This window comes from Lygodium microphyllum, chromosome 5 (assembly GCF_053477565.2).
Source record: "Lygodium microphyllum isolate KBCC chromosome 5, Lygodium_microphyllum_v1.1.10, whole genome shotgun sequence".
In the NCBI taxonomy this organism is placed as follows: domain Eukaryota; kingdom Viridiplantae; phylum Streptophyta; class Polypodiopsida; order Schizaeales; family Lygodiaceae; genus Lygodium; species Lygodium microphyllum.
The window spans coordinates 8,680,417-8,752,505 of record NC_141139.1 but is presented as its reverse complement, the minus strand read 5'-3'; the positions used below and the strand labels follow the sequence as shown (position 1 = coordinate 8,752,505).

The 72,089-nt window shown below is 41.1% G+C and overlaps 1 protein-coding gene across 1 annotated transcript; it reads left to right on the top strand.

Moving 5' to 3' along the window:
- The first annotated feature begins 32,898 nt into the window (after positions 1-32,898).
- On the top strand, positions 32,899-61,506 carry OS9 (ER lectin-like protein). The gene is made up of 9 exons (XM_087677455.1): positions 32,899-33,180; positions 33,995-34,074; positions 36,331-36,534; positions 36,629-36,700; positions 38,079-38,194; positions 38,493-38,559; positions 38,668-38,777; positions 60,220-60,374; positions 60,972-61,506. Exons 1-8 carry the CDS (start codon positions 33,069-33,071, stop codon positions 60,365-60,367), a joined length of 909 nt encoding a protein of 302 aa, XP_087533581.1. The 5' UTR covers positions 32,899-33,068; the 3' UTR covers positions 60,368-60,374; positions 60,972-61,506.
- The last annotated feature ends 10,583 nt before the right edge of the window (positions 61,507-72,089 follow it).

Below are 72,089 nucleotides of genomic sequence, written 5' to 3'. Positions count from 1 at the left end.
CGTAGGCAAGGAAACCAAATCCCAAGTGTCATTCTTATGCAAGGAGTCTATCTCAAACTGCATAGCCCTCTCGTAGGAGTGACTATCACCCCTACGCATAGCCTCATCATAAGTGAAAGGCTCTCCTACATTTGTAACCAAGACATAATAGGTGGACGTCTGTCTCTAGTAGACTATCTCACGGCAAGCTCTGCTGCCTACTTAGCTGCCTATCCAACACCCTAACCATGAGCATTTGCTGCAACTGTAGGCTGTCCAACTGGCTATGCGGAAGCTCTCGGCTCCTCCTAAAATATGACCCTGCGGATCTCAACAACTCTCTCAGGTTGCCTATGCATCTTGTCTTCATGGAAGACTACATCATGACTACAGATGACTTTCCACGCCTGCGGATCCCAGAGACGGTAATCCATCTCGCATGCATCCCCATAACCAAGGAAAATGCATCTGACACTCTTAGGATCTAGCTTACTTCTCTTGTCCTTGGGCACATGGCAAAATGCCTCACATCCAAAGACACGGAGATGCCTATAAGAGGGAGGTTTTCCAGTCCATACCTCCTTGGCAACCTGGAAATCTAAACCACTAGAAGGTGATCTATTTATGATATGCACAGCTGTACTAATAACTGCCTCAGTCCAAAAGCTGTGTGGTAGGCCTGCGTGGCTAAGCATACTACGTACACGCTCCTGGATAGTTCTATTCATCCGCTCAGCCAAACCATTCTAGGGGGTATAGGGGGCGGTCAACTGACACTTAATACCCCTCTCATCACATAACTACTCAAAAGCACATGAGACCTACTCACCCCCATTATCTATGCTTAGGCATTTTAGCCTATACCCAGACTGCAATGCAAGCTATCACTGAAACACAGCCAAGACATCGGATTTCAACTTAATGGGATAAGCCCAAACTTTCCATGAAAAATCATCTATGAAAGTAACAAAATACTTGGCACCACCCATAGACTGACAAGGCATAGGCCCACAGACATTGGAATGTACCAATGCCAAGGGCTCACTCATGCGTGGCCTATCAAACTTCTTATGCATAGACCTAGTCTGCCTGCCATAAAGACAATGCTCACATGAATCAAAACATACATAATCAAGGGGTGGTAAGTACTGCAAACCAGAAAGCATTTTCATTCCCTTCAAATACATATGGCCCAAACGGGAATGCCAAAGAGATACATGTGGGATAGAACCCACAGACAAAACATGATCAAGGGAAGAAGTGGATACAATCAAGGGATAGAGGCTGCCAGCCTTGGCACCTCTCGCAATCACAAGTTAGCCACGAGTGATCTTCCATGCAAAGTCACCAAAAGATACATGATAACCTGCATCATCAAGCTGTCCAGTTGACATAAGACTGCATGTCAAAGCAGGTACATGATGTACGTCCTACATAACAAAACTGCTGCCAAAAGGAAACTACATCCTAACATCACTAATGCCCACAATATCAAGAAAGCTGTCATCACCCAAGTGCACAAAACCTGAAACAGTACGGTATGAATGAAACCACTCTCGGCAAGGTGTCACATGAAAGCCTAAGTCCAAGAGCCAACATTGTGCATACATAGAGTGTATCTTGGCAAGGTGTCACATGAAAGGACACACCTGAGTCCAAGAGCCAACATTGTGCATACATAGAGTGTATCTCTATCATCTGCGAAGCACTAGAAGAAGCTACAAGGATATAATCATCATCAACATCCTTAGGCTGCATAACATTGATCTCTTCAATTTTAACACCGGACTTTGCAAGCACTATGCTGCGATCAGAAGACTTATCCTACACTTTGTCTTTCCCCTTATCTTTGCACCTTTCATTGCGCAATTCATGGCATTGTGGCCTAATATGGCCCTTTTTCCCACAATGGTGACAAGTAACATCTGCATTCCTGCCACGGGATTTGCTACGTGACTTCCCACGAGACTTGGACCAAGATTTATGAGAATCCCGTCCACGACCACTACCACTGCAATGCTTTCCATATCCATCATTCCTGCCTCTAACTGTCATAGCATGAGACACATGAGAGGCATCCAAATTCTTACGGTTAACCTCTTCCTACAGAAGAGCACTCTCAACATCAGATAATTTCAAGGTAGCAGTAGAGGCACATAATGTCGTGCGGAATACATCCCATGACTCATTAAGAGTACCAAGCAAGAAAAGAGGAGTGACATCCTCTGCAAAAGTGATGTCATGTGAAGTCAAGTTCTTGAGTATAGCATGGAACTGGCTCAAGTGAGCAGACATAGTCACATTCTCCTTCATGCGCAGATCCATAAGCTGCTTCAGCCAATACATGTGACTCATTGGACTTTTCTTGTCATAGAGATTTTTGATATTTTCCCACAACTGCCATGCACTCTGTTCTTCCTCAAAGACATTATAGTGAACCTGTTCTGTGAGAGACAATACAATAGCGGACTTGCATAACTCATCAATCTTAAGCCATTCCTCATCTGGCATAGATGCATATGGATGTCCGCTCAACCTCAAAGGTTTGATCTGCGATTTCTACACCAACACCTGCCAAATCTAGCTCTTCCAATAAGAGTAATTTGTACCATCAAGCTTAGTGATGTTAAAAATAGCATGTTCAGTGGACAAACTCGCCATAATGCAGGCTGGAAGACTGTAGACAGTTCAAAATTGCTTGCTATTTACTGCAAAAAATGACCAAAAAATCACCAAAATCGAGAGAAAATGGCAAGAAAAGTGTAACCAAAGCTGTCGCCCACCAAGTACTAGTGAAAGTATATCATTTCAGAATATTTCAGCATGAAAAATCCATATCAGTCCATACATATATGCTTGTTGTAATAAATTACAGATTTCAATAAATGAGAGCTAACAATACCAAAATCGAATCCTAGGTCAATCAGATACTGCCAAGACCAATGCCGTCATCATGCGGGCATAACATAGGCATATGACAGTCGGTAAGCATGAATCCAACACCCAAACATGTCATACAAACATCTGCCAGTAGACACACCCCCTAGTCAACGGGGCAAAGTGTTCTTGCCACTACCAAGACTTGACACAAGTAGGTGTCAGCTCACAAAGAGAGGGACCCAAAGCAAAGAGTCAGCTCATAAGCATTAGAGGAACCAAGACATATAAACCATGCATCATCTTGAAGGGTAAAAGATCCCAAATAGTCTCAAAAGCTCAAAGAGTATAGATCGCCTGCTCAATGGCTGTCAAGCATCCAAAGACGCTCCCATTGGCACAAAAGCCGTAAATATCAAGCAACAAAGCTCGAACAAAGCATGTACAAGCACGAGTGACAAGCTTCCAAGATCAAGCATCAATGGTACATCCCGGACATGTAGGCGATAGAGCATCTGTATGTAGCATCCATAAGCATGTTAGACATCAAGTACATCCCAAGATACAACTCTGGCAAGCCAATAAATAGCTCAAGTAAGCTCCGGGAATCCAAGGTCAAGCCAAGACTGAGCTCCAGTAGCAATAGGCTCCAAACAATGTAACTAGCATGTAGTAATGGCATAGGCTAAGTATGTCAAGACTTGTCAGACATAAGCAAGATACATGTCAAGACCGGTCAGACATAAGCAACATAAATGCCATAAGTATATCCAAGACAGAGCATCCAAATGCTTTGCAAAGCGAGCTCAAGCTCAATCAACGATCCCGAATCAAAACCAAGCTCTATATCGAGCCCCAAGTGTCAATATATCACCATATATGCCCAAAACATAGCCCGAAAAGCATAGGCATAAGCATACATGAGTAAAATGGCTTCAGCCCAACTGTGTATAGCAGTGATTTACTGTTCAAAACTAAGAATCTCAACACCAAAATTAGCTCCAAATGGTTGCCAAACAATAGGCATACATTCCCCTAACATACGGGCATCAAATGGGACCAACCAGGCATCAAATGACAATGCCAAACAAGCTATAGCATCAAATGTTAGTGTAACATTGTCATAAACTACCTGTGGACTGTTATGACAGTCCCAAAATAGTGTTAAATCAGTCCAAATGCTATGTCAACACATCAATCATCAAAACCAAGCATCAAAGCATGTTCATATGCTCGAAATGGAGCCTTTTCAAGTGCCATTGGCTGCCCAAGAAGTGGTAGATTGTTGGAGAGTGTGTGTAGTCCAAAATAGGCCAAAAATGGCGCAAATTTGTTGATTGTAAAAGGGCTTCATGTTGATCAACGTTTTGTAGATTGAGGCCAAAGGAAGCTCAAGGAGGGCCTCTGGAAGGCACACAAGAAGCCTCAAGTAGCCATAAGAGGTCTATGCCAAGATATGAAGCAAAGAAGCTTCAAGGGTTTTGGGCTATGACTACCCCTGTTTCAAGAGACCTAAAAACTGATGTAAACCCTATAAAGAGTGAAGCAATACCTCTGTGTGAATGCCTTGAGGATGCCCAAAGGGGCCGAGAAGGTGCTCGAGAAGCTGGGAGCTCGAAGGAGTCAGATATGGCTACCGGGAAGGAGACCCAATGTGAGTGGGGAGTTGATGGGAAGCTGAGAATGCCACTGGGAAGTTGAGCTCTGATACCAGTTGAAAGGTGAGAAGGATCGAAGCTTGCACTCGAGAGCTATGGCGGGAGAGCAAGAGCAAGAAAGAGAGAGACAAGAAATGGGAACTCCGATAGTCACAATGTGTGATCGGGCCTTCCTTTATTCAAACTATCACTAAAAGAATAAAGAATAAAGTAACGATGACGGGCGTCCGCCACCTGCAATGTGCAGTGGCGGTGACTGTCAGTGTAGTAATACACAGGAGGCTAGACGAAGGCACCTTTACCCCCAACACCAGCAGATTGAGAAGCCACGCCCTCTAAGATACCTATACTACTGGAGAATGAGATCCACATCACCGCGCACATCAAGATGCATAATTACATCACGTATGCCACTTCCTACAGAGGAGAAGCAAGAAAATGAATAATTGAAGAAGCAGACAACACTCAGTCTCTTGCACAAAGAGAGAGAGAGAGAGAGAGAGAGAGAGAGAGAGAGAGAGAGAGAGAGAGAGAGAGAGAGAGAGAAAGAGAGAGAGCATAGTCTACTTGTCATCATCCCCTTCAACAACAACAGTCGATGCTTTTCCATCATGTTCTGATTTTTATTGATTTTCCATCATTCTTTCTCTCCACACAATCGCTTTACATAGAGAAGAAAGATAAAAGTAGAAGAAAAAAAAAAGTGATCAGGTCGCCCTCTTCTCCACTAGCCACCTTGCATTCTATCAAAGAGGGAAAGCAATAATAACAAGAACAAAGAGCTTATCACATCTGACAGAGAAGCAACAGAAGATTCATTGAGAAAAGCATCATCAACTCTCAGAAGAAGTAGAAGATGAATAAAAGGCCAAACGCCAAAGATGTCTATGCATATATCACATTTCTAGTTTTTGCAAAGGAAATAATATTTGCATTGTTGCAAAATCACTAAAATACACCCTAGAGGGGGGGCACATCTACATCCATTAATAAATGGTATACACAAAAGTGTACATGCATGCATTTGAAAAAGGTTAGAATGAATTGAAATGAGAAGGCTAAAGCCTTATGAATAAAAATGTATCAAAAAAATCAAAGAAATACTAAAAATGTGAAGGGTTGTGTATCTTTTGGGGAAAAGGTGAGTGGAGTGCATGACTGATTATGTGCCTCTTTGTCTCCTTTCTTCCAAGACACACACATTGTCTATGCATATATCATATTTCTAGTTTTTGCACTGGAAATAATATTTGCATTGTTGCAAAATCACTAAAATACACCCTAGAGGGGGAGCCACATCCACATCCATTGATAAACGATATACACAAAAGTGTATGTGCATGCATTTGAAAAAGGTTAGAAAGAATTGAAATGAGAAGGCTAAATCCTTACGAATACAAATGTATCAAAAAAATCAAAGAAATAATAAAAGTATGAAGGGTTGTGTGTCTTTTGGGGAAAAGGTGGGTGGAGTGCATGACTGATTATGTGCCTCTTTGTCTCCTTTCTTCCAACACACATGTTCTCCTTTTGGATGGTGCCAATATTTCTCTCTCCTCTCTCCTTTGTCTTTTGTGCAGAAATTCCTCTTTTTCCTTTTCCCCTTCTCTTGTAGAATTGAAGTTATGGAAGATGAAGATGATGATTATGTTTATTGTGAAGTGCGAGATTTGTGATTCTTTCTTGTTTTGAGATTAATGGCTCAGCCATGTGCATAGATTTTGCATGCTTCTACCTTGGTTTTGCGGTTGTTTGTGTTCGTAGGAGGGTTGCTATCACTTAGGAATTGATGCATGCTTCATGGATTGGTCAATAGGGTGTTTAGTGTCCACTTGTGTGATGGGTTGGTCTTGTGGCTTAGGTGATGCACTGCTTTCTGCTAGTGGAGCAGTTGGGACACTGGGAGTGTCAGGTTGAATTGGTCTAGGGGCAGCTAATTGTGGTTTTAGTCTATATAAACTCGTTGAGATTCTATGGGTTCGGTGCTTTTTTAGTCGATTGGTTTCTCATTCCTGACTGATTTACCGTTCTGTGGAGATGAGTTGAAGGGACGGGATTGAGGGACACACGTGCTACTTGTAGTCTTGGGCAACCAAATATAGTTGTTACCTTCATAGTAGCCTTGAGCACACAATAGGTCTTTGGGCACCCATCATGACTTGACCGTTTGTTTACTTTTATAGTGCTAGCTTGATCTCCTAGGCCTTGGGCGTAAGGTTCAATGGTTATGAGTTCATGCAATCTGGCTTTTAGGTAGCTGCGATTGTCATTTGGATACCCATTTGAGCTACTGCTCAATGGTCTTGGGTGTGTCTCCTTTGGGTTGTAGCCAATTTGTCTTAGTAGGGTGGGACAAGTCATGACTCCCCTCCTTAGACCTTGCACTAGTTTCCTCTACTAGAGGCACTGCAAGCTTCAATGCAGCCATGTTTCCCTTGTTGAAAGCCATCAAAGGCCATAGCTCTTTCTAAGATTCTAGAGGTAATGTTGTCTCGATTCATGGGTCTTGAGCTTTTCCCATTGAGCAAGACATCCACTTGTATGGCTTCTTCAAAGATCCTAGCTAGCATGTCCCTTTGCAAGTTTGAGTTGCTCACGAAGGCCTTGTAAAGCTCCTTGCTTTGGATTCCACTTATGAACATGGTGGAGACCGCTCATTCGCTAGGTCGCTCTGCAGAGCTAAGATTCTCTTAAACAAACTCTGCACATGGGTGACATAGTCTCGAATATCCTCCTTGTCCTTTTGATTGACATCCATCAACTTGACAATGAGGTTGTCAGAGCATCCTGCCTTAGAGAATCTCTTAATGAAGAGACTCTTGAGGTTCTTGAAGTTATTGCATTCGACATTGTCTAAACTAGTGTACCACATCCATCCTTTGCCTCCTAGGCAAAGCCTGAAAGCTTGTGCATGTTGAGCAAGGTTTGTGAGGTTGTTCGCCTTACATACTTGCTCAAACTATCCACAAAGCTGCATAGTCATTGTTGGGCTGATACTTGTCGAGTTGCTTAGCAACCACATGTATCTTGATCTGGCTCTTAGAATTCGGGGTGATTCCTAGTCCTACTAACAACAAAGTTTCCAAGGTTACTTCACTCTACTATGTAGCTATGTTGTCTAAGAGTCACTTCGTGAGAAGCTCCCTCAGTGTAAGATCATCCTCTAAGGCTCTCTCCCTCTCAGCATTTGGTCATGTCCTATTTTGGTTAGTGAGCACTAAGATGTGTTAGACTTTGCATATTTCTATGTCTTACCTCAGCTTTTGAGCTCGCTACTCTTAGTTGTAGGTAGGTATGCCCTGCAACTCTTCCCTTGCCAACTTCCACTCTTCCTTAAGATCGGCTATGATGTCCTCGGCTAGTCTACCATGATGCTCCATTTTGGTTTGCAAGTCATACATGGTCATCATTTGTTAGATGTCGATTGGGAATTCTCCCAAGTCAAGCTCATCATTTTTTGGGTTGGTGCTAGCACCTGACATGTTGCCAATTTCTTGAGCAACTAGGGTGTCTCAAATTGATTAAGTTGGGTAAAACTACATCCCTAACTGTGCATGTCATTGTTGCTCCCTGAGTGGCTTAACGATTCAAGCCTCTCAGTATTCATTGATTGGTACCCTTTTCCACTATTCAATGCCTAGGGGTCTCCTCCTACTAGTGGGTTTGTTCAGCTTATCTTATTTTGTGTGAATTTCTTGTTATTTAAAACAATTCTCAATGCTACATACACTCAAATGCTAGTGGAGTGCTCCTCAATGTGTGCTATGCAAAATCAAGTTTTCAACTTTTTTGGTGCACGTCAAATGTTTAATTGATGTAGTGTGTGAATTCAATGAAAATAATATGGTGCAGCAGCACACACTTTCCTAATTCTTTTGTGCAGGTGTGACGACCACTCTAGCTAGTTTATTATGGTCTCTACGACATTCTAGACATGTGATTTGAGGGGTGGCAAGTTCAATTAGTTAGTCTGGGTCTCTATTGGGACACCTAGCTCAGGATCAGTGACTACAGTCATTTTCTAGACCATTAGGTTGTGATTCATGAGTCTGGTGGCCCTATGAGCTATTCTATATCTGGGAGCCTATAACGATGGTCTAGCTTGGGCTTAGGCTTTGCCTGTCCTGGGGTGGTTTGAATTTGCCAAAACTCGGATTCTGCATAGTTTGTTGGAGTGACAGTATTTGAGTGTTTGACTCATAACATCTAAGTAAGAGTATGCTTCTCCGAGTGGACTGTTTTCAAAGTCTGAATTTGATCGTCTGAGGGGCTGAGGTTAGCCATCCAAGCCCAAGTGTCATTGTCCAAGTCTGAGTCTAGGACTTGAACTGGTATGGTTCATCCAAGCAGAAAAAAGGCCTCGAATGTTTGAGCTATAGCGGGAATCGGACGACAATGAATCCATCCAAACACAGTGTCGAAAGTTCCAAAACAACAAAAATCGCAATGAATCTCACACATGCCTTGATCAATCTCTCAACTATGATCCTAGAAGTAATTATCCAACACAAAAGCACACTCAAAGCTTAGCTACAGGGATTAAAGGTGCAATGGTGAAGATTTCCAAGCATGAAATGGTTTCTAGCCCCATCTCTCTCTCTCTCTCTCTCTCTCTCTCTCTCTCTCTCTCTCTCTCTCTCTCTCTCTCTCTCTCTCTCTCTCTCTCTCTCTCTCTCTCTCTCTCTCTCTCTCTCTCTCTCTCTCTCTCTCTCTCTCTCAACTCAGAAATGACAAATGAGCTCTCCCCCTACCCTCTTGGCTTCTTAAACCCCTCTTTGCTTAGTCTTTTATCTCCCCCTTCTCTCTCTTTGCTATCTCAATGCCTTGAAGCTCTCTTTTTCCTCTTTTTTCCCTATTTTGGGCCTACTATTACAACAAAAACCCTACTTTGTATTTCTCTTTTTTCCTTATTTTTTCCTTACCTAAATGCATCCAAATCATAAGCAACCACTTATAATCCAACCTACTTACCTAAATCTAGAAAACTTACTTGCAAACGAGATCGAATACCTCTTCAACTCCCTCACTTCCTACCTAAATCTAGAAAACTTACTTGCAAAGGAGATCGAATACCTCTTCAACTCCCTCACTTCCTACCTATCTCAAGCACTAGTTTGGGGCAAAACCTACTTCAATGCTTGATTCAGAGTACGCAAGCACTCAAAGCTTGAATCCGTTTGTCCTGAAAATGGAATTAAAATGTGGGAGCTCATGCTTGATCGCCAATACCCATGGATCTATTGTTTCAAGCGTTTCAAGCCACGTGCCATGGCTACCTCTCACATAACCGTGCACACTCTAACACCTACAAGTGTAGTGAGCTTACCTTCATGCTCAATCGAGTTGCCTCCTCCCTCAAGCACTCTAGTAGCTCCACAACCCAAGGTGTAAGCTCAAGCAAGCTTGATCCTCAAGCTCCAAGCTCCGTGCTCCATTGCCGCAAAGTGAGACAAGAGAAGAGAATAGAAGAAGAAGAGAGGAGAAGATGGAGAGCCTCACCCTCACACACTCACTCCCTCACACTTCCTCTCTCATGCACAAGCACAAGCAAGCAAGAGCAAGAAGAAGAAGAAGAGAAGAGCTAGTTTTGGCCGCACACAAGAATGAGCTTCTTCATTCACTTTTTACATTTTATACAATTAGTAATCCCCTTTGGGCACCCATCCCTCTTTTACGTGACTCGCCATTCTAGCCTAGGTCCTCTTTTCCTGTTCCCTTCTTATTTACATTGTGTCTTCACCCATTGCCCATCTACATTTACAAATTGCATAGGAGGGAACCTGGCACTCTCTTACAAAAATTTAGGGTGTGCCTTTGCATTTAAAATGTGCCTTTCCTTTTTTGCACTTGCCCTAAGCTTTTAAGGTTGCCCTTGCAGTTTTGGCCTTTTTTCATCCTATTACTTCAATCGACCATATTTTTTCACTTTGCCCTACATCTTTTTAATTTTATTTTTGCTTCTTTGCATTGGGGTTAACAATCCCCAAGTAAACCATGGAAGAATTTAACATATGACTTCTTAGATGCTTTCATGGTATAGACAAAAAATCATTTGATAACATGTGCGGAGTTGATTCATGGCATATACAATAGACAGTCATAGTAGATAACAAAAGGCATCAATGAGCTAGATTAGTAACTTGATATCTAGTTAGCAAACATAGTACAGTTGAAAACTATGAGTAATGAAGGAGCCATGAGAATGTTAACAACATCCAAAAGAGCTCTTTGATCTTGGGCATCTTCCTCAAAATCAACTAGAACTACTTAGCTAACATTTTTGGAAACATAAGATTTCTCACCCTAAGACATCTATATACACTACAAAATTTATGATCCCAATCTCTCCCCCAACCAAAAAAATAAAGTCAACTAGCACTAAGAGCTTAATGAGGTTCACACTCTTTTGCAAGTGCTCTAGTAGTTCAAGTTACCCATTGGCACATCTCTAGTAGTTCAAGTCTCCTATGCATATAGCATGGGTGACACAAGATAAACATTCTAAAACACTAATTCTTGAAATAAACAATTTTGAGCAAAGAATTGACATGCCAAAGATGAGAGATGGAATACATGAATGATTTATGCAGTCATTGCATCCCAAAGTTACAGCATGCTCCTACAAATTTCCCACTCGAGGCCTTGCATAAACTTTGTGTTATTAAGACTTCTCTTTCTTGTAATCAATGCTAATGAACCTTGACCAAAAAACACTGGCTTGATAAATTATGCTAATGGAAATCATCCTGATTCCATGCTGAAATTGCATATTGGTGTGCCTTATACATTGTAGCCACTTGCACTTGCCAACCTCTCAAAAGTGTGTAGGCATGCTGGTATACAACTTCATCCTCTCAACATCAATGCACTTGCAATCCAAGGTCAAAGTAGATGTGTAAGACAAGATAGTAACCATGAATTGAAATGGATTCAGAATCTTGAACCATGATTCACTTTTGATCTTGTGGCATGCAAATTCATTGCATATTGATGAGTATTTAGAGGACATCACTATGCTATAACCTGCAACCAACAATATGACTTGGTTCTCCTAGTAGCAATAAACTTGGAACCCACAATCTAAAGTGGATATGTAAGATGTAGTATTAAGATGATGTCTTTGTGCTACAAGTAGTTTATGTTTTAAAGGATTGAGCCATAGTTTTACATGTCCTGGACATGGGCAGTCCTAGGCGTTTGAATTTACAAGATCACAAGATGATCCACAACCTTACCTATTGTTGGGGGTAAAGGCACCTCTGCCTAGCCGCCCGTGTATTACTACACTGACAATCACCGCCACCAGTGCACACTGCAGGTGGCAGGTGCCCGTCACCGTCACTTTGTTCTTTATTCTTTTAATGACAATTTGAATAAATGAAGGCCCGATCACACATTGTGACTATTGGAGTTCCCATTTCTAGTCTCTCTGTTTCTTGCTCTTGTTCTCCCACCATAGCTCTTAAGTCCAACCTTCAATTCGTCGCTCCCTTTTAACTAGTATTAGAGCTTTGCTTTCCGACTCTTGAGCTCGTGGCATTCTCAGCATCCCATCAACTCCCTACTTGCATTGGGTCTCCTTCTCGGCAGCCATATCCAACTCCTTCGAGCTCCCGTCACTCCCCAGCTTCCCGAGCACCTTCCCGGCATTGTTGGACACCTTTAGGGCATTACATCAGAGGTATCTGATCATTTTCTTCAGGGTTTACTTCAGTTCTCAGGTCTCACATGTTGTAAACAAGATTGGAGCAGCCACCATTGAAGCTCCCTTACTTCATATCTCACTTGCCTTTGAACAAGACTTGTTGAAGCTTGTTCAACGCCTTTCTTGTCTTTAACCGAACCCCTCCGAAGCTTGGCCACCATTTTTTGCAGCCCCACGACAAGCATTTATAGTTAGCAAAGTCACGCAACCCTCTCATATGTGTCTTCAGCATTGACAGTCACAACAGTAGCTCTCCCCCTCCATTTGCACTTGAAAAGGCTCCATTTCGGGCATATGAACATGATTTGATGCTTGGTTTTGATGGTTGATGTGTTGGCATAGCATTTGGACTGATTTAACACTATTTTGGAACTGTCATAACAGTCCACATGCAATTTATGACAATGTTACACTGACATTTGATGCTACACCTTGTTTGGCATTGTCATTTGATGCCCGGTTGGTCCCGTTTGATGCCCAGATGTTAGGGGAATGTATATCTATTGTTTGGCAACCATTTGGAGGAAGTCATTTTACTCATGTATACTTATGCCTATGCTTTTTGGGCTATGTTTCGGACATATATGGTGATGTATTAACACTTGGGGCTCGACATAGAGCTTGGTTTTGATTCAGGATTGTTTCGGACATATATGGTGATGTATTAACACTTGGGGCTCGACATAGAGCTTGGTTTTGATTCAGGATCGTTGGTTGAGCTTGAGCTCGCTTTGCAAAGCATTTGGATGCTCCATCTTGGATGTACTTATGGCATGTATGTTGCTTATGTCTGACCGGTCTTGACATGCTTAGCCTATGCCATTACTACATGCTAGTTTCATTGTTTTGAGCCTATTGCTACTGGAGCTCGGTCTTGGCTTGACCTTGGATTCCTGGAGCTTACTTGAGCTATTTATTGGCTTGCTAGAGTTGTATCTTGGGATGTACTTGATGTCTTACATGCTTATGGATGCTACATACGGATGCTCTACGGCCTACATGTTCGGGTTGTACTATTGATGTATTGTCTTGGAATTATGTCATTGGCACTATGTCTTGCCTTGGCTTGAGCTCTTGAGCTCGTACATATGGCTTTTGTGCCAGTGGGAGCATTCTTGAAAGCTTATTAGACATTGAGCAGGTGGTACTTTTATGCATTGAGTCGTTACATGCTATTGAGCAGCTACAGACACTTGAGACTTTGGGACTTCTTACCTTTTGGGATGATACATCATATGTCTTGGTTCACTGTATACTTATGAGCTAAGTCTTAGTTTTGGATCCATATCTTTGTGAACTAACACCTACTTGTGTCAAGTTTTGGTAGTGGCAGGAACACTTTGCCCCGTTGCCTGGGGGGTGTGCCTACTCACTGGTAGATGTTTGTATGACGTACTTGGGTGTTGGATTAATGCTTATCGACCGTCATATGCTTATGCTATGCCCGCATGATGCCGGCTTTGGTCTTGGCAGTATCTGATTGCCTTGGGATCCGATTTTTGCACTCTTAGCTCTCTTTTACTGAAATCTGAAATTTATTACAGCAAGCATATATGTATGGACTGACATAGATTTTTCATGCTGAAACACTCTGAAATGATATACTTTCACTAGTACTTGGTGGGCAACAGCTTTGGTTCCACTTTCTTTGCCATTTTTCCTTGATTTTGGTGATTTTTTGGTCATTTTCTACAGTAAACAATAAGTTGTTTTGAACTGTCTATAGTCTTCCTGCCTGCATTATGGTGAGTTCCACTACTTATCATGCTATTTTCAACATCACTAAGCTTGATGGTACAAATTACTCTTATTGGAAGAGCCAGATTTGGCAGGCGTTGGTGCAGAAATCGCTGATCAAACCTTTGAGGTTAAGCGGACATCTGCCTGCAACTATGCCAAATGAGGAATGGCTTGAGCTTGATGAGTTATGCAAGTCTGCTATTGTATTTTCTCTCACAGAACAGGTTCACTATAATGTCTTTGAGGAAGAACAGAGTGCATGGCAGTTGTGGGAAAATATCAAAAATCTCTATGACAAGAAAAGTCCAACGAGTCACATGTATTGGCTGAAGCAGCTTATGGATCTGCGCATGAAGGAGAATGTGACTATGTCTGCTCACTTGAGCCAGTTCCATGCTATACTCAAGAACTTGACTTCACATGACATCACTTTTGCAGAGGATGTCACTCCTCTTTTCTTGCTTGGTACTCTTAATGAGTCATGGGATGTATTCCGCACGACATTATGTGCCTCTACTGCTACCTTGAAATTATCTGATGTTGAGAGTGCTCTTCTGCAGGAAGAGGTTAACCGTAAGAATTTGGATGCCTATCATGTGTCTCATGCTATGACAGTTAGAGGCAGGAATGATGGATATGGAAAGCATTGCAGTGGTAGTGGTCGTGGACGGGATTCTCAGAAATCTCGGTGCAAGTCTCGTGGGAAGTCACGTAGCAAATCCCGTGGCAGGAATGCAGATGTTACTTATCACCATTGTGGGAAAAAGGGCCATTTTAGGCCACAATGCCATGAATTTCGCAATGAAAGGTGTAAAGATAAGGGGAAAGACAAAGTGTAAAATAAGTCTTCTGATCGTAGCATAGTACCTGCAAAGGCCAGTGTTAAAATTGAAGAGATCAATGTTATGCAGCCTGAGAATGTTAATGATGATGATTATATCCTAATAGCTTCTTCTAGTGCTTCGCAGATGACAGAGATACACTCTATGTATGCACAGTGTTGGCTACTCAGGTGCGTCCTTTCATGTGACACCTTGCTGAGAGTGGTTTCATTCATACCGTACTGTTTCGGCTTCTGTGCGCTTGGGTGATGACAGCTCTCTTGATATTGTGGGCATTGTTGATGTTAGGCTGTAGTTTCCTTCTGGCAACAGTTCTAGGATGTATGTCATGTACCTACTTTGACGACAGTCTCATGTCAACTGGACAGCTTGATGACGCAGGATATCATGTATGTTTTGGAGACTCTGCATGGAAGATCACTCGTGGCAGACTTGTGATTGCGAGAGGTGCCAAGGCTGACAGTCTCTACCCCTTGATTGTATCAGCTTCTTCCCTTGATCATGTTTTTTCTGTGGATTCTATCCCACATGTATCTCTTTGGCATGCCCGTTTGGGCCATATGTCTTTGAAGGGAATGAAAATGCTTTCTGGTTTGCAGTACTTACCGCCCCTTGATTATGCATGTTTTGATTCATGTGAGCATTGCCTTTATGGCAGGCAGACTAGGTCTATGCATAATAAGTCTGGTAGGCCACGCATGAGTGAGCCCTTGGCATTGGTACATTCGAATGTCTGTGGGCCCATGCCTTGTCAGTCTATGGGTGGTGTAAAGTATTTTGTTACGTTCATAGATGATTTTTCACGGAAAGTTTGGGCTTATCCCATTAAGCTGAAATCTGATGTCTTGGCTATGTTTCAGAGATGGCTTGCATTGGTTGAGAACCAGTCCGGGTTATAGGCCTTATACCTAAGGACAGATAATGGGGGTGAGTATGTCTCATGTGCTTTTGAGCAGTTATGTGATGAGAGGGGTATTAAGCGTCAATTGACCGCCCCCTACACCCCCCTCCCCCCAAGAATGGTTTGGCTAAGCGGATGAATAGAACCATCCAAGAGCATGTACGTAGTATGCTTAGCCATGCAGGCCTACCACAGAGCTTTTGGGCTAAGGTAGTTAGTACAGCTGTGCATGTCATAAACTGATCACCCTCTAGTGGTTTGGATTTCCAGGTTGCAAAGGAGGTATGGACTAGAAAACCTCCCTCTTATGCGCATCTCCGTGTCTTTGGATGTGAGGCATTTTTCCATGTGCCCAAGGACAAGAGAAGTAAGATGGATCCCAAGAGTGTCAAATGCATTTTCCTTGGTTATGGGGATGTAGGTGAGATGGCTTACCGTCTCTGGAATCCGCAGGCGCGGAAAGTCATCCGCAATCATGATGTAGTCTTCCACGAAGACAAAATGCATAGGCAGCCTGAGAGAGTTGTTGAGATTCGCAGGGTCATATTTTAGGAGGAGCCGAGAGCTCCCACACAGCCAGTTGGATAGCCTACAGTTGCAGCAAATGCTCATGGTCAGGGTGTTGAACAGGCAGCTAGGTAGGCAGCAGAGCTTGCCGTGAGACGGTACTAGAGATAGACATCCACATGATAGATTTCAACCCTCGATGCATTATGTCTTGGTTACAAATACAGGAGAGCCTTTCACCTATGATGAGGCTATGCGTAGGGGTGACAGTCATTCCTAGGAGAGGGCTATGCAGTCTGAGATAGACTCCCTGCATAAGAATGACACTTGGGATTTGGTTTCCTTGCCTACGGGCAAGAAGGCTTTGCCATGCAAGTGGGTATACAAGCTAAAAAGTACCCTTGGACACCCCAAGCCGGCATACAAGGCTAGATTAGTAGCAAAGGGTCTTAAGCAAGAGCATGGTGTGGACTTTGACGAGGTCTTTTCTCTTGTGGTTAAGATGACTACCCTGGCTTAGTCTTGGCTTTGATTGCTCAGCTTGACTTGGATTTATACCAGATGGATGTCAAGACGGCTTTCTTACATGGGGACTTGCATGATGAGATTTATATGGAGCAGCCTAAGGGCTTTGCAGAACCTGGCAGGCAGCACCTAGTGTGCAAATTGAAGAAAAGTCTTTATGGCTTGAAACAAGCACCTAGGGAGTGGTATCATAAGTTTGATGCCTTTATGCAGTCATAGGGCTATAGCCGGAGTGCTATGGATCCGTGTCTTTACATGAAGAAAGCCCGTGATAGTTCTTTATTGATTTTGGTACTCTATATGGATGATATGCTGATATAGCAAGGAAAGCTCATGATGAGCTAGATGCTCTTAAGGCTCAGCTCAAAAAGAGCTTTGAGATGAAAGATCTGGGATAGGCCGCTCATATACTTGGTATGCGCATTAGACGCGACAGGCATCGAGGACTCCTCTACTTGTCATAGAGGGAGTACATTCATAAAGTCCTTGAGCGCTCCCTCATGCAGAACGTAAAGCTTATTGGTTGTCCATTGCCTTCTTCTGTGAAGGTATCATAGGTTGATTGTCTGCAGACAGATGAACAGAGGGCCAAGATGGCCAAGATTCCCTATGCATCCGTAGTGGGCAGTCTTATGTATGCCATGATAGCCACTCGTCCAGATATTGCCTTTGCAGTTGGTGTTGTGGCATGCTATATGGCTACACCTGGCAAGAAGCATTGGAATGCCGTGAAGGGTATCATGAGGTACCTGAAGGGCACTGCATATATGTGCATATGCTATGGCAGCCAGGATATAGAAGTCGTGGGGTACACTAACTCTGATTATACAGGATATGCAGATAGTAGGAAGTCCATTTCCGGCTATGTATTCACCTATGCTGGAGGTGCTGTTTCGTGGATGTCCAGGGTGTGGAAATGCATGGGCCTTTCTACTACAAAGGCCGAGTATGTTGCAGCACTGAGGCTTGCAAGAAGGCCATTTGGTTGGGTCGTTTAGTTTGCTGACCTTGGTATTGATACTATCCCTACACTACATTCGGATTCTATGAGTGCTATTCAGTTAGCCAAGAATCCGGTCTTCCATGCGAAGATGAAACACATTGAGGTGAGGTATCACTTCATACGTGGGGTCATTGAGGACAAGTTTGTTGACCTTGTCAAGATCTCAACTGACCATAATCCTGCAGATCTACTCACGAAAAGCCTCTCTACAGAGCGCTTTGCCTTCCTCAGGAGGTTGATGGGCGTGGGATGAGATGACGTCTTTCCTCATCCTGTTGTACATATGTACATGTTATACTGTCTTTTTTCTTTTTCTTTTCACTCCTCACTGGGACAGATTCACCTTTAAGTGGGAGGTTGTTGGGGGTAAAGGCGCCTCTGCCTAGCTGCCCGTGTATTACTACATTGACAGTCACCGCCACTGCACAGTGCAGGTGGCGGGCGCCCGTCACCATCACTTTATTCTTTATTCTTTTAGTGACAGTTTGAATAAAGGAAGGCCCGGTTCTTACTCTTGCTCTCCTGCCATAGCTCTCAAGTCCAACCTTCGATCCGTCGCTCCCTTTCACCTATCACACTTATCAAATATTATAATTTTAGTCTTATTGGTCCCAACCTTGTGAAGTTGATGATTGTGATGCAAAGGAGAGTTCCAAAACCTCCACCTAGCTACCTGTGTATTACTACACTGACAGTACCCACACCTTCACACTGTAGGTAGCGGGCGCATGTCACCATCACTTTATTCTTTATTCTTTTAGTGATAGATGAATAAAGGGAAGGCCGGTCACACATTGTGATTGTTGGAATCCCCATTTCTTGTCTCTCAAAATCTTCTTCTTGCTCTCCCACTATAGCTCTCCAAGTGCAAGTTTTGATCCTTCTCACCTTTCAACTAGTATCAAATTCAAGTTCATGACTACTCAAGCTTGGTTCATGACTCCTTCAGCTTCCTATTGATTACTTACACTCATTGGGTCTCCTTCTTCCTGAAAGCCATAGCCAACTTTCTCGAGCTCCTGTCAATCCTTGACTTCACGAGCACCTTCCCGACCCCTTTGGACACCCTCAAGGCATTCCAACAAAGGTATTCATTCATCTTCTTTAGGGTTTCTTGATGTTCATAGGTTTATAGGTCTGTAGTCAAGAAAGGGGCAACCACCATTGAAGCTTGCTTGCCTCATATCTTCCCACAACCCTTTGTGTGGCACCTTAGGCTTAGAGTGTGCCTTCTGTGGCACCCCTTTAAGCCTCCCCTTGCCTTATTCAGAAGTAGCATGGCAACAACAAATAGCTACGTGATGGCACCATATCTCTAGGTAGCATGGGAAGTTCATTGTCTACCTCATGTTGATCATGCTTGGACTCTTGGGCATTGTGGCACTACTTGCATTGATCGTTGGCATGTCTTGAGCCTTGTAGAGGCTTTGGGGCATTAATATTCAACTCCAATTTGACTGTATGTATAGCAGACCTAGTGTTTATATCTGCAGTGGACATTTACATCTACATTGGAGCTCTCTACGTACACTATTTCACGCGCGTATGCTATGCCATTGATGCCTATGCTTGGTGGATGTTGTGCACATGCTTTGCCATGATTTTGGGCCTAATATTTGGGCTAAAAAATCACAGTTTTTAGTATTGAATCACTACTATACACAGGCGGATTGAAGCTCATTTTCTTATGTTTGGATATGCCTATTGGATTCGGGCTATGTCTTGGATGTATACATTGATGTAGTGACTCTCGGGGATCGACATAGAGCTTGAATTTGCTCTCAGATCATTGGTTTAGCTTGAGCTTGCTTTGCATAGCATTTGGATCTCCATCTTTGATGTACTTATGGCATGTACTTTACTTATGTTTGATCGGTCTTAACATGCTTGGCTTATGTTATCTCTATACAGGCTAGTTACATTGCCTTGGAGTTGATTGCTACTACAACTTACTTGGGATTTTTCCAAAGCTTAGTTTGACTATTTCTTAGCTTGCCACAATTACAATTTGGATGTACTTGATTTCTATGGATGCTATGTATGGATACTACATAGCCTATATGCTCATGATGTCTTATTGATGCTTGATCTTGGATCTTCTGTTCACTAGTGCTTTCATATCCCTTTGTTGAGCTTTTGTGCTTGACACTTATGGCTTTTATGCTAGTGGGAGCGTCTTTGGATGCTTGACAGACATTGAGCAGGTGGCTTATGATATTGAGCACTTTGGATACTTGAGACTACTGGGATCTTCACTTTGGATTATGCTTGGCTTCTACTGTTTGGTCCACTGTACTTGCTTATGAGTTGATTTGGGTCCATTTTGTGTGAGCTGACACCTACTTGTGTCAAGTCTTGGCAGTGGCAAGTACATTTTGCTTCGTTGATTGGGGGGTGTATTAACTCACTGGCATATGTTTGTATGACATGCTTGGGTGATGGTTCATGATTATTGACTATCATATGCCTATGTTATGTTCGCATGATGCGGGCTTTGGACTTGGCAATATTTGATTGACTTGGGATCCACTTTTGACATTGTCAGCTCTCATTTTCACATGTCTAAAATTTACTATAACAAGCATTTATGTATGGACTGTTGACATGGAATTTTCATGCTAGATTATCTTGGTTTGATGTCCTTTTGATGGTACTTGGTGGGAAACATCATTAAATGCTTGTTTCTCACCATTTTGCCTTGGTTTTTGTGGTTTTTTTGTCATTTTCTGCAGTTTATAGCAAGTAGTTTTGAATTGCATATCTGCATTGTTTTAGCTTGGAGTATTGCATCTTCTTCCACTAGCAGTGCTATCTTCAACATCACTAAGCTTGATAGTATGAATTATACCTATTGGAAGAGCCAAGTTTGGTAGATATTGGTGTAGAAATCGTAGATGAAGCCAATAAGGTTGAGTGGAGAGCAGCCTAAAACTATGACTAATGATGAATGGATGGAGCTTGATGAGTTATGCAAGTCCACCCTCATCTTGTCTCTCATTGAACAAGTGCATTACAATGTGGTTGAGGAAGCATAGAGTGCTTGGCCTCTTTGGGATAAGATCAAGAACCTTTATGGCAAGCAAAGTACTGCAAGTCAAATGTATTGGCTGAAATAGCTTATGGATCTCTGCATGAAAGAGAATTTGACCATGTCAGCTCATCTGAGCCAGTTTCATACTATTCTTAAGAACTTGGTTTTGCAGGGCATTGATTTCAAAGAGGATGTCACTCCTTGTTCTTTCTTAGAACTCTTAATGAGTCTTGGGATGAATTTCACACTGCCTTCTGTGCTTCTGCCACTACTCTGAAGCTATCTGATATTGAGAGCTCTCTTCTATAGGAAGAGATAAACCATAAGAATTTGGATGCCTATCGTGTGTCTCATGCTTTGACAGTTAGAGGACAACATGATGGAAATGCAAAGAATGACCGTGGTAATGGCCACGGACGGGATTCACAGAAATCTTGATCCAAGTTGTCTGGCAAATCACTTAATAAGCCTCATGGGAGAAATGCAAATTTGACTTGTCATCATTGTGGGGAGAAAGGCCACGTAAGGCCACAGTGTCATGAATTGCGCAATGAAAGGCACAAAGACAAGGGGAAAGAGAAAGTGCAAGAAAAGTCTTCTGATCGCAGCATAGTACGTGCTAAGTCAAGTGTTAAAATTGAAGAGATCAATGTTATGCAGCTCGAGGATAGTGATGGGAATTATATCCTTGAGCAACTTCATCTAGTGCTTCGCATATGTCAGAGATACACTCTATGTATGCATAGTGTTGGCTCTTGGACTCAGGTGCGTCCTTTCATGTGACACCTTGCCGAGAGTGGTTTCATTCATACTATTCTATTTTGGGTTCTCTACGCTTGGGTGATGACAGGTCTCTTAAGATTATCGGCACTAGTGATGTTAGGCTACAATTTTCTTCAGGCAACAGTTTTGTTATGCACGATGTACGTCATGTACCTGCATTGGCACACAGTCTCATGTTCGTTGGATAGCTTGATGATGCAGGATATCATGTATCTTTTGGAGACTCTGTATGGAAGGTTACTCATGGTAGGCTTGTGCTTACGAGAGGTGCTAAGGCTAGCAACCTCTACCCCTTAGTTGTTTTTGGATCTACAATTGATCACACTTTGTTTGTGGGGTCTTTACCCCATGTACCTCTTTGGCATGCCTGTTTGGGGCACATGTCTGTTAAGGGAATGAAAATGCTTTTTGGTTTGCAATACTTACTGCCCCTTGACTATTCTCATTTTGATTATTGTGATCATTGTCTTTATGGCATGCAAACTAGGTCTACACATAAGAAGTTTGGTATGTCACGCATGAGTGAGCCCTTGGTTTTGGTACATTCTGATGTCATGCCCTGTCAGTCTTTGGGTGGTGTGAAGTATTTTTTTTACATTCATAGATGATTTTTCATGTAAGGTATGGACTTATCCCATAAAGCAGAAGTCTGATGTCTTGGCAGTTTTTCAAAGATGGCTTTCTTTGGCAGAAAACCAGTTTGGGCATTGGCTGAAATGCCTTAGGACAAATAATGGGGGTGGATATGTATCATGTGCTTTTGAGCAGTTATGTGATGAGGGGTATTAAGCATTTGTTGACTGCTCCTTATACCCCTCCCCAAAATGGTATGGCTTAATGGATGAATAGGACCATCCAGGAAAGGGTTCGTAGTCAAGCAGGCCTACCCTAGCACTTTTGGGTTGAGGTAGTTACGACTACCGTGCATATCATTAATATATCGCCTTGTAGTGCCACTGATTTTTAGGTTGTAGAGGAGGTATGGATAGGAAAGCCTCCCTCTTATGCGCATTTACCTGTCTTTGGATGTGATGCATTTTGCCATGTGCCCAAGGACAAGCGTAACAACTTGGATCCTAAGAGTGTTAAATGAATATTCCTTGTTTATGGAGATGCAAGAGAGATGGGTTACCATCTATGGGATCTGCAGGTGCGGAAAGTCAATTGCAGCCATGATGTAGTCTTCCATGAAGACAAGATGCATAGATACCCTAAGAGAGTCATGGAGATACATAGGGTTATATTTCGGGAGGAGCCACATGCTCCCATACAACTAGTTGGACAGCTTGGACACCTGGACACCCCAAGCCTGCATACAACGTGAATTTTGGCGCAAAAAACGGCTACCCCCCCTCAAAAATCGTCGACTGATCATCTACAAGCTTAGTTACATAAGCTATAAGTTATAAATCTTCCAAAGTAACTCAAGTTTTGCAAGTTCAAACTTACTTATTGTACAAGTCCTACAAGTCCACAGAAGTCGAAACAAACTAACCTCAATTACTCCCATAAAGATTGTTCCTGCGCAGAAGCACAGAACTACAAAATTGCTCCCTAGAAGACTCTATTCACATACGCAGACTTGCTGAACCAGTTTCAGCACACGCATAAGGTCATACGCAGTTTCTACAAAGACTATAAATCCCACAACTGCAAAAGACGAAGACCGTAAAAGCCAAACAAAAATCTATAAGCCTTGTATACCCGACTTTGAGCTACTCTCATCCCGCTAATTGGATTTTGAGAGTGTGAGGTCTTTTGGATTTTTACAAGATGACGGAATAAAATATGGATGATTTAATGGCTGAAGGCGATCTTCATGAACCTACGATGGAACAAAAATTGGATTTAATTATGATGCAGCTTGATGAAGAACGAAGAGCCTGACAAGCTTTACAAGTTCAATTGGCCAATTTGCAACGATCTACTATCAATAAAGATGGACTGCAACCCGAAGATCTTATCCGACGTACCATCGATGCGACGCTCGAAGCTCAATCCATCCGCAAAGAAACAAAGATAAGTAAAAGAAATTTCAAATTTCGTACTTTCAATGGAACTCGAGATGGAAAGACTGTACTTGCATTTATCAGTTAGTTTGATGATTACTTTCATGAAGAGACATATGCTGAAAAAGACAAAATTAAATGTGTCACTAATCATATCGAGCATCTCTTTGGTGGACCGTGGTTCGTAAGAGCATTGATTGTCCCATTACCTAGGAGAGTTTCAAAAAGAAGTTTTTGCAGAATTTCCTTCCTCCTCAATTTCATGAAAAAGCCATAAAGCAATGGGATCTTCTATAGCAAAGAGATCATGAGCCTATTTCTCAATATACCGAACGTTTTTGGAATGCCCTACTACAACTCCGCATGCTTAAAGATATATCTGAAGCAACTCACAAATGCAAATTTATGTATGGCTTACTTGGACATTACTATGCTGAAGTTAATATGTTCAAGCCTACAACACTTGAAGATGCAATTTCTTTGGCTCATGACACTGAAGACAAGATTCGAGGAAGAGACAAGCGTCCACAACAATTTCAAGCAAATGGTAACTATGGTTCCAAGCAATTCAATTCAAATTTTAGAAGATTCAATCAAAGTCGTTTTCCTTTATCATCTTTCTGTAAGTCTTGGACAAAACCACCTGCTTTGCCATCAAATACCAATCAAAACCCTAAGCCATCCTCACAGCCAAATCCTAATATTCCTAGACTTCCTGCCATTGCCAACAATGTATCTAAAGCCAAACCTATAGTTTGTTACAAATGCCATCAACCTAGACATTTAGTAGCCAATTGCCAATCGAAGAAACCACCTATCCATATCAACTATCTTGGAGTAATGGAATATGAAGAATATGAGGAAATGCCTGACTTTACAGAAGATGAAGGTGACATTGCTACTCCTTCGAATACTTTACCAGGTATGCCAACTGCACATTCTTTGTTGACAATGAAATGTTTAGTGCATGGAAAATAAAAGATTATTTTGCATGATGATGGTAGTACACATGATTTTATTTCTGCAAAGTTAGTGAAAGAATTGAATTTACAAACTGTTTCTACATATTATCGCATTAAAGTAGCATTCTTAGGCACAAGATATAATGGAACACAAGAGGTGTATGACTTAGAAATTAAAATTGGTGAACACACTGAACGAAGGAATTTTCTAGTTGTACCTTTGTAGTCCAATGATATTATCCTAGGTATGCCTTGGCGTCATCAGTATAATCCTGACATAGATTATTCCACGCATTCAATTAAAATTCATTTTCAAGGAAAACTGATTACATTGCATGGTATGCATGCATCTAATAATTTTCCACTGCTTACTCATACTCAAGCTAAACGTGCATTACATAAATTAGTAAATCTTATTTAATTTGGATGAATGAACTTCAAGCTAAAGAAAAACATATGCATCCTAGGCATAAACAATTTCTTGCTTAATTTAAAGATTGTTTTGCTAATGATTTACCACCTGGACTACCTCCTTCACGTCCTAAAGATCACAAAATAGATTTAATTCTTGGTACACAACCACCATGTAAAGCACCATATAGGCATAATCAATTTGAACAGAAAGAAATTCAAAATCAAGTAGAGGAACTGTTAAACAGAGGATTAATTAGACCTAGTAGTTCTCCATTTGGCGCACATGTTTTATTGGTAAAGAAGAAGAATAATACTTATCGCATGTGCATTGATTATCGTGCCCTGAATAAAATTACTGTAAAGAATAGATATTCGATTCCTAGGGTAGATGATCTTATGGATAAACTACAAGGTTCTGCTATATTCAGTAAGATAGATCTTAAATCTGGTTATCATCACGTGAGATTAGATAAATCTGATATATTCAAAACTGCATTTAGAACACAATTTGGACATTATGAATTTCTAGTGATGCCTTTTGGATTGACTAATGCACATGCTACATTTAGTCGAATGATGAATCGCATATTTTTGAAATACCAGCATTGTGTTATAGTATTTTTTAATGATATCTTAGTATTCAGTAAAAATGAGAAAGAGCATTATGAACATCTATCTTTAGTTTTCACGTTGTTGAAAGATAATCAATTGTATGCTAATCCAGAAAAGAGTAAATTCTTTCAAATAGAAATTGAATATATAGGTTATATTGTGTCATCAGAAGGTATTAAGGTTGACCCTAAGAAGATAGAAGCAATATTGAATTGGACCATACCCAAAAATGTGCATGAGTTACGTTCTTTTCTAGGTCTTGCTAGCTTTTATAGAAAGTTTGTGCGAAATTTTTCATTACTTGCTTTGCCTTTGACTAAACTTCTAAAGAAAGGTATTGTTTATAATTGGTCTGATAATCAATAAAAATCTTTTGATTTATTGAAACATGCATTAACCCATGCTCCTGTATTACAACTACCTGATTTCAATAGACCATTCTTTTTAGTAGTTACTGATGCTAACGGATCTGGAATAGGAGCTGTACTTATGCAAGATAATCATCCCATAGCCTATTCTAGCTGTAAACTGAAACCATCTGAACTTAAATATTCTACTTATGATAAGGAATTGCTAGCTGTAGTACAAGCCTTACGTCAATGGAAATATTACTTAATGGGTTCTGAGTTTATGATTAAAACTGACCAACAAAGTATTAGACATCTCCTTAGTCAACCCCAAATCTCTGACCGACATATTAAATGGGTAGCTTTCATTCAAAGTTTTCATCCCCTTATCCAATATCAACCAGGAAAAGAGAATGTAGTAGCTGATGCTTTAAGTAGAAGACCGACCATTCATAATATTTCTATCATATCATTTGATTCCCTTATCCCTATGAAAGATACTTATCATCAGGGTATTACTTTTCAAGTTAATTGGAATAAATTAGTTGGAAATAATTGGATTCCTATTGATTCACTGTCTTACAATGATGGATTCATGTTTTATGAAAAGAGATTATGTGTTACAGTTCCATTTAGACCTTTTGTTTTGAATGAGATTCATTGTCCTCCATATCAAGGTCATAGAGGTATTATATCTACTTTGCGTACATTGACTGAAGATTTTTATTGGCCACATATGGACACTGATGTATCTAACTTTGTTTCTGAATGTTTAGTTTGTTTAAGAGTTAAGAGACATCATGGTAAACAATATGGTTTACTAATGCCTTTACATATTCCATCACGACCATGGGAACAGATTTCTATGGATTTTATTACTAGTTTACCTAACACTAAAGCTAACCATGATATGATTTGGACTGTTGTAGACAGATTTAGTAAACAAGCATATTTCATTCCATGCAAAAAAACTTTAACAGCATCTCAAGCAGCTCTGTTGTTTTTGAAAACTGTGTTTACTAATCATGGTTTACCAAAAGTTATTATTTCTCATTGTGATTCTAGATTTTGTAATAAATTTTTTATTACTTTGTTTGCTAACTTAGGAACAAAGTTTGATTTTTCATCAGCATTTCATCCTGAAACTAATGGTCAAACAGAAGCTACTAACAGTACTATTTTAGATCTTTTACGTGCTTACACTATTTCTAAACCACACACATGGGATACACATCTACATTTACTTCAGTTTGCATATAACAATACACCACACACAGCTACAAAAAAAAAGCACCGTTTGAAGTTATTTATGGTTATAGATTGCCTACACATGTTGCATCTTTATCAAATAAAATTCAGAGTGCTGATGATATTGCTAACATGCACGCTACTATTTTTTATGAAGTTAAAGATATGATTGCCAAAGCCCAGCAATCATATACAAAGCAAGCAAATAAGAAAAGACAGGCCATGAATTTTAAAGTTGATGACTATGTTTGGTTAAGAATAGAAAAACGTAGATTACAAAGTGTAGATAAACACCCAGTTGTGAAATTAGCACCTAGATTCTATGGACCATTCAAGATCATTCACAAAATCAATGACAATGCATTTAATTTAGAACTACCACCACATTGAAAATTTCACAACACCTTTCACATTAGTTTATTACGACCCTTTAGAGGCCAATTACCTGTACATCCTGTCTATGAAAACCCACCTTTGTTACATGAAGAGAATGAAATCCTTGAGCCTGAAGTTATTATAGATACTGATTTTATGACCACTAGAACTGGCCGTAGATATTCTAGATATTTGGTCAAGTTTAAAAACCATCCTGTTGAAAAAGCCCAATGGATGCACGCTAGAGACTTAAATGCTTTCCCCACTCTATTAGCTCCACATTGAGCTAGTAGCAATTGAGGACAATTGCTATCCCACCCCGGGGGTATGATGCCAAGAGGCATAATTCACGGTGGATTCCGTGAGGTTTTACGATGGATTTTGTAAACTTTGATTACTGGGGCTCATACACAAAGTGGATTCTTTGTGCGAGAAGTCGATGGGGACGCCTATCCTTTTCGGGAGTTTCGTTAATTTAGTGTGTACATGGGTGATTCCATAGCGGGTGATTTCGCAAAATACATATTAAATTAATAAACGTTTATGAGTTTAGAGTACGCACTCGTTATAAATTAAGGTTAGGATTGATTTCTAACCAATTGATTTATTTATGTAGCTAAAGACTGCTAGGTATTCACTTTTGTCGATTTAATTGTATTATTTTACTAACGATTGTGAACGCTTCAGTTGATGTGTAGAGATAGCAGCAGTGGCGGTGGAAAGCATTGGAGGATAGCGTGTATTCAAGTTATCATCTATATTTTGAGAACGCTTCAGTTGATGTGTAGAGATAGCAGCAGTGGCGGTGGAAAGCATTGGAGGATAGCGTGTATTCAAGTTATCATCTATATTTTGACGGGCACATACCTTACGCATGGTGCCTATATTTTGTCGCGTCTATTTATTAAGGCGTTGGATATTTATTTATTATTTTTGTATGCGCATGGGCGCACGATTATGATATTTGTATTTGGACATTGTATTGGGTATGCCTGACTTCTTGGGCGCCCGCTCATTAGTTTTATTTCTATTTGGCACTAAAGCAAACTCAAAAAGCCAAAAGCGTGCTATTTTATAATTTGGGCTATTATTTGAGCTTGAAGATGATTAATACATAAAATACATGCTTTGTGGAGCGCTCACACAAGGCATGGGGGGAGATTGCACCTAATTGGTCTCTTGTTCATGTTGTGAATGCTTTCTACCTTGAGTTTTGTGCAAAAAGTAGAGTTCTTTTGTTCTTGGGGACCTTCTGATGCTCACTACGTGCACTTACGGCATCCGATCTGTGCACCATACCCATGCATTGACATGGATTGGAAATCCTAAATCATAATTTACTTGCTATAGGTTGTCACACAACTTGGTCCTCTCAATAGCACTGAACCTATAACCAACCATATGACTTGGTCCTCTCAATAGCACTGAACCTATAACCAACCATATGACTTGGTCCTCCCAACAACACTAAAATTGCAACCCAATATTAGAAGTGGATATGTAAGATATAGCATTAAGATGATGTGACTAAGCTACAAGTGTTCTACCCTTGAAAGCATTGAGCCATGATTTTACCTTTCTAGGGCATGGGCAGTTCCAACCATCTAGATTTACAAGATCACAAGATGATCCACAAGCTTACCTATCACAGTTATCATAGATTATAAATTCAGTATTACAAGTCCCAACCTTGTGAAGTTGATGATTGTGATGCAAAGGAGAGTTCTAAAACCTAGGACACAAGTATCAGTGTCTACAACTTAATGACACTATCAATTGCATTAATATTTAATGGGCACTACCATATCTCGTGCAAAACCTCACTTAGCAGCTCATGTTCTCTCACCAACCAAGCATTTGGCAAGATACGAATTGTGTCAAAAAGACTGTCACTGGATATGAGTTTGAAAAGTTCCCCCACCAATTGGCAAGTCTCTATCCACAATTCTAGATAATGTGCATACCATTGGATCCATACAGAGGCTTGCTAAGCAAAAGGACTACTAGTAACTTTGAATTTGATGAGATTCAAGTAGTTGCATCCACCTTGTGCAAGATAGATGATAAGTTGATATTGGAATATGAAACCCCCACTATAAAGATCCTTATGAATCAATGTTAGGTATTTCAAAGCCACAATGTAGCTCTTGGTTTTATGCAATCTCTTCCACGAGTAGCCCAATGTAGTAACAAACATGCATGTGTGAGCCATTGTTGGCATTTAGTATAGAACACACATGTTCCTCACGAATTGGCACTTCCCTATGACTTGTGGCAAGAATTGTTGTAGTTAACAAGGTTGTAAATTGACCCTTTAACCAGAAGCATATCCCCTTGCTCACTTCTCTCAAAACTGGCTAAACCCTCAAAATCAAGTAACACATAAAAACAATTCGGTGTACAGGTGACTATCATCCACATTCCATTAGTACATGACCTCTTGCTACATCCAGAAATGAAAGTGCTAGGTGATTTAAGAGGTAGGATTTGCCATTGCTTTGTTTGCCCATGGAGGATACAACCTTCACATTTCCTTTCCAATCACTTAGCGCAACATCATAGAGATCAAATCATAGAAAATTTGCTAGAGAGACAACATCCACATACACTGCATCTATTGGAATCTAAAAGCCATTAGTGAATGGCTCTACATGGAATTATTTTTTGCATGAGCTACTTACAAAGGTAGTAAATATAGCAAATGTCTTATCCCCTTGCCCAGGGCAACTAAATTCCAAGATTTTCTCAACAACCATTAATCATTGTAGATGTAGTCACTTAGCACAACATCATAGAGGTCAAATCATAGAAAATTAGCTAGAGAGACAACATCCACATACATCACATCTATTGGAATCTAAAGGCAATTAGTCAATGGCTCTACATGGAAATTTTTAACATGGCATAGCTACAAAAGTCCTAAATAAAGTAGTTGCCTTATCCACTTGCCAAGGGGAACTAAATTCCAAGATTTTCTCAACAACCATTTATCATTGTAGAAGTCTATAAAGACTTTAATGTCAAGCTTAAAAAAATCATTGCCCTTTTCTTTCAACTTCTTCAAAGCCAAGTTGACATGCTTTGTACATTGCTGCTTTGTCACAATTTCATCCAATTTATATTTGGAGGATTCATTAGAACACACAATCTAATAAATTTCTCGCATGAACACAAATGAGAAATGGTTGCATATTTTTCATATGCATGGAAGATATACTCCAAAGTAGGGCAACATCATCCACAAGCTTAGCTATCACACTTATCAGTCATTATAAATAAGTTCAATCTTACCGGTCCCAACCTTGTGAAGTTGATGATTGTGATGAAAAGGAGAGTTTCGAAACTTGGGACACAAGTATTAGTGTCTGTAGCTTGATGACAAGGCACATATGTAGACCAAAGTACTTGCAGTCTTCCTACAAACCTATAAGCTCCAAAGAGGAAGGCATAGGGTGCAAGTCCACCCTTTTCAAGTATGTAAGAGAGTCTCCTAGCAAATATATGTGTGTAAATAATGCAAGTGAGATGGCTTGAATTTGAGTATACTCCTGATGGGAAATGTCAAGCAGTAGAATTTTGTGATAGAATGATATCAACAATACTGGTATCATGCATCTTTTGCAAATGATTATGCACAAGATGGACTTGATGTTATAGGGGGCATGCATGTGCTGAGCTTTGCTTTATGCATCAAAAGCTTAACATTTAAAAGTATGCCTAATCAAGGAAGCATGGAATAAGAATAAGAAGTTGGCTATTTTGTGCTCACTCTAGAAGATGGTAATGAATTTGGTGTGACATTAAGGGCCTCTTTCAGATTCATAAGCTCATAGTATGTGAACAATAACCTCCTTGGGAAACAGTGTGATTGAGGCATTCTATGAGATAGAGCTACCTCAAAAAGCTATATCAAAACCATTGTGTTGAAGGTCACTTAATCACATACTTGTAGTAATTGAGCAAGTTCTAATCTATTTAAGCTTTTTACCTGCAAATAAGCATGTATGAAATGCTTATGCAACTCCACCTGGATCCTCAAGCTGTCTAAAGTAACGAGGGAAAGGACATCTTTGATCGATCTATTGTCAATTGCATTGGTATTTAATGGGCACTGGCATATGTCTTGCAAAACCTCACTTAGCAGCCCAAGTTCTCTCATTAGCCAATCATTTGGCAATATATGGATCCTGCAAGAAAGAGTATTATTGGACATGGGTACCAAAAGTTCCCCTAGTAATCGGCAAGTCTCTATCCATAGTTCTAGATATTATGCATACCACCAAATCCACACAAAGGCTTGCCAAGCAAAATGACTATTGGTATACTTGAATTCGATGATATGCTAAGCAAAAGGACTATTGGTATCTCTAAATTTAATGAGATTCAAGCAGCTCCATCCACCTCATGTAGAATAGATGCTAAGCAGATCTTGTAATACAAAACCCCCATAGTGAAGTCCCTGATGAATCAATGTTAGGCATTTTAGAGCCATAGCCCAACTCTTGGTTTTATGCAATCTCTTCATGAGCAACACTATGCAGTGACACACATGCATGCACGAGCCATGGTTGGCATTCAGTACATAATATACATGTTCCTTAGTAATTGGCACTTCCTTGTGACTTGTGGCATGAATTGCTGTAGTTCACAAGGCAGTTGATTGACCCTTCAACTGGACTCAACCTACTGCTACTCTATCCTTGAAGTGATCTAAAACTCTCCTTAGTACTAGCCTTAAAATTCTTTTGCTCCATGTTGCCGTCACCCTCACGTAACACCAAGAAGCAAGGTTTAAGCATCTATGATGCTAGATTCGTTAATTCTCAAACCATAATATTTACACACAACATAGTGCAATCATAATTCTAGATTGCTTCAAGAATGTCTTACTTCGTAGTCACATAAATACCGATCTCAATTTGTGGTTTAAGGAATTGATGTGGGGTTTCAGAGCTAACAACAAATTATGATTCAAGGAATCAATTGTTAAAACAATTGACTCGATTAAGCAGAATTCCAAGCTACAAATGGGTATAGTTGGTGTTACACATAATTTAAGAAAATAACTCAACTAAGCAAGATTTCAAGGTATAGATCGGTGTGAGTGGAAGTACACATGATTCAACAAAGTAAATTAAGCAGAATTTGAAGCTAATCTCTCTCTCTCTCTCTCTCTCTCTCTCTCCTAATTCAACAACAATATCTAGAAGACAATAGGCACTCGCTATCGTGGAAAAACGCATAGACTTCCAAGTCAATCTTTAGTTTCTAGATCCTTGGTGAATTGGTAAATTGTGTCTTTGACAAAGCCCCTAAAGGATGTAAATACAAATCGGAATTAAAATTAATGGCTTTTACTAAATATATTGTTTGGTCGAAGCGGACATGGATGACCGACGAATAATTGTCATGCCAGCAATTATTGACTAACCTTCAGAACTACGGCTGGACAAGAAAGGGGAAGGAACCAGGATTGGGCGTCGGAGCCTGTTCTGTGTTTGTCTTCTGAGAGCTTGTTCTGTGCTTGCCTTTTGACGGGAGGAGCTGTCGATGGCCATGGCCTGCGGATCGCTAGGGTTTCCGATTATCCTCCGCCTTTGGTTGATCATACTAGCGTGCCTCAACTCGATCGCAAGGGCAGATATTGTTCCTTCGCACTCAGGTGTGCTTCCGCAGTTTCTTCATACATCCCTTCATTTTGTTTTGATTTGTTCTTTCTTGGTTTGGCTCAGTAATATTACCACAATCCAAATGTACGACCGATGTCCAAATGTTAACGTCCGTGCTCAAAGAAGCGCTCAAGGAGCTCCATTAGAATCATGTTCACACAAGAAGATTGTGATTTTCCCTTCATGACTGCATGATCAGAGTCATGCGGAGCTGCATTAATGTCATGCTCACACGAGGAATATAGTTACTTGTGGATTTTGCCCTTCTACATTGCGACCAGAGTCTGAGTTTCCTGGGCAATCATTGTACCGGGTATCCATTGTAAAATTGCCGAATGTCATCACCGTTTTTTATGCTTGGATCGATACATGAATGTCCTCACATATTCAAATAGATGCCCAAGGAGTTGCATCAAAAACATGCTTACACAGACCGATTATAATTTGCAGATTTTATGCGTCAATAATTGCATGATGAGAGTTTACAAGCATTGTACAATATGTCTGTGCACTTGGGCATTGCCTAGAACAATTGCTGAATGCTGAATGAAATGAACAAGAAAAGCAAGAATTCATGTGAATGGAGAAATGGGGCATGGAATCCACATATCAAAGCATGAGAAGATGAGTACAAAATCCACATAGGCTATGGCTGACCATGAGAGTACTTAATGCTCTTATTTGCTTTAATGAGTAGAATTTCTCGTTTTGTTTTGTCAACCAGTGGTGAGTATTGTAGAGCGAGGGATATTGTCATGTATAGGCATGCTATGTTTCTTATTGTAACTTTTTTGTATTGGGTATCAGCAATTGTGGGTTTGATTCAAAGCATCCAAGATCCACGATACAAAGTTGAGTTTCACCCACCTGGCTCAAACTTTCAAAAGGTATATATAGCTCTTGGTTTCATATTAAAGGTGACACATCAAGTTCTAGTAATTGTTCATTTATTTGAGTATTTGATTGTGAGTTACCAAACTAAAATGCGCACATATATTTCAATCTAAAAGTGAATACTCTTGATGTATTTTCTCTTTTTTAGTTATTTTTATAGTTTTATTTAAAGCATGCTTCGTAAAGTAGACTCATCCTAATAGTCTAAGAACCTCAACAAAAAAGACTTGAATTCTTCACTATCATATGAATGATTCTACAGTTGACATGGTTCAAGTTGTATACACGTACACAATGTGTTGACTCCTATTGAAAAGCTAACATAGGTTTGTCAGAAGTGGGTGTAGCAGTGGAAGCCTGCGAAACTATTGTAATAGATTGCATAATGCAAGAGAGAAGACAATTTGCAAAGATAGAGAGGAACAATACAAAGAAAGAAATCAAAAGGATACTTGGGAAATGGAATCCATATATCAAGACATGAGACAATTGAATACAATAGTGATCACTGGTTGAGTGGGCACTAGCACCCACTCTCTTTCTCTAATAGGATCAACAAGTAACAAAGTATGTTGACGGTGTGTTTGAGGAGTAGGGAGCCTAGCTAATAAATAGCCAATAATCAGGATCAGATTGGCCAGCTGAAAATGGCCAACTTGATATAAAATAACTAGGTGGCCACAAAACTAGCCAAAGGAAAACTTGCGCCAGAGATGCACACCAAAAAAGAAATGTGCAGTTTACTAAAACATATCAATACTCCTACATGTACTAATTAAATTGCTAACACACTCTCTCAAATAATCAGTGATTTGGTACAATATAATAAATGATGATAATAACTCATTGGAGGACATAGAACAATGACCATCAAAATGGACCATGGATATCCTAGCAGTGGGCGATCAAGCCACCACCAAGGTGCCTTGGAAAGAACCTGATGTCAATGTCGATCATACTAGCTCTTAAAAATAGAGGAAAATCATATCAGCTCTCTATGTTTATTAACAAACGCCTCCAGACATATGTGACCATCTTGTTAACAATGCCTTCAAGCATACGTGACCATGGATTCATTGCCTTCGGCCAAATTGTTTTAACTGTCCTCTCATGTGAGCTTGGACTAAGAGCCAAATTCCAATCCCCTGTTTTGTCAAAAATAGCCCATTGTGAACTTGGATGTTGTTTCTAGCTCTAGGATTACATCATCAACGTGTAATTGGTGTGTCACAACTCTCGTGTAAATGCTTGTTTCTGCCAAGACTATTGCAGTCCATCTTATGGCTCCTGCTCCTTAGGAAGACTATCTATTCTTGCATCATGGAGCATCTCTCAAACCAAGTGGGAAGAAGGTTGATACTCTCTTTAGTGCTTTGTCTCTGCTAAAGTCTCAGGAATGTCTGCTGGATGGGAACCCGATAGTGAGACAATCTCTTCCTTAGGAGACTTGGTAAATCCCAGAACTGGTCGACTGGGGCACGCTGACTGTGACAGACCCGATTAGGCCTGCAACTGGACCCAGCCTGTACGACAGGCCCTGCCCAGCGCTGTGAACGGTACTGCCTGCCTCCCTGGCCTGTTCAAGACTCCTGGCTGTGCCTGCCCTGTGGTCAGTGCCTGCTGCCTGAGCTGGTGTCCACCCTGCCCTGCCCTGCCCTGCCCGCCTAACTCGCCTGCCCATCCAGGAGGTGCATCCGCCAACACCTACTCCTGAAAACAAATGTGCCTGCTGTAACTAAAGTGCAGGTTGTTGGACACAACATAGATGCTTTTGGGTGGTTAGTTGGATTGTCTGCATTTGCATGCTGTATCAACTGGCAGGCTGTGGTGCATTTCTCTGTGGTTCCTCTCTGCAGGTTTTACATCAATTTTTTTTAACATGAAGCCATTGCAAGGCACCAGGCATAATAGAAGCCAAAATCTCCTAGGGATTTGTTATGGGTTATTGAATTCATTAGCTGAGCGCTTTTGCACTTTTTGGATTTTTTTGTTGGCTGGGTCTGCTTGAAGTTGATTAATTTGCAGCATTGTCACATTAACTTGTGAGATACTAGATTGTCATGTGTATTACCATCCTGAGGTACTTGTATATTTATATATGTTTGTATTTGTGCGCTTTTGTATACCTAGTCAATGATAACTATCCTTAGTTGTACCTACTGTGTGCTGTACACTTTTGTTACCTGAAGGGTTTGTATAAACATTGATCACAAGTCAAATATTCTATGCTGATTGTATTTTCACTTCAGGATCCAGAGCAAGAAACAGTTATGATGACAAATGCATATGGTAGAAAATATGAATGTGTTCTACCACAGCCGGCTGAACGGCAAGCCGTCAAGGGTGAATCTTCGCAGCAGAATAGCAGTAGCATCAGCCTAACAACAGAAAGAAAAAAGCCAAGAACACTGGATGACTTACTTGCACTTCTGAAGGATCAATGCTTTTTCCGGGTATGTCTACAAGGCTTTTCCTTTGCATCGTTAGTTTCCTTCTTGCACAAATTGTATAGAATGCTTATGCAAAATTTCAATTGCTACTTTGCAGCATGAAGGTTGGTGGAGTTATGAATTTTGCTACCAGGCAAAAGTGAGACAGATACACATTGAGAATAAGAAGGTGGGAACTTGTTTTTAACTACTTTTCCATCAGCTACTTGGAGGTGATATGTTTTTTTGAAATTCAGCAGAAGTGTGTGTTTTCATATAGACAAAGGAAATTACATGTCACATGTTCAGCTAGTTCACAAGGGACCATTTATCCCTGAACTTTCCAGAATGTCCAATGAAGTTGTATTTCTGTTAATTATGGGAACCCACATAAGGTGGGTCCTATAGGAACTTTCTCTCTTTACTTTCTTTGTTTCTATAAGCTGTATGGTATTTGGTAGCTGGTATCTCATAATCTGATTGATATTAATAGCATCAGTGATTGCTTTGAACCACTGGTCCCAAATTAGAACCTTACTTGAAGCTGCTTTCTGCAAAGGCTTGTATGCCTTGAAAGCCTTGCTTGTGACCGATAACCACTTGTCCCAAATTAGAACCTTACTTGAAGCTGCTGGCTGCAAAGGCTTGTATGCCTTGAAAGCCTTGCTTGTGACCGATAACCACTTGTCCCAAATTAGAACCTTACTTGAAGCTGCTGGCTGCAAAGGCTTGTATGCCTTGAAAGCCTTGCTTGTGACCGATAGCTTTCTATGTTTTGGTCTTCACAACCTTCCACAGATCTGTAAAAGCAACTGCAGGGCTGAAAGATGGCAAATGTCGGTCTCTTTAGCAAATCTCTAAAGCAATCGCAAGGCTGAAAGATGGCAAGATGGGTCTCTTGTAAGATGGAATAAACTTGAAAGATATCTAATCTTCTGAGGAGTCGCTTTAACCTGTGCTAGCAAGCGATCACAGCCTTGATCATTTGTGGTTTGAGTAAGTGCCATCTCTGTTGATATTATAAGCACTTCAGTCACATAAGGGTTTCTTTTACAATGATGTATGAAGAAGTCAAGGTTGCATGTGACAGCACGACTCTTTATCGAAAAAGCTTGTGTTGTTGGGTAGGCACCATCATCACACCTTTGAGACCTAATCTCCTTCTTCCTATTATACAAAGGTTCTGTAGATGTGCTTTTGTAGATTCCATCATTTCTTTTCCTCTCTTGGGTATCTTTTTTCCTTTTATTACCTGGTTTTTATTTTCCTCTGTCGGTGGTATCATTGTCTTTCCTTTAGCCTTTAACATGCTAATTTCTCTTTACATTATGCAATGAGAAAAAAAGAAAACATAAAATTGTTTTTCTTGTATTCTGTATCACTAAGTAATACAGATAGTATCACTTAATGCTTATGGGTGCTCTCAAATTCAAGTGCAGGTTGTGCAACAGTTTGTATTGGGTGTGTATGATGCAGATGCAACCAAGTAGACTTTCTTGCATTCTTGTGTTTGTTAATAACAGAATATTATCACTATTACTTATGCATGCTCTCAAATGCAAATGTAGGTTATGCAAGAGTTTGTATTGGGCGTGTATGATGCCGATGCAACCACTAACCTGCATCAACATCTGCCTGATGTATCCTTACAAAAGGACCATCGCTCGAAAAGTGCTGCTCAACGGTTAGCAGGCCTGTTAAAGTGTCACTAAGTTTGTATATGCACGATTTAAGTTATTTGGACCACACTTGATACTGATCACCTGCTGTGGGAATGTTTGCTTGGGAAGTCGGGTATTTTAAAATCGTTTTAATACATATCAAAGAATGGCATTAAGGTTAAGATCTTTGCAGTAGGGTTGCATCTGGTTCCACATGGAAGGTTGAGCCTTGGGTCTAGTTCTGTCTGATTTTGTGAAGAGTAATATTATGATGCATAAATTGAGACTGAGGTGTCTCATTCAATGTGCATTTGACTGCAGTTACCACTCTCAACTGTACACCAATGGCACAATGTGTGATCTTACAAACGAGCCACGAGAGACAGAGGTATAGAGAGATGTACCTCTGCTCAAGACGAGTCAGATAAACTAAAGCTTCTGAGTAAATTTTTCCAAACAGATATTAACCAGGAGTCTATATTCTTGATCTTGTCAGGTTAGGTTTGTGTGCGCGGATACGGGGAATAACATGATCAACTCAATGACAGAAGCTTCTACCTGCAAATACATCCTCATTTTCCATGCACCTGCTCTTTGCAAACATCCGTGAGTTTAAAGGAAAAAAAAACTTTAAGCTTTTTAGTAGTTTTGTATGGTGTGTCATGCCCACTTCTTAAAACAAAAGTTAACACACTATTATATGCGGTGCTCATGTTTTGTTGGATGAGTTTCTAAAGGATGCCTTTGAGCATTCACAACTTACAAGTCTTTCACTCCTTCCATATTTCTGACCTCAGCTGATGGCTCAGCTTTGTTGCTTACCACGTCACAATGTCCCGTGTTAGTCATGTTGGAGGGCTCTATATTTAGTTGCTGGATTGTACTATGGCCTTGGGTTTAGCTTTCCAGGTTTTAGCTTGTTGTTTTCCTCCTTTTCTACAAGGCTTGACCACTTTTTATTTGATCTTTTATGCCCTTGTAGCCTTTTCAAGATGTTAACACACACATGCACACGTATGCATGTACACACACAAGTTTCCTGTGTCTCTTTGTCTTTGTATTAGTATCTACAATAGTCTTCTACATACACAAACTCTATATCCTTTGATACACACACACTTAAGTTGGTTTTGGAGAGCAGTTGACCACTCGTGGAGACATATTGAGATAGATAAACTCTCTCCTTTCAATATGGTTTAAACAAACCCTTAGACATGAAATACCGGCTGCCTCATCAGGATTCACCTCTTGCTTATTGACATCAAGAGAACCTAGACCCACTTATAGGAGCTCCCCTAATATCCTATCTCTACAATGATCAATGGATGTCTCCACGTGGAGCCTGTGCTCTTCATAGCTCGAATCATACTACTTGTGTAGTTGGTTGAATCAAACTAATCACATTGTGAGGAGACTTTGGGGTTTGCAAAGAAAAAATAAAATGTATACCAACACGACTAATTGATGGTATTGCTTGGATCGAGACTGAGTGAGCTAGGATTGAGAGTGTCAAATTGAGTGCAGGAAGAAGCAAAAAAGTGTAAGCCACAGGAGTGTAAGTATGACACAATGGGTATTCGGTACAATGACGAAATGTACCACTTTTTAGGTTTAGATAATATATATAGTACAAGAGTGTAAGGGTGCATTCACATCGGAACACTGTAAAAGGCACGGTGAGCCTTTATTCCCAACAACCTCCCACCTAAAGGCAATTTGCTTAAAGGAAGAGAAAAGAATGAGCTAAATCTATGTATGTATAAAGCTGAAATACACATATACTATCCAACCCCTATCATTTGGCGGCAATGAGCAAACCGCTTTGTTGGAAGATCCTTCGTGAGAAGGTTTGCAGGGTTATCATTTGTATGTACCTTGACAAGCTCAATGCTCTTGCTGTCAAGTACATCCTTGATAAAGTGATACTTCACCTGTATGTGCTTTGTCATTGTGTGAAAGATAGGATTTCGTGCTAGCATGATAGCACTTTGACTGTCATAGTGGAGGATGCAATGCCAGGACGTGTAGCAACCATAGCATACATCAAGCTACCAATAGTTGAAGCATAAGGTATCTTGGTCATTTCAGACTTTCCATCATTAGATGTAGGGCTGTCATTTGCATTAAGTTTCACATATGAAGGCAATGGTACACTAATGGTGTCTTTGAGTATAGGCATGACAATAATGTGATTGGCCTCACCAAGATCCTTCATATCAAAGCTATTGTGTAAACTTTGCTTCAAGGAGTCCAAGGCATGAACACTCTTGCTTGTAGTCAGTATGTCGTCCGCATACAAAACCAAGAGAATAAAGCTGACATATGTTGCCTTCTTGATGTATAAACAGTGATCAACTTGAGAATGAAAATCCTTGAGATTGCATAAATATATCAAATTTATGCTACCATTCTCCTGGTGCTTGCTTCAGCCCATACAAACTCTTGTAGATTTGTATGAGTTCCATGTCTTCAGATGCAACTAAGCCCAAGATGGTCCTCAAAGTAGTCATTTTGACTACATGAGAAAATATTTCATCAAAATCAATTCCATGTTCTTGCTTGTACTCTTTAGCAATCAGGTGTGCCTTGTACTTTGGCAGAGAACTAGAATCGACTTTCATTTTGTAAACCCATTTGCATGGTAGTACTTTTTGCTCTTTTGGCAAATGCACCAAATCCCAAGTGCCATTTTTCATGAGAGATTCCATCTCTGACAGCATTGCTTTATGCCACTTCTTGCTATCTTTTCTGTCCATTGCTTTTTGGAAGCATGACAGCTTACCGCAATCTATCAACATGATATAATCAGCCACACAGTTAACACTAGGAATGAACCTATTTGGCTGTCTTTGTACTCTGATCGACCTACGGATCCAATGGTCAAGATTTGTTGGCTGTTCAGCTTGCAAATCTACATTGACAACTTGCTGTTTTGCAAGTTTAGTGTGCTGTACAACTGGTTTTGGTTGTTCCAGAGGCACATGTTCTTGCTGAATTTGTGGTACATCATGGGCAAGATCTTACTGATCATTTTTAGCATCATTCCCTACATTTTCAGGAACATTAATAGTATGTATTTGTTGCTGCCTAACGGGCATTCTTTACTATTCGATTGGTACATTCTCCCGGAATACAATCCTTTTGACCTCCTTTGTCTTTTTGGGCTGTTTGTGCATGCGATCTTTTCGGAAGATAAAATCATTACTGCGTACTACTTTTCTTTTCTCGGGATCCCATAATCAATACCCCATCTCACCTTCATCACCATATCCTAGGAAAATACATTTATAAGACTTTGGCTCAAGTTTGCTGCGTTCTTCCTTGCGAATGTGCTCAAATGCCTTTCAGCCAAACACTCTCAAGTGAGCATACGAAGGTGGCTTGCTCGATCGCGCTTCTTGAGGGACTCTCCTTCTCTCCCTTTTGGGGTGGATTATGAGAAGCAGTGAGTTCCCTTTTAATCCCTTTGCTGTCACAAAAGTCCTAAAAGGCTTTGGACACATATTCCCCATCATTGTCATAGTGAAGGCACTTTAATGTCTTGTTGGTTTGTTTTTTAGCAAGTGTCAATAATTTTTTAAATTTATTCAAGGTCTCGTCTTTGCGACGGATTGGATAAACCCATACTTTGCGTGTGGCATCATCAACAAAGGTAATGAAGTACCTCTTCCCCTCTAGAGATAATCCTAGCATTTGATATACATTTGAGTATACCAACTCTATAGGTGAAGACTTTAGAGAAAGACATTTTTAATGTGACGTTTGAGCATGTACATAAATACAACGATCAGACAGTTCAAAATTAGCATATCTCAAAGACGGCAAATAACCCAAGCGAGAGAGCACTTTCATTCCAGTTTGACTCATGTGTCCCAATCGGCTATGCCACAAAGAAACACTTGGCTGCTCGGTTATGGCGATTACTTGGTTACGCACACTAGATACATGCAAAGGATACAAAGTATTACTTTTGGAGCCCTTGGCAACAATGTGAGAGCCCTTACAAGTTTTTCATTTGCTATCGCTAAAGGTTGTGTGATAGCCTTCACCATCTAGTTGCCCTATGCTTATCAAGCTCTTCTTGAGTTGAGATACATGTCTCACATTATGCAAAACAAACACAAAGCCATGTTGAAATTCCAGTTTCACATTGCCAATGCTTGCAATTTTACATGCATAGTTATCTCCCAAGTGGACAACACCACATACACCACCATTGTAGTAAAAAAACCACTCATGATGTGGTGCGACATGAAAAAACGTACATGAATCAAGTATCCAAGTGTGCATATCATCCTTAGAATTTGCAATCAATGCATGTGCACTCAAAGAAGCAAGAAGTACATCACCATCACTGTCATTCTCATGAGTGACCACATTAACCTCTTCTATTTTCACATTGCTCTTCTTTGTAGGCTGGCTATCCTTTTTCTTAGCCTTGTTGTCTTCAGTGTTTTTGTTTTTGTCTTTCTCTTTCTTCAATTGAAAACAATCCCATTTGTAGTGCCTTTTTCTGCCACAATGATGGCACTCCACATTTTTGCCATGAGACTTGCTGCGCGCTCTATTTTCAGAACTGCCCTTTTGCTAAAATCTGCCTCTAGTGTGCAATGCATTAGAAGACTTGTTTGCTGAGTTGTTTTGCTTATTGAGTTCTTCCACTAGCAAAGAACTATCTATATCAGAGTATAACAATTGAGCATTCAAGTTACTCAAAGCTGTGTTGAAAGTATCCCAACTTTCAGGCAAAGTGTATAGCAAGAAAGTAGCCTTGAACTCATCATCAATATGGAAATCCAAAGCAATTAGTTGATTGAAAATTGAGTTGAACTCATTCAAATGTATAGACATGGCTGTACCTTCTTTCATGTGAAAGTCCATTAAAATTTTCAGCCAATAAACCTTGCTGGCTGCACTTTTTTGAGTATACAATTCTTCAAGCCTCTGCCACATTGCATATGATGAATTCAGCTTCTCAATGTTAAAGAGCAAGTTGTCTGACACTGAGAGCTCAATGGTAGAGTGGGCAAGCTCATTCAAGTCATCCCACTCATCTTGTTCTATGTTTGCTGGTTTTATTCCCTTTGTTTTGATGGGTTTCACATGTTTCTTCTGCACCAAGACATTGTAACACCGTTTTTGCCATATTGCAAAATTATGTGCACCCTCAAGCTTCTTGGTATGCAAAAGATTACTGCTGTCACTGTTTCCAGCCATAATTTGCAGCACCAAATGAAGTAAGCGGTTACCAAAGGCAAGCCCAAATGTTACACAAGTAACCACGGTACATTGCAAGTGCCAACCAACAATGAAAATCCCAAGATTGCAGAGATTTCAGATCTGCAAATAGATTTTCAGAATTAAAAAAATGTATGTTGCTGCACTCCTCAAGCAATTATTGACACATTTAGAGACCAAGGCACCAATTACATGTAAAATCCCCAAAAATTCATTGCAATTTTTGCTCCAAAAGCTTTCCCGGGCACAAATTTGACAATTTTGATCAAAAGGCCCAAATTTTTAAAGGGTAATCCATCCAAATTGCATCAATACATGTACCCAAGTGCATATACTAGGCATTTGTTGCACAAATTGAAGGGATTTTGCAAAAGCCCCAATTTTTCTTGAGGAGTGTACAAATTTCAGTGAAATTGAATAAATTCCACTAAAATGTGAAAAGCCCCAAAATTTCTCGGGTAGATGTGCACCAAATGTGCAATTTCTAAATCGGATTGTCTTGTCCTATGCTGAAGTCCCCTAATTGGAGAAAAGCCCCAATTTTCTTGGGCAAAATTTCACGTTGTGCTTGTGCGTGTGAATGCCCGTCAAAGGGAAGACAAAAGAATGGCAGAAATTAAGGAAGATAAAAAAATAAAAAGACGAGCCTATCCTGGCATTGACCAAGGCTCGTCGAATTTGCCACCTAGGTCCACCAATGTGGAGTGTGTGGAGCTTGTCGCTTGCAACGTGGAGTCGACTGTCTACTTGTCGCTTGCAACGTGGAGTCGACTGTCTACTTGTCGCTTGTCGAGCCTGCTGTCTGCCTAAGTTGCCCTTGATTGTGGCAGATCTGTGACAATATGGAGCCTATCGCCTGTCGAGCCTGTCGTCCATCTTCTCATGCTAGTTTGTCGCTTGTCAAGCTTGGCGTCCATCTTCTCACGCCAATCACCTGCTCTGATAACAGATTGATGGTACTGCTTGGATTGAGACTAAGTGAGCTAGGATTGAGAGTGTCAAATTGAGTGTAGGAAGAAGTAAAAAAGAGTAAGCCACAGGAGTGTAAGCACAACACAATGGGTATTCGGTACAATGATAAAATGTACCACTTTTTGGGTTTAGATAATATATAAAGTACAAGAGTGTAAGGGTGCGTTCACATCCAAACACTGTAAAAGGCACAGTGAGCCTTTATTCCCAACACTAACAACTGAATTTAATGAGAAACTCAAAAACAAAAAACATAAAGTTTAGAGTGAAGGAATATAATAACTCAATGAGCTGAATGGTATAATGTATGTCCAAAGAGTGGAGAAAAACTTAAACCAATATCTCTCAAGGAGTGGGTTGAGGGGAGGGTGTTGATGGTGATAGCCTCTAGAAGATCCCAAAGGAGCATACCACCAAAGATTGGATGTTGGAGATTGCCGTGCAACCAGAGATGAAGAAAATGCAGCATAGCAGTCTCAGAAAAGTGATCAGCAGCAAACACGGCCTTTAGAGAAGAAAATGTAATTGTAGAACTCTAGGAAGTGGGGCAGCAGTAGATCTAATTGAAACATGAGCAGTAGACTGTCCTGGATGATGATATCAGCCAGGGTGGCCTGATCAGCGGCAAACAGACATGGCAGGCGTTGGAAACACTGAAGAGGGTTGGTGAGGTAGTGGCAGCTAGGTGGCTGCAGCAGGGCTGCCTGCTGTGCAGAAAACACAGCAACCAGCAATTGATGATGATGTGTTAGCAGGTCGGGACAGCAGGTGGGGCAGTTGCCAGCAGGTAGAGAAGGCACACGAGCAGAGGCGATGGCAGCAACTGTGTGGGATGCAGAATGATGGGACAGACCCCCTATTTACAAGCACATGAGCCAACCAAATGTCTTAGGTAGTGCTTGAACATTTCAGGTGGAAACTCATCCAATATAGAATCAGGCCTCCAAGAAGCTTCCTCAGGTGGTAAATCTCTCCATTTGATCAAATATTCCAGGATAGAACGAGATCGAAGCTTCTTCTCACGTTGACCTATAACAGCCTTTGGGATGTACTGAATAAGACCTTCTTCATCAATAGGTGGCAGCTCATCAACTATATCTACTGGATAACCATAAAAAGGCTTGAGCTGACTAATATGGAAGACATTGTGAATCTTTGTGGAAGAGGGAAGCTCTAATTTGTATGCCAAGTCTCCAATACGCTTAAGGATCCGGTAAGGGCCATAAAACCTGTGAGCAAGCTTATTACTAGATCCATCTTTTAATGTAGAGTACTTGGACTTGGGCACCTTCAGTAAGACCAACTCTCCTTCTTGGAACTCTAAAGGCTGCCTCTTCTCATAAGCATACATCTTCATTTGGTCTTGAGCTTTCTTAAGATTCATCTTATATTCTTGAAGAATGGTCTGCATTCTTTTTAACTCTTTCTTCCCACGAGGATTGATCCTTTCATTAAAGATGACTGTGGGTAAGGGCACCTTGTAACCATACAAACCCTCGAAAGGTGAAACACCAATACTAGCATGGGTAAAATTGTTATAAGCAAACTCAGCCAAGTGCAACCAAGAATCCTATGAAGTTTGGACATCATAGCAGAAATGGCGAAGATAAGTCTCAAACCATTTATTGACTCTTTTTGTCTGCCCATTAGTTTGTGGATGATAGGCCGTAGATGGAGCCAATTTAGTGCTTTGATACCACTTGTTAGAGAGTGAACTAGAGAGAGAAAAAGAGGAGAGAGAAGACTATAGAAAAGAGAGAAAGACTGCAGAAAGAGAGAGAAGAAGAGTGATGAGGAGAGAGAAAGACTAGATTTGGAGAGAGAAAGACAGGAAAGAGAGAGAAACCATGGAAGCTGTGAGCAAGATGGGAGAGGACAGTAATTGTATTAATGTGTCAAAAAGATGTGAAAAATTACATGTCCTCTCCTTTTATACCAATCTCAGTGTGACATGGCATAATATCAATATTATTTTACACTAAGTCCTTATTCTCAGCTTCTTACAGATGATGATTAGCTTGATATCCCCTCTCAGCCCAAAAGCTCTCAAAGATCAAGGTAAGAGGGACTGCAAAGCATTGCTCACCGAAGGGTTCTCACCCAAAATAGCTAGGGCATTGGATAAAGGATGCACGTTGGCTGCCCAACCGCCTACCAAGACTTGAGAGGCAATGAGGAATTACTTCCATTTTACCTTGAGATGTCCCATCTCAAAGTAGCCACATTGGTTAATGGGTGTATATCGGCTGCCCAAGCACCTATCAAGACTATGGAGGTGATGATTATCTTCCCTCAGGAGTCCTTTTTATGGGCTTGTCTTTTTCTTTTCTTTTGATTTTTATTTCCAAATTTTATTTAGTGTGGTGGGGAAAGGGTTGGTTAGCTCACAGGCTTGTCAATAAGGAGACGAAACCTAGCTACCCACAAGGGAGTCCAAGGTGAAGAGTGAAATGGTGAGGGTAGTAGATGGATACCTGGCAAGGAATAGATGCAAAAGTCTTCTCGGAGTTAATGCCTTCTTTTGAACGGAAACCTTGCATAACATGTTTTGTGCTTAACATGGAAAATCTACTTCATGCTTTTCACCTTCTTGTGACGAGGACAATCAACAAGAGTCTAAGTCCCCTTTTGATCGGCCTGAGATATTTGTCCATGAAGATTGATCCATTAAAATGTATTGGAATAAGCCTTGGAGCATCTAGGACGGTCTAAAGGAGTGTTAGAAGGAAGCACGCAAGTCTTGCATGGTTTGTTGGTAAGAATTAGGCAACAGAAATTTGGAGGTTGTTTAGAAGTAGACAACTCTGTGACGTGACTAGGAGCAAGAGGTGCTTCGGGCTTACTAGGCATAGAAGAGGGTGTCTCATCAATAGATGGATGAGCATGAAGAACATCCCTCTCATCAAATGTGATATCTCACTGAGTGTAGATCTTGTTGGTTGGGAGCATCAAACACTTAGTGAGCCTTTGCCTTTGAATAGTAACCCATAAAGATGAACTACTTTGCTTTGGATGAGAGCTAATAAGAAGTTCAAGAAGGGGGTGGATAATTGATTGGAACTAGATGTTCCATGGAGCCCTAAAGGATGAGAGAGAATAGAATGTGAAGGTCTTGGGAGCCTCGAAGGAACACTCGTAATAGAGGGGGCAAGCTCCCTCCAAGGGTAAATATTAATTGGTCTAGTGAGAGGTAAAAGCTGAAACATTTGAAGAACGCATGCTTCAAGGGGTGTTCGCATAGAGGGTGGATGGAGGGGCAGTCGAGGCACATGTGTTGTACTAGAGAGTTGGCCAAGAATCTATAATTGACTAAATTGACTAACCATCTATGAGACTGGTGGTGTGCTAGGTACAAGACTTGAGAGGTTAGGAATTTGAGTGTCCATAGGTGTGTATAGACTCTAATTCAGAGGAATCCTTAATATAGACTCTGATTCAAAGGAATCCTTAATATAAAACTCATGGAGTTCTTATCAAAAGTGGGTGTAACAATGGAAGCGCGTGAAATTGCTGTAGTGGACTACACAACACGAGAAAGAAGAGGGACTGTAAAGAAAGAGAAGAACATTGTAAGAACTCACAAGGATGAAATCAAATCCATATATCAAGACATGAGATAGTTGAATATAATAGTGAGTCATGGGCTAGGTGGGCATTGGTAGTGGCTCCCTCTCTCTAACAAGACCTACAAGTAACAAAGTATGTTGACAATGTCAAAGTAATCGAGGAGGAGGGAGCTATAGCCTATAAATAGGCAATAAATTGGAATAGGTTGGCCAACATTTGAGGACCTCAAAAAAATACTCAACCAGTCAATACATTCATAAATTAATCAGTTGCCCATAAAATAATTGGTGCCCACCACTGATCCTCTCTGGAAAAGAAATGCACAGCCCACTGAGACATAACCAAACTCACATGTGAACTGACTAATGTGCTAACATCCCCTCTTAGATCATGGGTAATCTGGTACAATACAATGATACAATGATAATGACTCATCATAGTATATACAACAATGACCATTGTAATGGACCGTGAGTACACAAGCAGTGGGTTATCAAGCTACCACCAAGGTGCCTTGGAGAGAACTAGATGTTGATGTTGATCATACTGGCTCTTGAAAATAGGGAAGATCATAAGAACTCTCTATGTCTATCAAACAATGCATCTCCTCATGTGAGCTTGGACAAGGAGCCAATCTGGCTTTTTGTCAAAAACAACTCATCATGAATGTGGATATCAATCCTAGCTCTAGGATTTCAAAACCTACTAGACTCAGGTCAATGCATTAGGGAATATCTGTCAGAGATCATAGCCTGTCCTGTCTTGGAGGGCAGTACCAGCAGCAGCAGTCGGACCAGCAGCAGTCGGACTGTGCAGTCGGACTGCCACGTGGCAGTTCGACTGCCTGCAGCTGATTTATTCCTGGCTGCGCCCTATTTCTGGCGCCCCAGTTCGTGGCTGTTTTCGACTATTTATAGTCGGCGTTTCCAGCAGTCTGCCCATTCTTCTCTGTCGCAGATTACAGACCGGTGATGTGCAGATTTCTGTCTCTGTTCACAGATTTCAGACAGCAGACAGTGCAGACTGCAGCAGACTTCGAGGTGGACAGCAGGTCGCATCGTCGAGGTGGAGACACGCAGTCCAGCGCACTGCGCCCGTGTATATCTTTGTATTCAGCATTCTTTATACAGCAGATCTTCATTGTCCACTGTCTCTTTCTCTCCCTTCTCTCTCTGCGTTCTCTCTCTCTCAGTCCTACGCTTCCGCACTGCTGCACTCTGACATGGTATCAGAGCAGTGTTTGAGGGCTGACTGAGCGCAGAATCAACCTGAAGAGGAGTTTCCATCACGACACAAATTTGCGTTTTTTGCGTTTAAGGGCAGACAGGAGGGCTGCGCCTTGGAACTAGGCTGAAACGAGTGTGGGCGCACAGGAAAGGAGTACAGGTGGTGGATTTGCTGTTGTTTACTGCTGTTTGACGCGGAGGAAGTTTGAGTTTTCAACCTAAAAGTGCAGGTTTTGCTTTTTCATTGCCTTCGGCGGGTGAAGAAGCTTCGGGACGCGGAAGAGCCTTAGCAGGCTGAGTTTACCCAGTCAGAGGGGGCTGCTTTTGCGTTTGAGAAGGCATTGCAGGTGAAGATGTCTACAGAGATGGACTTGGAGTTCCAGGCGATTATGGACCGGAAGGTGCCTGTCCTACCGGCTCTTCCTACAGATCAGAAGCTCGACGGCGACAACTACCGCATTTGGCGCGTTATGATGTTGGCCATCCTTGAGTCCTATGATTTGGCGGAGTTGGTCCAGGAAGATATTGATCGGCCTTCGGTAAGAGATGAGTCCAAACTCTCTTCCGATGCTCGTGCGGAGTTGGCCAGGGCCCAGTCTCATTGGGACAAACTGAATGCCAGGATTCGATCCTTTCTCTTTCTATCATGCACTACAGCTGTGATCGCTCACATCGAGTACTTGACGGTGGCTCGTGAGATATGGCTGGAGCTTGATCAAATGTACAATCGGATGACCCTGATGAAGAGGGTTTCTTTGGAGGTACAGATGCGGACCTTGTCCGTCAATAAGTCTTCTTCGCTAAGGGAACACATTAACAAGCTAAGGCAGCTACAGATGCAGGTTCAGAATGCGGGGAAGCCGATTTCCTCCGAAGACATGGCGATCACACTCTTGTCCCAGTTGCCGCCACGATTCGGTACATTTTACTCTGCCCTTATTGCTTCGGGGTGAGAGTCTACTCTTCGGTGGGAAGAGTTGGTTCCTATGGTCTTGGACCAAGAGAAACAGTTAAAGGGACAGAATGCTTCCAAGACGGAGGCGTTGACAGGTCAAGCCTCTCAGAAGAAGGGGAAGGACCAAAAGAAGAAGAAGGGGGATAACAAGTCCAAGAAGGACAAGGAGAAGGACAAGGACAAAGACTCCACATGTCATATTTGTGGAAAGACTGGCCATTGGAAGAAGGATTGCCTTGACAAAGACTCGAAGGACACCAAGAAGAAGGAAACCAAGGATTCTGGAGCGGTGGCTGCACCCTCATCAGCCGCATTTCTACATTTAGTTGTCATTGAGGACGCTTCACCGAATGCTTCTGATGCTGCGATGGCAGCTCCCCAATCTCGAGAGTGGATTGTTGACAGTGGTGCCTCACGACACATGACTCCTTCATCAGATGGTGTTGCCCAGTTGCGACCTTCGCATGGGCAGGTTTTCATTGGAGACAGCTCTTCAGTTTCTATTGCAGGTCGGGGTAAGATGCAACTTATTCTGGATGGACGAGGTGGCACCCATACCTCAGAGGTTTTGCATGTACCAGGATTAGGGTACCATCTCCTTTCAGTTCATAAGATTTGCTCCCTTGGTCTTTTGGTGGAATTTGACAGTTCTACTGTGCGAGTCCTTGATCGTGAATCGAGGAAGGTTCTATCATCTGGATATGAGGAGAACGGCATTTACAAACTGAAGTCTTCCACTGCCCTCTCTTCTCTTCTTCTTACCTCACAGTCACAGTCTGAGTTATGGCATGCTCGGTTTGGTCACCTGAACTATGACTATCTTCGGAGGGCGTCACGTGGACAGCTTGTTCGAGGGTTGCCGGATATAGTGGTGAGCCAGCAACCATGTGTCTCCTGCATAAGGGGGAAGCAGCATAGGGATGCCATTTCTCACACCGCTTCGCGGCGGTCTACTTCACCGATGGAGTTAGTATCTACGGATCTATGTGGCCCTATGAGGAATGAGTCCCTGCGTGGGAGCTTGTACTTCATGCTGATCGTGGATGACTACAGCAGGATGACATGGGCCTACTTTTTGGCACTAAAGTCAGAAGCTTTCTCGCACTTCAAGGATTGGCTTCTCTTTGTGGAGAACCGATCAGGCCGGAAGTTGAAGACCTTGCGATCCAACAAGGGAGGTGAATTTGTGTCTAATGAATTTGCTCGGTTTTGTGCAAATAGAGGAATTCACCAGGAGTTTGCCAATACCAATACTCCTCAAGAAAATGGTATTCTAGAACGGAAGAACCGTAGTGTGATCGAGATGGCGCGCACCATGATGGAGCACCGACAGACCCCTCAGGTTTTGTGGGCCGAGGCTGTGGCTACTGCAGTCCACATTCTTAATCGATCCCCTACTTCGGCCGTGGAAGGGATGACTCCATTTGAGGCTTATTTTGGGACGAAGCCAGATGTTTCTTACTTTTGAGTCTTTGGGTGTGATGCCTATGTTCACATTCCCAAGGCTCACCGTGATAAATTTGAAGCGGCTTCCCGAAAACAGGTATTTGTTGGCTACAGCTCCCAGTCCCAAGGCTACCGACTGTATGATCCCGTCAAACGGGATGTGTACACTAGCCGTGATGTGCGGTTTGTGGAGGTTCCGGCTTCTTCAACGGGTGAGGAGCACCCCGTTCTTGGAGATCCAGGGGAGAGTTTGGCTCCTTCTACAGTTCCACTGGAGCCTGTGCCGTTTGATTATGATTCTGTTTTTGACACAGAGTCTATTGTTCCACCGGATCCTTCTGCGGAGTTACCACCGGTGGACATTCCAGAGTCTTCTACTGATGGAGAACGACGAGGGGAGGTTCGGCCTCCTCCTCGCTGGGCCTGTGACACACTCCGTGATTCAGGGATCGAGGGGGTTCCTGAGGAGTGGGGACCGCAGGATGGTCCGCGGCGGTCACGGAGGCACCAGGCTCATTCTTCGGAGCTTGTTTGCTCCAATTATTGTTTGATGTCCCGTGTTATGCAGGATCGAGAGCCCACCTCCGTGAAGGAGGCTTTACAGTCCGCCCCATGGAAGAAAGCTATGGAAGCTGAGTTGGAGGCTATTGAGAGGAATGGCACTTGGTCACTTGTGCCACGCCCCCCGAAGAAGAAGGTGATTGGAGTCAAGTGGGTCTTCAAGACCAAATATCTCAGTGATGGTACTTTGGATAAGCACAAGGCTCGCCTTGTTGCTAAGGGTTTTGCCCAGCGCCCAGGGATTGACTGTCATGACACCTTTGCCCCGACCGCTCGTATGGCAACCATTAGAGCTGTTCTTGCTTTGGCTGGCCTGTTTATCAGTTGGATGTGAAGTCGGCCTTCCTGAATGGTGACTTGAAGGAGGAGATCTACGTTGAGCAGCCTCCTGGCTTTGGTTCTTCAGATGGGAAAGTCTACAGGTTGAAGAAGGCCCTGTATGGTCTCAAGCAGGCCCCGCGAGCTTGGAATGAGAAGATTGATTCGTTCCTCCAGACTCAGTTGGGATATCGGCGGTCCAAGGCCGATCCGCAGCTGTATGTTCACACTTCCGAGGATGGTTGTGTGCTGTTTGTATTATATGTTGATGATTTGATTGTCACAGGTGATGATGCACAGCAGGTCCAGGAGACAAAGTCAGCTTTACATCGGACGTTCGAGATGACGGATTTGGGGCTACTCCATTTCTTTTTAGGCCATGAGATTTATCAGTCTCAGAGGGGGATCTTTCTCTCCCAACAGAGATATGCACAGGAGCTCTTGGTGACTTTTGAGATGGAAGATTGTCGGGCCCTCTCTACTCCTATGGATCCGAACTGGAAGGCCACTTCCCATTCAGCTTCTCCTTTGGCGGATGCGTCTCGCTATCGACAGTTGATAGGGTCCTTGATTTGGCTTCTCAACACGAGGGTTGATCTATGTTTTGCTGTTGGGCTCTTGGCAGGGTTCATGAGTGAACCTAAGACGGTGCATTGGCAGGCTGCTCAGAGGATACTTCGGTATCTGAGGGGGACGTCTGATTTGGGGATTCATTACCCCGCAGGGACAGATGGGTCAGATCTTGTACTTGCAGGTTGGAGCGACTCGGATTGGGCCGGTGACGTGGACCACAGGCGGTCTACAACAGGTTACTGCTTTACTTTGGGTGCAGGTGTTATTTCATGGAGTAGCAAAAAGCAGCCCACGGTAGCCCTTTCGTCTACTGAGGCGGAGTATCGGGCCGCGTCTTCCACCACATGCGAGGTTGTGTGGCTTCGGAGATTGTTGGAGGAGCTTGGGTGCCCCCAGACTCGTCCTACATTGCTGCGATGTGACAATGAAAGTTGCATTGCCTTGGCAAGGAATCCTGTTTTTCATGCCCGGACGAAGCACATTGAGATTCAGTACCACTTCATCCGAGAAAAGCTTCTGGATGAGACCATCACTGTGGAGTATTGCAAGACGGAGGACAATCTTGCAGATTTGTTTACGAAGGCGCTTCCTCAGGCTCTACTTCGGCAACATTCCAGATCCCTCAGGCTTCTGCCCTGTCCAGGCTCTGAGAGGGGGTGTCAGAGATCATAGCCTGTCCTGTCTTGGAGGGCAGTACCAGCAGCAGCAGTCGGACCAGCAGCAGTTGGACTATGCAGTCGGACTGCCACGTGGCAGTCCGACTGCCTGCAGCTGATTTATTCCTGGCTGTGCCCTATTTCTGGCGCCCCAGTTCGTGGCTGTTTTCGACTATTTATAGTCAACGTTTCCAGCAGTCTGCCCATTCTTCTCTGTCGCAGATTACAGACCGGTGATGTGCAGATTTCTGTCTCTGTTCACAGATTTCAGACAGCAGACAGTGCAGACTGCAGCAGACTTCGAGGTGGACAGCAGGTCGCATCGTCGAGGTGGAGACACGCAGTCCAGCGCACTGCGCCCGTGTATATCTTTGTATTCAGCATTCTTTATACAGCAGATCTTCATTGTCCACTGTCTCTTTCTCTCCCTTCTCTCTCTGCGTTCTCTCTCTCTCAGTCCTATGCTTCCGCACCGCTGCACTCTGACAATATCCCTCTTTGGATCAATGTAATTTTGAAACGTTTCACCCCCAAAACATCTCACCCCTTGAAATGTTGCATTTCACCTTGAAATGTTTCACCTTTGGATAAGTTCCAAGCAAGACGCCAAGTGAAATGGTTGAATAATGTGTGAGAGAGTTTCCTTTATAAACAATAGCATGCAAATCCTTTCATCTCAACACATGATGTCTTTTTTGGGGCAGAGAAAATAAATAACAATGCTCTCCCATAAATAGTGTGTGCAAAAGCCCTCAAAAAAGCAAGAAAAACCATTTTTTTCCCATTTAAAAATCATGTTTCAATCAGCTGTGTCATTGTGGTGTTTCATGTGTTAGTGAGACATTTTAGGCATTTCACGTTTCAGCATGAGCGAAATGCGTTTCATGGTTACCATGCTTTGGATCATGTGCATGTATACTCGTGTAGATGAGGCACAATTGCGTGCCCCAGGTCATTGCGTTCTTACACTCCCTCTAGCAGTGGAGAGTCATTAGGGATAATTGCATCACTAGCTCTAGACAGCAGGAGGGGCGACCATGCCCTTCCTTTTCTTGGTAAACGATGACCCCTTTTGGGCCTTGGCCTTTGTTGTGGCTAGAGGATCTGAATTGGAGTCGGATTTAGAGGAGGATGACTCATTGGATGAGTATGTATCTTGCTTTTGCTGCTTCTCCTTTTGCTTTTGCGATGCGACTAACCCCTTTCAATCCTTGCATAAGTGTCCCTTCCCATAGTGATAGCACTGAGCCTTTGTTGTCTTCTTCCTATCACCACTTGCTGAAGTTGCAAATGCCTCATCATGGCCACCATATTGAGATGGAAGCCTCCTCTATAACCTCAAGGATGCCTCATGCTCAAGTAGCAAAGAGGACATATGAGTGAAGTTCATTGGTGTAAGACAAAAATGACTGCTGAAACAGGGAAAATCTGATCAAATGCAGCCAACAGAGGATGAAAATCAATCATGCAGCCTGCAGTAGTAGTAAAACTGAAAACGCAAATGCTACAAGACAAAACACAGTCAGTAGCAGATCTAAATATAGGCAGTACAACATAAAAATAATGCAGAAATTAAAACACAGGCAGCTGATGACAAAATGCAGTGGCTGAAAAATCAGGCCTTTTTGTAGTAGACAAGGATTGCCTCGGCAGCAACTGTCAGGCGAAGGTAGATCAGCACTAAAACAGTGTGAAAACAAACCTGCAACAGCAGAAAATGGCACCATGACCAGAACACGTACATTTGAAAATTAATACCGTGTCAGAAGTGGGTGCAAGGATGGAAGTGTGTGAAGTTGCTGTAATAGACTGCACAACACAAGTGAGAAGAGAGGCTGCAAAGACAGAGAAGAACGTTGCAAAGAAATAACTTAGAAGAATGATCAGGAAATGGAGTCCATATATGAAGTCATGAGATAGTCGGATACAATTAGTCATAGGCTGAGTGGCCAGTAGCACCAGCTCCCTCTCTCCAACAAGGCCTGCAAGTAATAGAGTATGTTGACAATGACGAAGTAATTACCGAGGAGGGATCCACCAACCTATGAATAGGTAATGAATTGGATCAGGTTGGCCAGCATCTGAGGGCCTCAAAATATCAATTGGCCAGCCAAGAAATGCATAAAATAATCATTCACCCATAAAAGAATTGGTGCCCATTGATCCTCTCTAGAAAAGAAATGCACAACCCACTGGAATACAACCAAACTCACACATTGATTGACTAATCTACTAACAGTTTCATCTGCCTTAGATGTTCATCTTTGTGAGCTGCATACCCAACAGTTGTATCAAAGTAGGAAGACACTAGATGCTGCTCGCTCTCCCATGGCATGCATTGAAGCTATTGGAAAGCTTGAGAAGAAGAAGAAGTAGGAAGAAGAAGAAGGAAACACTACACCTACTCCATCTGTCAACTCTGCATGTAGCTACAACACTACCTGTCATGTTTGCCTCTATACCCAGCTCTTGGAGCTAGATCAACACATAATTACATTGCCTATTTGCTTGCTCCCTTAGGGCCCATTGCCTATGTACCTTTTCATCTCGAGTCGTGTCCAAGGGACTAGAGTAGCCATAGGATGTCCCTCTTGGTCCATGGTAGTCCTTTGCCTCATAGAAGAAGACTCCGGATTTCCTTCAAAAAGCCTTGTTTGGCTGTGTGCTACTTCCAAAGGGCCTGTTAAAATTAAAGCTCAAAGACTATGAATTCATTGCTAAAGATGAATAGAAATTCCTCAGAGCCTAAATTGCTAGACTCAAAAGAGGGACTCTAAAGACAGTTTTGAAGCCAACCAAATGTCTTGGGTCACACCCAAACACATTAATATCTATTTTACATGTACTTTAAAAGCTTCTAGAATTCATGCTTCTTGTGTGGTTGTTTGAATTACACCAATCACATTGCATGTCATACAATTTGACCATGTTTGGGTCCTAATGCATGTGGTTTTTTGGAGAAAACAAGGACCAAGTATGGCTTATCTGTCACTCTTGGGCTTCCTTTTTGGTTAGCAAGGGTGTTTTAAGTCACAAAAGAAGGATGTCAAACTTAATTGTCAAATGTTGGCCAATTTATTTGGCTCTTAGAGAGCCTCAATAAGTTAATCAAATTAAGATCAAATTAAAATCTGAAGTTCAAGAAGTTTTGATTAAACAAGTGCCTTGAAAAGTTGTATTTAAAGGACTTAAGAGTGTGATCATTCTTAATTTACTAAGTTTGTATTTTCATTGCCAAAATGCCAAACATTGATCACTATTATCACTCTCCCTTATCACCATTTGTCTTTCATTACCATCTCGGCTTGGTATTGTCACTGTTGGAGTTTGGAGATAGGTACTTCTGTGGGCTGCCCTGGTGACCTTTTGCGAGTAAGCGTCCTACTCCTGCCATGTTTTTGCACTTGCCTTGAATACAGGTTTGTTGTAGTCCCAGCACATTGCACTTAGTTTGTGTCCCTTGAGTTCTTTATATTCTTTACCTTCATAGTGTGTTTCATTTTATTCCATTCCATTCTTTCATGAGGACATGTATTTTTGAAACCTCACTTAACATGTGGATTAATTTTTAATCACGTGGTTAAGTAAATGTTGCACATGTGAGGTGCAACTAGGTATAGAGTAAATTTATGATCTTGGGATTCGAGGAAATTATGGGATGTCAAAGACAAAAGCTGTTATAAGTTATGCCGCACAGATACTTGGTGGTATCTGGTGCTAGTTGTCAGTCTAGGTCATTCATTTGGCCATAAGTGTAAGTTGGTGACACTAGAGAAGTGGTGTTTAATAATACTTAACACTAATCTGATGGTCAAAGATGACGTGTACACTTTGGAATGGAAGTTGCCTAGCTAATTTAATTATTGGCCAATTAGATTATTTTTATGGGCATTGAAATAATCATTAGATTAATTTTTAGTGTTTAAAGATTGAAAATCAATATTTAATTATGGATAATGCTGAAAAAACCATTTAGGAAGGCTGTCACTTGTCAAAAATGCCCATGCAAGATTGAAAAACGTCTTTAGAGGTTAGAGAGAGACATTTTTACTGTATTCATCCTACAAGAGAGAGGGAGGAGATGGTGTTGGTTTGATTTGCAGCCATTGGAGGATCTTCAGAGGTAGCCATGGGTAGGTGAGACCAATCAATAATAAGTGATAGCAACTACAGGCTGTTGAGACAAGGCAGCAATAGTAAATGATCGATTTTCTTCAGTTCTTCGCGAAGAAAGTCTGAATTTTTACTCTCTTCAACAAAATCTCTCATCTCCTAGCCTTTCTATAGCCTTGATCCGAAGATTACAGTATTGAGATCACCAGAGGTTGAGAAATTTCAGATTTCTCCACTATAAACCCTAACCTACGGTAGAAATTAGGGTTTAGCAATAGCTTCGGGAAGCATGCCAGAAATTGGAAGCTCTAAGACTTGGATTCAATAGGGCTGAAGTTGTTTTCAGTCAAGTTCAAGTGGAGGGACCAGCAAATCAATGAATTTGGGGTGCTTTCCATCTCCATCAAAGCAAGTGAAGGCCAATTGACTGCTCGAATCAAGGGGCAAATCAGATTTAAGATTTGCTAGTCATTTTGGATAGCAAGGGGAGTTGGAATACCGAAAGGGATTGGGAAAATCCCATTGTACATCAACTTCTTCTTCAATTAAGCTAAATAAATACTGAAAGGGGCACTAGTTTTGGAACCAATAGGGTGTCCATTGTCCAAGATTGTAAGTTAATTTGCATTTCTCAATTTTGTAATAAATGTTGCTAGTGTAACTAAGTTGTAATAAGGGAATTACCACCCTTTCCAAGAAGGAAGGCTGGTTTCACATTCTCTAAGCATTCTTTTGTTGATTTGTATTTTTCAGATATCTTAGAGCACTCTGTCTTAGTCCTCCTGTTCTCACACCTTCCCAAATCTAGAGTCACACTCGATAAGCTTTTTACAAAAGATCCCTTGGGGTCTATTTGGGAAGGTAGGTGACATTGATGCTCCTTTTTCTTTTTTTGGTTGGGGTTGGTTTTTTTCTTTCTTTTTTTGTTGGGGGGGCGGCGGGGGAGACTTGGAACAATCCAGCCACTTGAAGGTGCCCTCCTAATGGCGAGAACTGTCTCATCAAACAGCTTTGCAAATCTCTAGGGAGCACTTGCCACATAACATGGATAGCAATTCTGGTTCCCACCTGCACCCCAACCCCTTAGAAAACACCTGTTATTTGAGCCAGGACATTATCCTTTGCAAATTGGGGGGTATCTCTTCAACAACTAAAAGAGCAAGCATGTGTTTCTTGCCATGGAGACTGCTCTATTGAACCTGCATATGCTTGCCTTGTGTAGGCCATTCTTAACCTTTCACCTTCTGTTCTGGATGATAGGCTAGACCCTAAGCCCTAAATCTTGGTGGTCTTGCATTAGCACTCGAAGGAGGTTCTGTCAAACTCTCAAGGGACCTCTCAAAAAAGTGCAGCAAGGCAGAGTTGTTGGGACTATGATAAAAGCCAATGCAAGGAAGGCCTTCAGTGACCTGTCTTCCCATAGCAAGGCTGGTAGCCCTGAAACCCCTCTTGTAGAAGATGCTTACATATCTATCTGCCTGAAGGTCCTTGATCAGGAGATTGTCAAGGGAGGTGAAACTCCAATACCCCTGATCAAAGAAAGAGATGCTTAGACCTCCCTCTCATCTGACCACAACCAAAGAGAGGTAGGCAATGCTCCATGATGTTAGCTTCTGTTGGATGGTGTCAATCTTTGGGGTAAGCTACTATGTTTGTATGATGTCAAAGCCCCACCTTGAAGCCAAGGTACTTGACAATCCGCCCTTGCCATGCCACAATGTCAGCCTCCATACATGGATGAATCTTCTGCATACTTCAAATCTAGCGCTCGGATGTGCTCCTTAAAGCCTTGTAGCCTGTGGCACAAGATGGCTATTGGCTGACCAGAGGGTTGGTGCCCCACTAGGCCGCTGTTAGGAAAGCATAGACAAGCCATGATCCCCTCCAAGAAATCCTCGTTGGCTCTGTTGTAGGATTTTTTGAAGTCCAAGCATCTGTAGCAAGTGAATGTGATGCCTAGAATACTCCTGGCTTGGACAAAACCTATTTGCACGTGAAGACTTGATTACACTCTTGATCATCTTTAGTAGTGTCTCTCTCTTCCATACAGATCCATGAGGCTGTGGATATGCATCTTCAAGGTGCAAGGCTGGCAAACCTGAAAAACATCTCTGCACATGGGTCGCCTTCCCAAGTCCACCCTGCTGAGTCCTGTAGCAGAGTTTTATCATCATTAAGAGGAGATAATTACAACATCATCTGCAGATAGTGGGATGGATAAGCTAACTGAGAACCTGATTCACAAATACTTGAGAATAATGTATCTGACATATTTCCATTTGTAATATTGAGGCCGTCCTTGAGGCTTTTGACTCATTTTGCGACCTACATTTTTCTTAGAATCTCACTTGCTTTATCATTATTGTGGCTACTTCCAGTGTAATACTTTTGAATCTAATAAATCATTTGTTTTGCTTCAACAGGTTATTTCAAGAAGAACGTCCTCAATTGCTTGTAATCAATTGCTTAGAGCTGCCACCAGTTGAAGAGGCCACAGAGACTGTAATTGAGGAAAGTGAAGCCCTTATAACTGGCCTGCTTCCTTCTCCAGAACCAGAAGAGCTGCAATAGCTGTCAGGTTAGTGAATCCAGATGGGCTGGTGCTCAAGGTGCTCAACCACAAGTCTGATTTATGCTATCACACTGATGTCTCCTGTTTAGATTGTGGTTTCTTTAATGAGGTTCAAGAAATCAGACAGTTACTTTGGGATGCTAGAGCTGCAGGAGTCTGTCTTAGAGACTGCCACCAAAGACTGTTGGCAGCAGCTGCGTAGAAGTTACTAGTCATAACATGTTTGGCCTGTGAAATTCTCCTATGCATCTTTTTAGATGAGAGACAAGGTGAGGCCAATGACACAACCTGATATTTCTTTCATCTTTTCAGATGAGAGAAAAGGTGAGGTTAAAGAGAGAAATTTCTCCTATGCACTGCATAAGGGTTGCATATTTGGGAAAACATGAAACCATTGTGTTTGCAGCCGTATGTCCAACAACTTGCATCCACATATCACCTTTTGGCAAATTAGCTGTCAAAGATTAGACAAGATTGTGTCTCTGTACTGGTAAAGTCATACTCTCTCGCTTTGTTGCACAGAATATATAGGCACAGAATTTATCCTGGCAGATGGTAAGTTTGAGATTATTTTTGTCTTTATGCACAACTTGTTTTTTCCAGGTGCCCTTTTTGCAGGGGTTTGCTATTATGATTATCTATGCAAAAATCACATTGTTTTTGACAGTCACTAGTGGCTCTTAAGAGTTCCCTACAAGATACTACAAACCGTGAAGACTTCATGTGAAGGAAGAAAATGTGATATGTTCACCAAGTCTTTTCTTAGAAAAGAGACCATAGTATTCCATTTTGAGCAAACTTCAGACCTGACATGCTGTGATCTCTGTGCTGCAATGGCTGTCGCATGCAAGCATTGCCACACATAAATATGAGAAGAGAAATTCCACCATCAAAATTTCACGTTGTCTTGCAATACAGGTTCACTTACAGAAGTTTAACTTTGCATACATTCGATTGCCCACTCGCATAGAAACTGGGTCTGTTTGACCCTGTGGAGCCAGCCTTCATATGGGATCAATATGGAACTAAGGGTCCACGTGCTAACTGAGTTATAAATGGGATGCATGATAAATTTATGAAAGAGAAATAAAAGGATTTTTACAGAATTTACAGGCTAAGAGAGTTCCCTTGCCTTTGAGAGTGGTTCATCTGTCAATGGGTGTTGCCTTCACACCATGTTGGGCTTGTAGTTGGGAAAGCTAGGGTCGTTACTCTTGTGGGTACCATATCATCTACGCTTCAAAGCCTTTTCAGTGGATCCAATAGTCTTAAATAATTAAAGCTTCTTACGTAGAAGGGTAAATTTGTGTAATGTTATTATTAGAGGAAACTTGCCATTTATTTCCCAATATGCAGTAACTTGGCACTGTTATATATGTATGCACAAACACGGGTAAATGTTGTAAAGAAAAATGCACAAACGTGGGTAAATGTTGTAAGTAAAAATGGTTTGTTCAAGTTGATCATGCATTACCATTAGCTCAAAAAATTCTATCTTAAACATTATAGTAAGAATCGTTTTATGTGGCTTCACTACAGCTCCAAAATGAACATAGTTTCTTTTATTTAGTGGAGGAACTCATTGAGTGCTACTGCCATGCACTTCCTTGCATTCAATTGCATGAGCAACCCCTTGTTGGGCGACATATGCTTAATCCAACCCATTCATAGTTTGTGGATGATTGAGATAACTTTGAACTGCAAGTCTAAAGGAGTTTGACATTGTCGGAGAAGATTTTAAAGGCATGTGTTTTGAGGCTTAGAAGTGTAAGTAAACCAGTAGTATCACCATTGATAATGAGATGTAAGCTGCATCGTTTAACTTGCTTGCAGTTCAAATAGTTGGCACTCATTAATGGCTATGTTTTTGTGGGCATCCTTGTCAATTGTTCTTGCTTGAGCCTTAGCTAGCCTTGTTGCTTTTATGTAACCCTAGCATTTGTATTTAAGATTAGACCATAACAACTAATGAAAGTGTTGCTGAAATTTAGCTCGGGTGGTTCTTCCTCAAATGCAAGATAATTTTGAGATTGAAATAAGCATGTGTGACCAATGCTTTTGGACTTTGAAATGCTTGTGGGTAGCTTTAGTGACCTTTATTTATTTATTTACTCCTTAGAAGTGTGGATTTCTTGTACATCCTTGTCGTAAATGGTAAATCCTTGTAAGTTGTGAATGGTTCACCAAAGTGAACAATAAAGTAGGTAGGTTTTTAACAGCTTACATATGGGATAAATGGATAGTTGCATGTAGTGCATGACACAAGTAGGAAGAAACTCAAGGATGTCCATATAATATTAAAATTAATCTATAAGAATTGACAAAAATGGTCAATGTGACCATGCGTTGATAGTTTTGCACTCAGTGTGCATGCACATGTTTTTGACAAAGAGAGATCAAAGTTCACCAAAGTTGCTACCAAACTTTGACTTTATTCTTCATTTTTCCAAATTCCTAAGTGACATCATGATTTTTCATGATATTCACTGAATTTCTTTTCTTCGAACATTGGTCTTATTTTAATCTTTAGCTTGTATGTCTCTAAACATTCTTGGTGCTCTTCATTACCTAGCTTCTCATGTCTCTTCATGCCATCCCCTTGGGGAGCCTCTTAAATGTGCATGGAATGCGATCTTCTTTTGCAACATAGCTTCATTAATGATTCAAAAGATGATGTTTGCCCTTGTTGATATGCCTCCTCCCTTGTTTTGATTTCCTTTTGTATTTGCTTTTGTTGCTTGGTTGTTAGTTCCTTGAATTCAATCTCAATCTTCCTCTTGGTTGAAGCCATCTTTGTTAACAACATTTTCTCTAGTTTTGCCAAGTGTGTAAGCACTTTGGTATGTGAATCTTTCGAAATCACATTCTTTACTTTCTAGTTGGTAAACTTATCAATGTAGATATTCCTATTATGAGCTTAGCTCTTGATGGTAATGCGAAGACAATTGAGAAAGTTATTGGATACATCTCAATGTTAAGGTAAGAGCTCAAGTCTAATCCTCGCTCCAAAGTGATGTCCTTGCACCTTAGGGGGAGGTGATGATTGAGATTAGAAGCCGTTCAGCCCATCCATGTGAATAGACTTTTATGTGAAAGAGCAATGGATAGTATGAAGGGAAAGAAGAGGAGGGAACTGTTGCTAGAAAGTGAAGGCGCACACAGAGGGAGAGAGAGAGAGAGAGAGAGAGAGAGAGAGAGAGAGAGATTGTGATACTTGTATAATGGTGTAACAAAAGAAAAAAGGAATGAAGCCCATGGTGAGAGTAAAAAAATAGAAGATGAAAAGGAGGCAGTTTTCATTTCAAAGTAGAGAAGACAATTAAGGCAAAGCTATGTTGCCCATCCTTTATGCATGTAACCCAAGTGACTCTTGTGCTACTTTATGCATTCAATATGTAGGATGCAAGATAGACTCTTATTGTTTTTAAGGGCTTTGAATCACTACTGTCATATGGCCATCTCTTAAATCATGATGTCAATCACTCTACTCAATATTGATCGATGATCTACCATTCCATACATGAAACAATAGCTACAATTGAGAGGTATGCTTATGTATTGCCCTTAAGGCCAATGTGTTGGGTATTGTAATTGTGGATGCTAGGGTGGATGTCTTGGTCTCTATCCTTACCACGTGGCTACTACAAAGTCCTACCCAAGCTATATTACCCTTGAGAGGGGTCTCTCTCTCTCTCTCTCTCTCTCTCTCTCGTTATTAATTTGTACATAGAGATCTTCTCTACATCTAGCCATTATCTTCTCTCTCTCTCTATCTCTCTCTCTCTCTCTCTCTCTCTCTCTCTCTCTCTCTCTAATGTGTATTATGTGTTTATGAAGTAAACAAATATTTTCTCTACATTTGGCCATGATTTTATCTATGATTTTGTAGTCAACTTTTGGCTTTGCAATGGTTGGTTCATGTGATGATTCCAACCGCAAACACTCATAAGGGTTAAGTTTGGAGTGTTAATTGGTGTCTCTTTTGATTTGCATGTCTTAATTAGTAGTGTGTCTTATACATCTAGTTGCATTCATAATGATTCTTTCAGTATTAATTAAGCTCATGATTGAGTTGTTGCATGTAGTTAAGAAATCAAGGTTTTCAGTGTTCATGCTATGCAAGAAGAATGTTGTGGAAATCCTCAATAAACTATAATGCATGGTTCAATTAGTGCATATCAAGGTCTTTCTTAACTATGTAGATTCTAGCTTTCTTTGTCCAGTGTATAAAAAAGAGGTCTAATCTAGTTTGAAGTGTGCAATCTCTAAGATTTTACGAAAATCAAGACTTTTGGGTAATGTATTTTTTTTGCCTAATGGCTTCATATTTTAATGGGATTTTGCGTGTAAAATTTGTAGCCACACTTAAGTTTCAACCCACTTTATGTGTGCATGCATGTGTGACAATGTGCTCACTCCTAATATAAAATGGCATTTTAGTGTATTTATACCGATCTAAAATCTAAAATATTAGTTGGAGTTTTGATTGCTCTTAAAAATATCAATGAATCTTTCAGGCATTTTACTTATAAAGTTTGCATTTCATAAAGATTTTGGATATCCCAGTGAATCACCTTGGAAACTTGCCTTTATTTTAGAAAGTTGGAAAAAATGTTTTTCATGACAATCATTATTGCAGATGAGGGGAGGGGGGAGATGGGGGGTATGCATGTGCATGTGCATGCATGTGTGTTTTGTATGAGGTCAAGGTTCAATACCTATGACACACTATTACATCTAGGTGTGCCTACTCCTCTAAGTGAAGAAATTGGGATGGAATTTGATCATATAATATTATAATAAATGCACAATGGTAACACATTAATAAAAAAGTTCACACCATTTAGAAATCTTAGGCATAAGATGAAAAATGTATAATATATTTCAAAATGCATTTAATGACTTGTGAGCACTAGTCTAATGTAAATGTTTGTGTTGTTTGATTGTTATTGATCATTATGTTTTTTGGGAAACAAAAATTAGACAAATAAATGACTATAGAATCATATACAATGTTAGATGTAACAAGGCATGTGTAGTACAAAGCATGGTAAGGTTAAGTTAAAATTCATACAATAATGCGATACAAGTGTTTGTAGTGAATAAGATCTTACATTTGTTGTAGTCACTCACCAAGCCTTGTTGCTTTTTCCCTGTCTACATGATGCTCTTGGTGTCTATCACTACTTACCACCTTGTGCATATATAGAGAAGAGAACTCGACAGTTGCATGCTTGTCTCCAATGATATGATCTTCCAATTGTGGACTTAACAAAATCTTATTGCCATTTACCATCCTCCTTGATGAGTGCGAGTCCCTTGACACTCAATGTTGAGAATGTATGCCTTATGTTGGGGATGGTCATGAAATAGAAGTCTTGTGAAAGAGTGGTGGGCATTTTTGATGAAGAGGTGATGGTCCTTGATAGGGTGACTCATGCATGGGAGTTTTGGCTATGTGGATAATTGAATTATAGAAGAGGTGAGAAATGAAGGATGAGGGACCATTGATGTTGGGTTGTCTTTGTGGTCTTTAACATACCTGCAATCAATGTGTGCTCCTTATGGATGTGGCTACCTTATTGTGCAAAGAAGTATGCATGTTAGTGAAATTGGAAGATAGGTAGAATTTTAAGCAATCTCAAATGTTGTCCCACACTTGAGGATCCATTTTGGTGTAAAGTTTTATTTTGTGGTGTAGCTCTCAAGGTGATAGGTCATGTGAGAAAGCTCGCGATGCCTTGCCCTTGTTGTGCCTTGAGATTGTGTTGTGGGGGGGAGGGATAGGGGCAAAAATAGAGTTTGCCAATTGAGGCCACCAAACACATCTAACTCAAGGACCCCTAAGTGCAATGAAAAAGTGGGTGAGCTCATCTAGGGTGGAGCTTTTACTGTCTTTGATATTTCTTATTTTCCTTTTTTTCTTATTCCTTTTTTTTCCCAATAGTGAATAAATATATGTATACTCTTCATGGAATAGTTGTGAAGTGTGGATTAGACACCTTTTGCTAAGCAGATAGTCTTTTTAATTAGATCGATGATAGATGTGTGTATAGTTGGCGAAACTATTGTACGTGGCACATGGGTGTAGCCATATCATGCAAAGTCAGTCAATTCCAGTATTGATGTCAAAGAATAAGTGTGGCAAACCATCCTAATATGGCATTGGAGCTTGTTGCAAAAGCTTTAGTAGAAGGGAGTATAGTTGCAAGTGGTGAAATGAGAATTGAAGTTCTTGAGAAACTTGTTGAAGGAGGACCTAAGCTCCCTTGGTTGGAAGAGGTAAAGTTTGTTCTGCACTAGTGCATTCACATAGGGGTCCTTTGGAAAATTGTATCTTCCATGGAGCTAGGGGCTCTAGATTCTGTCACTTGGGGTACAAGTAATGGAGCACATTAGCCTACTCTTGCAGTTGTACATAATAGAAGGTAGATTGAACAAGCTTTTCCCATACTTCTCAAATTGTGTTGAGATCCCCAAGGTATGTTCTATTAGCTTTGGTGCAAGCTCAATTTTTGCTGCTCTCTCCTGAAATAACTAGTTAATCCTCAACCTATAGAGAAACATGTTGGTTCTAGTGTCAAGGTCAGTTTTTGATATACAACCTATGCATGCCATGAAATGCATTAGTGTCCCTATAGCTATGGCACAGTCTGCTGATTTTGCAACTTGCTATTAATACCTTGGTTGTTTGGTATCTGTTAACAAGGTTTTTGAGATTTGATAATGGGTGAAATTTTAGTGGCCCTACTCCCCACATACTTGTCTCCATGTTGAACTCTTAGCATTGTTGAACGGTGAACAAGATCTTATCCTCATTGAGAGGGCCCTTGATTAGTTAATGAGGATCGGTGTTGGTACGATTGCAAGCTGAGAGGGTTGAGAAATTGCCATCTACATGAACATCAAAAGGTCCTTCGTGAGAATGATATGAACATGAAAAATGCATTGCTAGTCTAATCATGTTTACCCCTTTACCAAAAATTTTCCATGATTCCAGGGCTGAAAAATTTCCATGATTGAAGGATGCCAAATGCATTCCTTCCTTGTAGAAAAATGATCAAGCTTCCTAGCATGATGAGCTGGTTCATAATATGTGCAAGATTTTTTTTTGGGGTTTTATTTTGTCAAAATAATAAATACTAATGGTAATGATAAAATAATGTCACTAGTTATTTTTGTATAGTGGATTGGGATGTGATTTTTGGTATCCACTAGTCATAAAAATCAGGGTTGTACTCTAGCTCTATAAGTGCATCTAGTTAAAAGGGTCAGATGGTAAGGATACATAGATAGGATGTGATGTCATAGAGCAAAGAGGGTTTGTTAGATCAATTGGAAATGTGTAATTATACTTTTCTAAGGATTTTGTTGAGCAATGAGTGTGTTTCAACTCAAGCGGCAAGTCAAGCTTCTATGATTGAATGATGGATATTTAGAAACAAGGTTGGGAGAACCACACCTTCCCTTCTTGAGAGTTCACCCATCCCAATATTGTTCATGTTAGTGCATGCTTAGTTGAAAGATTTCCATAATTGGACTAGCCAACTAGCTTCTAAAACCTTAAGGTAAGGTGATGGATGAAATCCCTATCTAATTATGGAAATCTTTCTCTATTATCCTAGGATTCGAACTTGGTTTTGAATACCTCACAATGAGCTAGTTTCTTCTAGAAGATTTCCACAATTAGACTAGCCACTTAGCCTCCAAAACCTTAAGGTAAGGTGATGGATGACCTTTGCTCTATTGAGAGATCTTTGTCTATTGCCCTAGGATTCAAATTGGTCTCAAAACCTCACAAGGAGCCGGTTCTCTAGCAACTATGAATTGCATTTCTAAAAGGACTTGAGAAACATGGTCTCATATTCCATAGGGTTGTCTCGTAGGGTGCTTATATTATGATGTTGTTCAACAATAGTCATGATGCAACTTTAAGCACAAAGCATGTGCCATATTTTCAAGAAGTGACTTGATTGGTTGCATCTTTTCTTGAGTTCTTGAACCTTGGATTAATCCTTAAGCCTAGTGGTGGTGTTGCATACGTGGAAATCAAGGGGCATGTTTACAACAATGCTAGGGAGACACCATCCAAGAGCACACTCTTACATAATACACGTAAGTGCACATGAATTATAAGGGTACATAACATGTGCACTAGGCATTAGAGCACTAGACCAAGGGCATGCAAGTACATGCACAAGGTCACATGTCTCTAAGGCACACACCATAGAGAACATATAATACAACACATAAACCTAGAGAATGTAGCTCTAAGCTCTTAGCCACGTAACATGGACATAGCTAGAACACACCCTAGGGAACATGCCTAGAGCACTTAGAAGTCGATCTTAAGTACATGGCACTAGCATTCACAGAGCACAAGCACATACACTCATGAGGGCACACAAAGAATGTGGGCTGATAGCACACATCCTATCCCTAAAGTGACAAGCTACACATGCACATTAGGAGGCGCTTCTTGATAGACACACATGCACATATGCACAATGGGAGACACCATGGGCCATGCACATTAGACATTCATGTAAATTTCATACTTAGGGACCAACACCATTTAGTGAAGACCTAGACACATCCTTAGATTCACCTCAAAATTCGATCTTGCCTCACCATGGTGCATGCACAACATGCCCTCGCACACATGACTTAGACTAGTGCCTTACACAAGAAATACAACACTCCCATGTTATCATCAACAACTTAGGTCACACCTTGGGGAATCCATACAGGAAACTCCCCTTTTAGCATCAACAACTTAGGTCACACCTTGGGAAGTCCATAGGATCATCCTCATTAGTACATCTAGAACCTTAAAACCTCTTCAATGATTGTACCACATCAACCCTTAAGACCCTGGTTACATCTATCACTTGGTTTCTTCTTGCCCACAACAAGGTGTGTGTGTTTGACCTAACTCAAAATTGCTTCTATAGCATAAATCACATTCCACATTTAGTTAATGTGGGCTCAAGCCTCTACCTTAGCAAGTAGCTCCACTCAAGGTCACTATTGTAACGTCACCTTGAGTAAGAGTACCCAACCACCTTGGGACCACTGTAGGCATGCAACCATAGACAATCCACAACGACCTCACACTAGAGGATGACCTCAGAGTAACTCATGTACCCATTGCATAACCACACCACCACCAAAATATCCATCCTTGGACCATCACCCTAGGTAAGATTTAGGAACCACATAGTTTCTCAATGATCTAGGTTACTTGCATGACACAACTGCTAAAAACAACCTCTATACTCACTTTGCCCACAATAGTGCACCTTGAGGATTGATTGACCAAGAGCCATTGCCCATAAATGAAAGGAAACTAGTGACCAAGAGATCTGGAACCAACATTAAACAGACCCTTGACCAGAAGCACATCAACTCGGATAGGTATAAGAGCATCTACCCTATGACATAAAAAAGTCTTAGGTCATGATCATTCATAGAACCCATTCAAAGAATCTTGGAGCAAGCACACAAAGTTATGATTGCTACTCTATGTCATGACTGCTTAATTTGAATTGAAAAGGTTGTCTCAAACCACATATTGATTTGGAAATAAGAAATCCCAATCAACCACACTCTTAAGCACTATTGAGTACAACTTGATTTTGAAAAAAAGTTATTTTTCTCAAGTGTGAGAATCAATTCTGCACATAATGAGTTATTAAGCCCCACCCAATCAAGATAAAACTTAACCTAGGTAAAAAATCGAACCCATTGATATATATTCAGCTAACTAGGAGACTAGATAGTCACATGAGTGCATATCTAGTCTCCTAATTAGCTGATATATATTCAAGTAGCTAGGAGAGAAGATCGTCATGTGAGTGTATGCGTTTGAGAAGTAGATTCAAGATCCCATCTTTTGTTGCAAGAAGAGGCCCTAGCCCTATTTGGAAAATAGAAATACATGTTACAGATAAACATTGTGATTCTAAAGCTAATTGACCAAAGTATTAGCAAGGCAATCATACCTTCAGTCCCTTTGAGTCTCATTGGAATTGAAATGATCAAGGATAAGGAAAAAATCAAAATCCTAATTAGAGCTTAGTAAAAAAGGAGGAGTTAGTCTAGTGGGACCGAAAATTGTAAACAACTCAATGGTAGGAAAGAGAAGTGCTAAAAAGAGAAGTAAGCATGCTGATGTTAAATTGAAAAGTGAAGGATTAACCACTCTTCAAGGAAGCACATCAATTTCCAGTGTAGAAAGCACCACAACAACACCCTAAATGAAGAAAGCTACCATATCCAAAGTTGAAGAGTACAGTTATCCATCATAGATAAGGTTAATCATTTGGTTAAAACAATGCAAGAAGAATTGACCATCGAGCAAGCGGTTGAGGGCATGAGCATACCTAGCCTATCCAACTTATCACATATGTTCATCCCCATAGGACCCTGCACTCTTGGAAACACAAGTACTAAGTCATGAAACCACGATTAATGACAAGAGGAACCATGACATTCAACACAACATAGTGTGAGGCATCTATAATTCCAAAACCAAGAAATTGACCTCAATGTTATTGCAGCCTTGCCTTCCATGAATGTCATGATTCCCTTAGGAACTTGATGAAAGGGAGCCTAGCCATTTTGTAGGCCTTCAAGAGCTAGATTCACAAAAGTAATGCACTTGGAACCTCTATTGTAGATTCACAACAACATAGGACTCCCAGCCTGATCGGGCTGCTCCACTCTAGGAGTCCTCAGTGTGAACACCTTTTTGGAAGAATGGATACTTGGAGAACCACTCTGATTGACTTAAATGGAATCTCTAGTATGTTGCAAGGAGATACTGATTGCCCTCCTACTAGAAACCTATCAATCAATACATACCTTGCCCTAAGGATCAAAGATTGGATGCATATACTCACCACCTTGGAGTTACTATTTATGGAGGAAGTAAAACATTACTCACCAGGCTTACAAGTGCGTGAGCCAAAGGTGGGAATAATGATCCACTTTAGAAATAATTGAACCTGTGATTGAATCTATCTCAGGGCCACTTCTTATGATGAACCATGACTCAATGATGCCTATTTCCACTTAGGGATATCTAGCATATAGAAATAGGCTTCACCTACACAAGATACATATTTCCACTAAGGGATATCTTATTTATAGAAATAGGACCTACACAAGATACTTAGCCAATGGTGATCTTGCTTTAGAGGCACTAATCTACTAATCTTGGAGGAACTACTACGAGTTCCAATTGGTAGTGGACTAAACCCCATCAAGTCCTATTTGATTACTATAAAGATCTCTTTATATCCCTAATGCCAAAGCTAGCTATAGACAGTGAAGGAGATGGTGAATTGGAAGAAGAAGAATCAATGGAGGATGATACTAATGATGAACTAGATAGTGAGTCCATTAACTATGATAGCAATGGTAGAATGATAGAGTAGATCTCCATTGGCCCTAAACCATCCTAGGTGGGGAGTCTACTCATAGATGTGAACATAGTAAGAACTAAATCAGAATTAGAATGGTTGGAGCATCTAGAGGTACTTGGCATGGGATTTCAATCCTTGGATTTGATTCCCAATTCTAAATTGTTGATGATGGCGCAAGGAGAAGATGCAACCTTTGGCACTCAACCCATGACAAAAGGATTTGATTTAGAAATGAATGGGGCCGATACTTCTGATGTACGAATCCCTTAATTGACAAAGTCCCAAAATGTAG

Coding starts and splice junctions, on each gene's coding strand:
- OS9 (XM_087677455.1), top strand. CDS start 33,069: ATGGCCATGGCCTGCGGATCGCTAGGGTTTCCGATTATCCTCCGCCTT. Junction 36,535..36,628: donor AGGATCAATGCTTTTTCCGG/GTATGTCTACAA, acceptor GCTACTTTGCAG/CATGAAGGTTGGTGGAGTTA. Junction 36,701..38,078: donor TACACATTGAGAATAAGAAG/GTGGGAACTTGT, acceptor ATGCAAATGTAG/GTTATGCAAGAGTTTGTATT.